At 43.2% G+C, this 55,244-nt stretch overlaps 2 protein-coding genes across 2 annotated transcripts; both read left to right on the top strand.

Moving 5' to 3' along the window:
* Positions 1-23,269: 23,269 nt before the first annotated feature.
* Positions 23,270-47,023, top strand: LOC115400934 (uncharacterized). The gene is made up of 19 exons (XM_030109014.1): positions 23,270-23,403; positions 23,487-23,507; positions 26,028-26,073; positions 26,887-26,993; positions 27,567-27,635; positions 28,131-28,310; positions 28,952-28,999; positions 29,161-29,352; positions 30,802-30,849; positions 31,011-31,181; positions 34,093-34,106; positions 34,377-34,393; positions 36,800-36,909; positions 40,393-40,484; positions 41,101-41,171; positions 42,802-42,961; positions 43,385-43,544; positions 43,617-43,670; positions 44,486-47,023. The coding sequence occupies exons 1-19, from the start codon at positions 23,376-23,378 to the stop codon at positions 44,740-44,742; spliced, it is 1,845 nt and encodes a 614-aa protein (XP_029964874.1). The 5' UTR covers positions 23,270-23,375; the 3' UTR covers positions 44,743-47,023.
* A 568-nt stretch (positions 47,024-47,591) lies between these two features.
* Positions 47,592-54,808, top strand: LOC115400729 (potassium channel subfamily K member 13-like). The gene is made up of 3 exons (XM_030108747.1): positions 47,592-47,928; positions 54,178-54,712; positions 54,805-54,808. Exons 1-3 carry the CDS (start codon positions 47,592-47,594, stop codon positions 54,806-54,808), a joined length of 876 nt encoding a protein of 291 aa, XP_029964607.1.
* The last annotated feature ends 436 nt before the right edge of the window (positions 54,809-55,244 follow it).

The following is a 55,244-nucleotide window of genomic DNA, read 5'->3' as shown; positions in this document are numbered from 1 at the left end:
CGCGCACACAAAAACGGACGTGAACGCGCAGCGTCGCACCGCAGGTAGACGCGTGCTGTGGGATCAAGGGGTTACGTTCTCCGCAGGATTTGAAACCAATTGCAAACAGCTGTGCGGCAGACTTTTTTTTGGCTCCTGAATTTTATTTGCAGACAGAAGTTTGCGTTGCGTTCCCACGCACAATTATTGTCAGATTTTCCCACAGAGTTTCGTAGGTGAGGCCCCTGATGCTAACAGGTCCGTGATCCAGAGCAATATTCTGCCAGACAACCTCAACAGCTTCTACGCAAGATTCGACCAGCAGAACACCGACATCCCCTTAAAGGCGCCCTGCAACCCAGATGAGACTGCACTGCAGGTAACACACACAGGTCCTCAGAGCTCCGAGGCAGGTGAACCCACACAAGGCAGCCAGACCTGGCCGTGTGGCACCAAGAGTGCTGAAGGCCCGTGCAGAGCAGCTGGCGGAGGTGTATACAGACATCTTCAACACCTCACGATGTTACACCGCGAGAGTTGGAAAGTCGTGCCGGTACCTGCTGCTCCGAGGTTCTCGTCATTCGAGTACTCTGCCTCACTGCTCCCTGGACCCTCTCCTGTAATTGTGGCTACCATTTACCGACCACCAAAATATAATAAGGACTTTTTGAATGACTTTTCTCACCTACTTACTCACTTCTCATCTCTGTCTCAAAATACAATTATCCTTGGTGATTTCAATATTCATATGGACAATACCACAAATCCTCTTTCTAAAGATTTTTCATCCTGTTTAGAAAGTTTTGGTTTGCAGCAATACATTAACTTCCCAACCCACTGTAAAGGTCATACTCTGGATTTAGTCTGCTGCTCTGGTATCACTCCTTCTGACTTTACGCCTCACACGCTGCCATATGGGAATGGCTAGTGTGACGTCACAAGTCACTTCCGGGTCCAAGGCTTCCAGCGCGCAATGTAAACACAATGGCTGTTGCCAAAGACCCGGTCACTTTTTTCATGGTAACAGTGAATTTTGCTGACTTTCCAAAGTTAGTGAAGAGAGGATTAAACCCTTACAACTCAAACCGAGTTGTAATTGTTTCTGTGGTGACAGGTGGAAGTCTGAAATGGAAAGTACAGGCTTCAATGAAAAACAACATTTACGAGGTTGAGGTGAGTGAGTAAGGGGCTAGCTAGCATTAACACGAGGGTGTCAGTCGTCGCATCATGCTGTGTAACTTAAATATTAATTAATTAGCTATGTTAGAATCGGGTTCTGTCTGTCTGCGGTTTGTGGACAACTTACAGTTTATTCTAGAAGTGTCATCCAGGGAAATAATTTTAAACCAAACCTCAAACACGCCATAAAGCAGAAGCAGCACACATTCAGTACAGGTTAAAAAGTAAAATAATAACAATAATAATAATAATAAAAAAGCCCTTACAGAATATCTAATAATATCCCCCCTTGTGGGATTAATAAAGGATTGTTAACTTTGGATAACTCCGCTGGTCCATCCTGCTGGAGAGGAGCGCAGTTTTAACAGTGAGAGAAGACACACAGCTGCTGCAGAGCAGCTTCAGATCCAGCGGGGGAAACGCTGCTGTTCAGCCCTGAAAAGATGTGGGACTTTATTTTGTCCTGTGCTGTTTTACACCATATTGTCCTGGCCGATAGAGTTACTTTTGATGCGCCGGCGCCACGAGAGGAGCTGATGTGGGAACCAGCAGGACCTGAAAAACCGCGACTGACACGTAAATAAACTCTGAAGTTTAGCAAATGATTTATTTAATCAGTGATGTGATGCCAGCAGCCTAGAAAATAATATTAGCTAAAGGGAGATTAAATACAGACAGAGGACGTTTAGCCAAATATTTTATTTAGACTTCTATAAATTGTCTTTAATTAATTTAAGCAGCACCGGGAACGGGGGGCACGCGCCGCCCTTGTGGACTGAGTCCCGGTCCGCTCCATCCTGTGTCCTGCTTGGTCCGGGGTCCTGCTCAGGACCGGGTCAAGTGCTGGGTGTGTGTGTCTCGGTGGGACCGTCCCCGCTGTGGGGAGGAGACCTGGCGGCGGTGCCGCTGCTATCTGGCTCTGTGACATAATTAAATGAAACAATAAAAATCTGATCTATATAACGTGAGTCCGCCTCATTATTTGTAATATCAGTAAAAATAATATAATGATGTAATATCGGAGGAAAGCAGTAGTAGGAAATGGTTTTGTTGACATCGTTCCTGTTGTTACAACACGGGACACAGCACTGCACCATCGCGCCTTTGGACACGGAAGTGACGTATTCAGCTTCGATGACGTAGCTACTAGCCATCCCCATTATGATCACATGTTAATTACTTTCAATACTAGCCTCTCTTTATCCAAAGTTATCCTCCCCCGTACCATATCATTCCGCAATATCAAAAACATAAATGTTGACACCTTCACTTCAGACATTAATAAGTTCCCAAGCACACTTGTCAGTAGCTCACCTGACGATCTGGTCTCCCACTACAACAATAGCCTCCATACACTCCTGAACAGTCATGCTCCACTAAAAACCAGATCCGTCTCTTTCTCCCACTCTTCACCCTGGTTCACCCCTGCCCTCCGTCAGCTCAAATTCCGAGGTCGGCAGCTAGAACGACTGTACAACAAAATTGGACTCACCATACACAAAGAAATGTACAATAATCATGTCATGCTTTATAAGGACCATATTTCCTCAGCTAAATCTGCTTACTACTCCGGTCTAATTCACTCCAATCAACACAACTCAAAAAACCTGTTTTCTCTTCTCAACAACATCACAAAACCCCCTGACTCTCTCCCCCAGCACATGCAATCTACTGATTTCTGTAACTCCCTCATGTCCTTTTTTGTTTCCAAAATCTCTGATATCCACCAGCAATTGTCTACATGTGGTACTGCAGTCTCTGGAGTCTCTACGATCCCCATCTTGCCCATCGTAACCCCATTTTCTAGCTTTGTCCTCCCCTCAGTCCAAGTCATTTCTGAATTCATTCTTAAAGCCAAACCCTCCACCTGCCAGCTTGACCCCTCCCTACAGTTCTTGTAAAAACCTGCTTATCTTCACTTGCTCCCCTCATCACCAACATCATTCATTCCTCTCTTATTTCTGGCACTGTCCGTCACTCATTCAAAACCGCTACTGTGACCCCTATTCTGAAAAAACCCGGCTTGGACCCATCGAATTTCAATAACTTTCGTCCTATTTCCAACTTACCCTTCCTCTCCAAAATCCTTCAAAAATCTGTAGCCTCTCAACTCCACAATCATCTCATCACCAATGACATCTACGAGCAGTTTCAATCCGGTTTCCGTCCCCTACACAGTACTGAAACAGCACTCCTCAAAATCACCAACGACCTCCTTTTAGCCTCAGACTCTGGTTTACTTTCCATTCTCATCCTGCTTGATCTTTCAGCAGCATTCGATACCATTTCTCATAGCACTCTGCTTCTCAGACTTTCATCCATTGGCATCTCCCAAATACCCCTTGCTTGGTTCACCTCCTATCTTTCTGACCGCACACAATTCATCCAACACAAATCTCATAAGTCCAACACCTTCTCTGTCTCTGCCGGCGTGCCCCAGGGTTCTGTCCTGGGTCCCCTTCTCTTCATCATTTACATTCTCCTGCTTGGTCACATCTTCCGTAGACACAATATAAATTTCCACTGCTACGCGGATGACACCCAGCTCTACCTCTCTACCAAGCCATCTTCATCACTTCCTCCAGCCTCCCTCTCCCTCTGCCTATAAGAAATTCACTCCTGGTTCACTCTCAATTTCCTGAAACTAAATAGTTCTAAAACCAAAGTCCTCCTTGTAGGCACCCCCTCCACTCTCTCCAAATTCAACAGTTTTTCCATTTCCATCCACAACTCGACTGTCCCTCCCTCCCCCCAGGTCAAGAGCTTGGGTGTCATCCTTGATAGTACACTCTCTTACCACTCCCACATCAATAATATTACTCGGTCTGCATACTTTCACCTGAGCAACATCTCTCGTCTCCGACCCTTCCTCACTTCTCAAACCACTGCCATCCTCGTCCACAGCCTTGTCACCTCCCGGATTGATTACTGCAATGCACTTCTCCTTGGTCTCCCCAACAAATCCCTCCAGAAACTGCAGCTCCTCCAAAACTCTGCAGCTCGCCTCATTACCTGGACTCCCGTCATTCACCACATCACCCCCATCTTACAACAACTCCACTGGCTTCCAATAAAACAGAGAATTAACTATAAGACACTTCTCATTACATTCAAAGCACTCCATAACCTGGCCCCACCTTACATATCTGACCTCCTCCACATGGCCACTCCTGTCCGTTCACTCCGCCATTCCTCCAGCCTACAGCTTTATGTTCCCCCTGCCCGCCTCGTCTCCATGGGGCACAGAGCATTCAGTCGCTCTGCTCCCCAGCTCTGGAACGCTCTCCCTCCCGACCTCCGCACCATTGACTTCCTGCCATTGTTTAAAGCCCGACTCAAAACTCACCTCTTCAGACAGTCCTACTTCAACAATGGCTCATAGTCGCACTCACCATTCAATGTTGTTGCCTTTTGTTTATGTTGTTTAAACTGCTTTTAATTTTTCTCGGTGTTTTAACCTGTAAAAATGGCAATTAACTCTAATCTAATCTAATCTAATCTAATCCAAATATTTAGGTGTATGGTTGGAAAAAGGCCTCTCCTTTGAAACACATATACATACAACTACTAATAAACTCAACTATAGTCTAAGAGCATTGTATCAATCTGTGAGCTGTTTTAGTTATCAGGTAGGGACAAGATTAGCCAATCAGTTACTGCTACCTATTCTTGACTATGCAGATGTTGTCTGTTTCAAAGCTACCTCCACCTGTTTACATTCTCTATATGTGGCTTATAACAGAGTCTGTAGATTCATCCTCCGCTGCAACTACAGGACACACCACTGCGTTTTATATGAGAAGTTGTCTTGGGTCTCATCTTCTGCTAGAAGAAACTATCACTGGCTGCTGCTTATCTTTAAATGCATCTACTTTGACTATCCAGAATACTTGAAGCAATATCTCGTGCCCTATCATACTCTGTATAGCCTGTGACACATGGATCAGGTTTATTTTACAGTTCCTAGAACCAACACTGTTTATGGAAGATCTGGCTTTAGTGTGAAAGCTCCTCAAGACTGGAACAACCTTCCTACTCATATCAGATCAATAACTTCTCTATCAAGGTTTCGACATGCAATTTACAGTCATCTTCGAAGCATCTGTTACTGCTATTAGTTTTTTCATGGATGGGTATTTACTGGAGCAATGTCATACAAGTGCAGTATGGGATGATGTACAAACACTGACTTGAAGGCTGGTTGAACATTGAGAGCAGGGGGGTATTGCACAAAACCAGGATAAGGGATTAAGCCGGCAAACTGTGGTTATCCTGGATGAAGTAAGCCTCAAGTCGGTTGCACAAAAGCTGGCCAAGTTTATCCCGAACAAGTCACCACGGTGATTTATTCTCTGCAGCTGGCCTGCTCGTCTATTTCACCAAGTAGGTCTTAAGAAAACTCTGTGTTCAATGACCCGGAAATGAGGGAAACTCTGAGATTTCCATTACACAAAGGCAGAGAACTCAAACCAGAGACAGAGGAGTAACTCCAGCCTGTTCCACTAGGAGAGGTAACTTACGCTGAATCCCATTTCACCCCTTAGCCCAGGGGTCTCCAAACTGGTCCAGAAAGGGCCGGTGTGGCTGCTGGTTTTTGTTCCAACCAAACAGGAGCACATCAGACTCCACCCAATTCCTCAAGTGAATCCACCTGTAGATTTGGTGAAATAGGTGGAGTCTAGTGGAGAATCCACCTATTTCACCAAGTCCACAGGTGTTCAGTCCAGTTTGGAGACCCCTGCCTTAGCCCTTCCCCTTGGCCCTTCCCCTCGTTTTGCGTGTTCACGCAGAGGGGTAGGAGTGCCCCAATTGTCATTATGACATAGGGGGAGGGCCAAGAAGGAGGGCCAGTCACCCCTCCAAAAGGAGATTCTCGAGAGGCACACTCCAAACAGAGGGGTATGGTCCAGTGGCGGCCGATGGCGAGGGGCGCTTGTTCTTTCAGCCCAGACCATGACTGGCGGGCGGGGTTAGTTCACTTCCGCATTGGCGGGAACGATCGTTTCCACACCCGCGCATTCCAGGCGCATTCCAAACACAACAGATGGACGATTATTTTCAATAAACTGGTTTCTTCAACACGGCCCGCCTGGAATGCGCTGGTGGGAAACGAGCGCCCCTGCCAATGCGGAAGTGAACTAACCCCGCCCGCAACTGATGGTCCAGAAGAACAAAACAAGCGCCCCTCGCCACCGGCCGCCACTGGATGACAGATTTCTCAGAAAGCCTTCCAAGATCGGTAAGATCGCGGCGTCCGCAACGAAAGAAGTTCATAAATGTCAGTATTTTGTCAATTAATAAAGTTTTAAAATGTAAGAACAAAATTCTTCTTCGGCAAATAATTGTCGCATCTGCCTACATCATCGGCAACTACTGATGACGTACGCGATTGTCGGAGGGGTGTCCCAATTCGGAAGGGTTTACTTTCTCCCCTACCCCTTAGCACTCCGTTTCATAGGGGTAGGGCTAAGGGGGAGGGCTAGAAAGAGAAATGGGATTGGGCTTTAAACTGTTAATCAGTTACCGCAGTTACACACTCTATGACTCCAACCTGGTCGGAAGCAGGTTTTTCTGAGTCAACCCTGAAGTTTCTCTCTGGCTCCGCCCCCTTTCAGCCAAACACGCTGTTCCATTTTCTCATTCTTTCAGTCAGCTGGTGAGTTTTTGTGTAGCTGTGAAAATGCCATGTCCTTTTATCAGCGATCCTGCAGATGAAGGAGCGGCATTACTGCAGCGTGATTTGAATATTCGTCGGGAGATTATTCACAGACTGTACATAGATTTTTTGGCGTTTCCGGACAGTTATCTTTTAGAACGGTACCGCTTCACGTTTCAATCCATACGCTACATTTCACAATCTTTTCCGTCCATATTTTGCAACATAACCAAACGTAGTCGTGCACTCACATCCCAGCAGATATTGTGTGCTGCGCTGCGGTTCTTCGCAAATGGGAGTTTTTTTATGTAACACTGGAGATGCAGAGCACTTTGGAGTTTCAATCACCACCATCATTACCACCACAGCAAATAAAAGACATGACGCACATTTCATTTTGTCTTCTTTATTTTCTACAAAAAAATAAAGGGTTTAGTTCATGTTCCAATAGTGAACATAACTCACCTGTGACCATGAACCTACCTGCAACTTTTGCTCCAGTATCTCCATTTCCAATTTCATCTTCTTCATCTGGAGGTCCAGATACTGCTGTTCTTCAAGGGATTTCTCTATCTTGTTAAGTAAGTGGATTTTGTAAATTTCTTTGACTGGTAACTGGGAATACATTGAGAACATTAAATTATACAGCTGCACATGAATTGAATGAAATGAGCCTCTGGTGTTTACTGAACATCCATCTCACAGTGTTGATCTGTGATGTGGAAGTTGAGGGACCATCCTGCTGCTGACCAGCCATGATCTGTTAAAAAGGATGACAATTTGAATATTTCAGTGTCGGTTAAATGTCAAGCTCTATGTTCCACAGGAGTATTCAGAATTTTAATGGGAAGAGAACAATCAGTAACATATCTCCATATGACTTTCTGGATCCTCTGTGAAGGCAGCAGACACGGTTTCATCCTCCTCATCCTCGATAAATGACATCTTTCAGTATATTTGCGTATATTTTTTCAAACTAACATTTGGCAAAAATATTTTGTGTATTTCCTACTGACAGTTTCAAGGTTGGTTGTAGCATGAAGGGGCTCCAGCAGGCACAGAAAACCTTCACAATCTGGGCCAAAAGAAGAAAAGGACATGAAAGACAAAATAAATGTTTATCAATAACATTTTTTAAATATTATACTCAAATAATAAATAAACTACACAGTCCATCAGCCACTTAGTATTTATGCTACCTTACAAAGTTAAACATGCTTAAAATGATGCACCTCAATGAGATTATGCCGAGGTCTTTTGAACAATGTTTTTATATTTCATCTTGAGCTGCTGCCATGTGCGCCTCTTCCCCGCGGGATTACAACTGAGTGACCATTCAAACAGTTTCACTGTAATAATATTTAATATTTCATAATATTCTGATATAAAGGACTACATTTAAACTTACGCATTGACATGGGCAGCAATTTTCTGCCACGACATCTCCCTCTCTTTCGCTGTTGTGTAACCAAAAACCCAGCGTTTTCCCTTTCAGAGTAGATCAACACAAAGTTCAGGATTTCACTCAGATTTTTTTTCAACCTGCTTGGTGAAATAGACCCCAGGCTAACTGCCCAGGATAAGATTAAACTGGAAACAAACCGCTCCTCTGAAATTGCAAGCGCTGTTTTCAGGACACAGACCCAGGAGGGAGTGGAGGGACCGGTGAATCACCGAGCCAAGTCTTTGTTTACCCCCACAGGGATTCTGAAAAACATTTATTGAGGTAAAAAAGTTGCATAGTACTGCTTTAAGAAAATTTCAACTCTGTGTCCGTGTTCTCTATTGATTCAGTTGTTCTCATGCTGTGTTCTGTCATCCCTCATCTGTCATAAAGAACAAACCTGTCCGGCCAGAAAAGAACCTGCAGCAGGTGAAAACCAAACATAGAAAATATTCTGCAGTCTGGTAAGCTACTTAAGCGTATCCCAAAGAGCAATTATCAAAAGAAGTGATAAATTTGTTGTCTTCTGAGAATGAATTTCTGTATGATTTTGGCCGTAAAAAAAGTGGAGTCAGAATGATGTGGGACTCGTTCACTCCTAAAGGTGGAGTCCTGAAATAGGACGATTTTCCCATTTTCAGGAGACAGTTAAGACAAAATGATATGCTGTTTGTTATATTGTAGTCCATTTCAGTGGTGTGAGACATTTATTTTTCCTTTGTTTCTCATTTTACTCATTGTGTAGCTTCAGGGTTGTTGTATTTTATTTCTTCTTTATTTTTTACATCAGTGTGATTTACGACCAATTTCATTAAGGTTTTTTTCCACTGTCTTTACAACTAGAAATTGGCACTCAGAGAGCGCAGACCTCCGCCACAGCTCAAATCAGTCACCAACAACAATAAGAACACCATATATAATCAAACATTGTGATCGGGGGTGTGATCGGAGCGGAGCGCTGCAGCATGCGGTGCCTCTGTCTGTCGCCCTCTCTCTCCCTGTGTGTGTGTGTGTGTGTGTGTGTGTGTGTGTGTGTGTGTGTTTATCTGAAAAGGCAAACCGAAAAGCAACATAATTTATGTTATTTTACTTCATTTTAATTTGAAAATTGACCGGATTCTCTTGTATTTTCTGTTCCCGACTTCCTGTGTGGTGCGATCTGCTCTGTCCAGCTTTACAACTGGCGGTGCACAGCGCGGCGGCTCGCGGAGAAAATGGAGAGGAGCGGAGCGGCCGCAGTCCACGGCGCGCGCTGCTACGCATGCGGCGCTGTCCCGCACCTCTTGTATGAACCGTCAGATACGTTAACAGACGCGCTGATCTGACAGTCGTGCATGGGGCTTCCCACTTCCACATCGGAAGCGGCGCGTCCTGTGTGAACCAGGCGTTTGTCGCCCCCTGTCGGCGGGCCTGCCAAACTATGTGAAAGACTCCCAATCTCTCAATGATAAAGAATCCTTTAAAAAATTCCTGGATCCAGACAGTGATCCAGATCTTCACCAAAATTTAATCAATTCTAAGTTAGCCCAAGACGCACCTTTCCACAAAGTTTCATTGCAATCCATCCATTACTTTTTCCAGGATCTTGCTGACAATCCAACCAACCAACCAACAAACCTCCTGGCAGAGGTAATAATTGTGAACCTTTTATTGTAGGACTTGTATCAATAAAGAAAGGATTCTGAAATGTCTGTGTTGAAAGTTATTTTGGTCTTCATATAATCTGTGCAACAAAATAATACTGAAATCAACCAGACCCTGGATGTATTTATCCAACTTCTGTGCAATACCCTCCAGGTCTGTGTGTGTGTGTGTGTGTGTGTGTGTGTGTGTGTGTGTGTGTGTGTGTGTGTGTGTGTGTGTGTGTGTGTGTGTGTGTGTGTGTGTGTTCTTGTATTTCTATCCTTGTCGGGGCCAAATGTCCCCACAAGGATGGCAAAACGTGGAACGACGTGCCTTGTGGGGACCTTTTTCCGGTACTAAGTAGGAGAAACAGTGTTTTCTTGACCATGTTGTTGTTACTGAAAAAAGTAAAAGTGCAAAAACATTTCTTTAGGGTTAGGCTTTGTTGTGGTGTGGGTTAGGGTTAGGGTAAGGGTCAGGGTTAGGGGCTCGACATGAATGGGAGTCAATGGACGGTCCCCACAAGGATAGAAATACAAACCGTGCGTGTGTGTGTGCGTGTGTGTGTGTGTGTGTGTCTGTGGGGTGGTGGTGGGGGTGGGGGGGGGGGGGGGGTTGTTTATTCCGTTGCTTTTTGTTGTTTTTTAATTTTGATGTTCTTGTTTTGTTATTACGATAGATTTGTTGTTCTGACTTTGCACCTGTACTATTCATTTTCAGTTAATTGTGAGGTCCCCGTCGAAAACGAGATGGCTCATCTCAAGGAGAAATGCCTCTGTTTAAAATGTAAATAAATAAATAAATAAAAATATACATATCCATAATATCATCATGTTCCTTTAGACTATTTTCTTTTGAACGCAACTTTATGATTAAAAAATATCTTTCAATCTATTTTAATTCTTTTAAGAATGCCATTCAATCCTTTTTTTATCTTCTATTTACTTGTACTTTAAATAAAAAAATCTGTTCATACATGTGTATTTTGCATTTTTACACGTCTGTGTTTGATAATTTCAATTATGTATGCATCATTTTTTCCTGGAACAATACAGAAGTGAAAAGCATAACAACTGAAGAGGTGAATATAATATAATTTCCACAAAGCTATTGATCAAGTTCAGCATTCAGTTAAATTCAGCATTCATTCAAGTTCAACAGGTTCAGCATTAACCAGCTGCCTGAGTTAGATGTACAAGTCAATTGTTTAAAATACAGCATCAGTTAATGTCAGATTGTACTCTGACATTAGGTCCACACAGACACAGAACACATCTTCATCACATGGAAAGTCCTTAAAGACACACTCTTCTAGGCAGACTTGAACTTTCTCCAGATCCACGCGGTGCACAGTTGAGGGACTGTATGCAGTATGGAGGGACGACCATAAGGCGATTGTGAGTTGTGGACTTGACAAACTCTGTGGTTGTTTCATGTCAGCACAACGGCATTGACTTCTTCCTATAAGAAAACGTTTTATGTGAAGGACTTGCTCAGGAATGCATTTGCTCAACTTTAAATACATACTCCTCACAAATCATAAATCTTTTTTTTTTTTTGCATTACCTTTAATTGCTCATTACTGAGACTAAAGGGCAGCTGTGGTTCAGTGGGGAGAGCAGTCGTCTTGAAGTCGGGAGATTGAACCCCAAATTGCCCCCAATTTGGACTGAGTGCCTTGCATGGCAGCTGCCTCCACTGGTGTGTGAATGGATGAATGTGTTAATACAGTGTAAAGCGCTTTGGGGTCTGCTAATGCAGAGGAAAAGCGCTATGTAAGTGTAGACCATTTAAAGAAATGATATGTTCTGTCTCTTATTTACGGAAGGAGTTACAATGAAAATAAATTGTGTTTTTGCTTGAGACCCCTGAAATCCTATTAAGAACACCTGAGGGTGTTCCTGGGTGAACCCTGCTTTGAAAAGAGTGTTTAACACTATTGAGGATCAATTGCTGATTAATTCTTCACTAAAGTAGTCCTTACCCAAGGTTTGTTTAATGATAGGTTGGCATAAGTGACTAGATTTGTAAAGATATTCACTGATTTAAAACTTTTGGCACTAGTATGCCTTGAATGAAATGTGAAAACACAAACCTCATTGTAATTACAGTAGTAAGACAGATAACAAGCTATGTCATTTTCACCTGTAACAGTCATTGTATTAACAGCTTTCTGCACTCTTTTTTTTACTTCTGTATTTCTGTAAAGCACTTTGACCAACTGAAGTTGTTTTTTAAATGTGCTATACAAATAAAATTAAATTGAATTGAACTGAGCTTTCTTTGCAGCTGGCTGTGACTGCAACACTATATTTTCATGATTTTGCTGCATATTTGCATCAATCTCTCTTCACATATGGTGCACAAGGGATTGTACAGGGGACTGTGTTCAGAATAGGCCTTTGAATAATTTTACAATTTTTTTATCAATAGTGAGTGAATTTCGTGACATCACATTCAAATACAGGCAAGATATGAAATTATTATTGCAAATAAATATTGTGCATAATTGTGCATCATGTATCATTTTCTGCAAATAATTCATTCAATATTTGTTTAGCCCATGTTCTATTTCAGAGTTCGACAATTTCTGTATCACAATGTGTCAATTCTCTTACCTGTATTGTGTGAAGAAAGCAAAACTGGATCAAGGACTTGTCCAGGAAGTTGTCTGAGAAGTATCCATCTGCTTTCAGTTTATCAAATAGGTTGATCCAGAACTTGACACACTCACTGCGCAGTACAAGCAACCATTGCTCAATCCGCTGATTTCCTGTGCTTGGACCAAAGGTTATACAGTCTCTTTCCGCTTGGTTCTCAGAAAAATGTAAAAACCGCTGCACTTCAGCCATGTGACCATTTTCTGTCCCTAAATCAAGTCTGAGTCTGGTTGGGTATCCACCCACGTTGAGTACAGCCTCCAAGAAGTAGCCAGCGATGACGTTTGGGTGATTGTTTTTTTAGGAGGCTTCAAGCCAGATCATCTTTCGAGAAAACCCATCAGTGCATCCACTGATTGCGATTCCAAATGGCTCAATCTTGTCATAGCCATCAGTGTGGCAAACATAGTTTGCAACACGGCTGTAGTACACCCGCCTTCGTAGTCTGTTTCTTGACTGAGGATCGACACCTTCACCATCCAGTGACCGTAGCAATATCCTCACTGTTTCTCTGTCAGTTCTGTTAATTTCGACTTACTATCTCATAATTATGACGTACCATGCGTGTGTGGTTTTTTTCAAGTGGCGGAAATGGGCTTCCATAGAATTGAGTAGCATTCTGTTGATGATGATTAGTATTTTTTGTGATTGCTGTTTTGCTGTGTGTTGATGCTGGCTGATCACTGTTGCACGCAGGGTTGGGAGGGTTACTTTAAAACTGTGATCTGGTACAATTACAAGTTACTTGTCAAAAAGTGTAATCAGTAACTTACTCTAATTACTTCAATTAAAAAGTAACATACCAGATTACTTTTAGTTACTTTTTGATTACTTCACCAGCAAACATAAAAATAAAGACATAGAAAAACATTTCTGCAGTCTACGAAATGCTTCCTGAAAGGATAACAAATCACGTATCAGCACAGACGGAGGATGACAAGATATCACTGCATTCTGCCTTCAACTCACTAAAAATACCCTTCAAATGGAATTTCTGTACTGACGGTGCGCTCGTATTTTCAGAATCACAATCAGAAACGGGTTTATTGCCCGGTCCAGATGGCTATACGAGGAATTTGTTTTGGTGGAGGTGCAAACAGACAAAAGAAGGGTCAGATTTAAAAAGGGCACAAGAAGGGAAAGTTAAAAAGGCACACATACAAAATATAAATAGGAGGAATTAAGACACAAAACAAGTAACACAAGAGCAATAACAACAATAATGAATACGGTGACGATTTACAGAGTTAACAATTCACAAAAATTACAAAATGACAAAGGCCAGAGGTTTTTACAGTGATGTTTATGGGGGCTTAAGATCGTCCGAAGTGCGTCGTTAGTTACTGTGCGTGTGTGTGTGTGTGATGGTGGTGGTGGTGGTGGTGGTGGTGGTAGTGGTGGTGGGGGGGGGGGGTCATCATTTTATGCTTCGTGTCACTGAAGAAGCTGTTAAATTCACTTTCCAGGGTCCGTTTCTCAGAGGAGGTTCAGCCTGGACTCCTGCAGCCTCTGCTCTCTCTGCCCGGAGCGGCTCCATACCCCCCAGCCTCCCGTCCAGCCTCGGTGTCTGTGGCGGGACTGACTGGATCAAGTCGGCCAGGCTGTCCCAGATGAGTGTCCAGGCTCAGTAGGAGAGGAAGTGGCTGTGGTTCGTGTTATTTACTTAAGTTACAGAGCAGCTCAGAAGACAAACCGCTGAGTAACGAACTACCGGAGAGTTCACTCAGCAGTGACTGCACATGTGAGTTTTCTTCTGAAACAGAGACTGTTTGGGGATAGGTACATTTGATTTATTGCACTGGAATGTTTTCTAAAAATTGGTCCACAGACGTTAAGACACGCTGCCTGCACCGGGACAGGAGGAACAGTAAATTAAAGCACCAATTGAACCATTGATCAGATGATCTGTTGTGACTTTAATTCTGAATTTTAAATTTTTTTTGTTTCACTTAAAAGAAGTACAAGTATTTACAAAAATGGTTCTTTGTCTCTCTATGATTTCACAGATATCTCCCTTCACACAGACCTTCCAAAAAACCTTTGTTCAGGGCAGAATGAATCAATACATTAAATAGACTGAATATATGAATGAAATCATGAGAGAAAGAATGAGTAAATGAATGAGAAATATTGGAACTAACTCCAGAAGGGACAGAAGTGGAGATCACCACAGTCTGAAATTCTCAGACCATTCCTCCAGGAGAACTGGCTCATTTTCCCAAATTTTCCCAGCAGCCAGCTGATCACCCACTCTGCTCCTTGACATGAAAGAGCGGTTGTGACTGGAAATGCAATAAATCGAAAAGAGCTTGGTCAAATAAACACTGCTTTCACACATCTTGATGAAAGCAGTCAAACTGTAAACACAGGTCAAAGGTCACACACAGATGCTTCTGTCTCATACTGTGATGAAATTGTCTCTTCCTCTATATATGTGTAACAAAGTGGTGCGTGCGAGGTCAATTTGGAAGATTGTATGTTCCTCCCAGCTTTCCCAGTGACACAGAAGGACACACAGGTTCACCGGTTGACAAAAGGAGTACAAAGGTTCCAAGTTGACAATAATTTATTTTCTTAGAGTTAGGTTCGGTTAAATTATCTTTACAAAAAAAAACCTTAATTTACAGACGAGTGCTTCATTTCAGTCAAGAGTCCGGTGCGCGGTTGGGCTGTCCCACACCGACACGCCACCGTACCGAGGACACGACACAAGATAACATTTAACATGACAGCAGCTCCAGGACGAAACAAAGACAAAGACAAAGACAGCCGTGGTGTGCCTGCGCTGGAAACGGGGCTCGAACAGGGCAGGACCTAATAAATGAAAAGGGTTTGTTACAGCCTGCACACCTGTTGATTGACGTAAAGTTACCACAACAACATCCCACTTCCTACTTCCGTTAGCGGGGCAAATGCTCAGACCAGCACCAGACCATCGGGACCCACGGACCTGATCTACAGCTGCTGCGGCATGCGCTTGACGCGCTCCCCCCGGAGCCATCGCGATACCGCAAGTCATAACTTCCCATCAGGACCAATACGAAGTATATCATAGAAGGGGGGGGATTAGCCTTTACCTGCTCTCATGGAACACCGCCACCAGCCAGCACCAACCCGGAAGTGCAAGAACCAGAGGACGACACAGACATACGAGGGGTTTTTATAGCGCCCCCAGCCAATAGGCTGAGAACAACAATAAACACACCCATCCTGCCACATTCACCCCCCAAATTCTGTCGGCGTCCCGACGACACAACACTGATACACCAAAGTCAAAACAAATATGCTTAGTTTTCCACAGAAATGTTTGTTTTTGTTTGCATACATGCTTTTAAAACAGTTTCACGGTGTCGTTAGGAGCACATCTCGATGGAAATAAAGAAAGACCTTACGCATCAGTATGATCTCATGCCTCGTCGATCCAAGGCAACCATGTATCTTTATTCATGTGTCCATTTTACATTCTGCTCCATACTATGCGCAGCGGGACAGGACACCCTGAAACAATCACCAGCCAGGCAAACACAAATAGTCATTACATGAGTCATAGTCATGACGAAACGGATCCAAAAGCAGAGATACAAGTGTGGCTCAAAAGAGTGTCGAGCTGAGGTAGCTGAGGAAAATTAAAAGTAAGGAGGGAAGACAAACAGAAATGCATTCCCAGGTCAGGCGAGACATAATCTCTGCAACGTGTCCTCGGTCTTCCCCAGGGCCTCCTCCTGGCGGGACATGCCCGGAACAAAGACATATTTTTGGGTTTTACTAAGAATATCTTAAATTGATTTCTTAAATGGCCACTTCGGTTTTTTGACATCTGGACCTTATTTCTAGGTGTGTGCATGCTCATATACTCACTCAGACAAACATCGTGCAGCTCGGAGTCCTTCAGAAGTTATTTAGATCCAACCGATGTAGCCGCACTTAGCGGGGGCCGCGGCAATGGAGCTTCAGCGCGGGACATAATCTCTGCAAAGTCGCTCATTTGGGCTATATTTTTTCCTCCATCGGCGCTGGGTTGCTTTTCGGTCGGAAGGGGGGCCTCCGGCGATGTCCTGCGGCGTGGTTCGGAGCGCGCATCCAGCGGACATATGGGATTCTCCTGCTGAGGAGAGAGCTCCGGCCGCGGCGCGGCGGGTCTTCGCGCGTCCCGCAGCCGGCGTGGAGCGCGCATCCGCCGGGGAGCGGAGATACGCTTCCTCCCGGCGAGGAGAGACATCCAGCGGCCGCGCGCGAGCCGTGCGTCTTCGCCGTTGTCTGGAGCCTCCGTGGAGCAGCTGAGGGCCATTTTCCAACTCGGCCCCTGGAAGTCAGACGCCGGGGCACCGTGACAGCCGAGGCCGACTCAAAGTGCCTCTCTGCTGGGGAGAGGAGCTCCGCAACGTTCCCATCCGAGCTAATTGTGGCTAAGTTATGGAAAACTGTCAGCTGACTCACCTGAAGACGGTAGACGTGCTGACTTTATGATAACACTGGCGATGGATGAAGAAATATAGCTGAAATGAGCGACTTTGCAGAGATTATGTCCCGTGCTGAAGCTCCCCTGCCGTGGCCCCCGCTAAGTGCGGCTACATCGGTTGGATCTAAGGCTGAATCCCATTTCACCCCTTAGCCCTTCCCCTTGGCCCTACCCCTCGTTTTGCGCGTTCACGTGGAGGGGTAGGAGTGTCCCAATTGTCATTATGACGGAGGGGTAGGGCCAAGAAAGAGGGCCAGTCACCCCTCCAAAAGGAGATTCTCGAGAGGCACACTCCAAACGGAGGGGTATCGGCCGATGGCGAGGGGCGCTTGTTCTTTCAGCCTAGATCATGCCTGGCGGGCGGGGTTAATTCACTTCCGCATTGACTGGAGTGATCGTTTCCACACCCGCGCATTCCAGGCGCATTCCAAACACAACAGATAGACGATTATTTTCAATAAACTGGTTTCTTCAACACGGCCCGCCTGGAATGCGCGGGTGGGAAACGAGCCCCCCGCCAATGCGGAAGTGAACTAACCCCACGGTCCAGGTGAACAATCCAAGCGCCCCTCGCCACCGGCGCCACTGGATGACAGATTTCTCAGAAAGCCTTCCAAGATCGGCAAGATGGCGGCGTCCGCAACGAAAGACGTTCATAAATGTCAGTATTTTGTCAATTAATAAAGTTTTAAAATGTAAGAAAAACATTCTTCTTCGGCAGATAATTGTCGCATCTGCCTACGTCATCGGCAGCGGCGACTACTGATGACGTACGCGATTGTCGGAGGGGTGTCCCAATTCGGAGGGGTTGACTTTCTCCCCTACCCCTTAGCACTCCGTTTCATAGGCGGAGGGCCAAGGGGAAGGGCCAAGGGGAAGGGCTAAGGGGTGAAATGGGATTCGGCCTAAATAACTTCTGAAGGACTCCGAGCTGCACGATGTTTGTCTGAGTGAGTATATGAGCATGCACACACCTAGAAATAAGGTCCAGATGTCAAAAAACCGAAGTTGCCCTTTAAATGTCCCCTCTCTGTTAGATTGACCACAACAAATGAGAGAGCAAAAAGTCATTCAAAATAGAATGAAAATGTTATTCACCCAGATTATATAATACAGAAAGCATTTAGATAAAACCTAATACATTAACTTCAAGAAAACCAAGGCCAGAGGGACCAATACAAGGAACATGATGCCAGGAACAGAGGGAACCCAGGCTGACAGGATGGGGTGAGTTCTAGCGACAGTGTGAAGCCCCTCGCCAAATGCCATCAATTTCATACAATCACCAGGACAACTTGCAACATAGAGACTGGCACGGACCCTGGGGCTGTGTTTCAGCTTGCTAAGAGTTTTCCAGTCAGCAGTCCTCCGCTCAGTCCTCAGAGGCATACGAACTTCCTATTTCTACACACATCTGTGAGCCTCCTGTATACCCAAACTCATTGTGACTTCGTCAGGATCAAATAAAACCTCCTACTTCTCCTAATCTTGGCGTGTTCATGGATTCTGGAGTGATTCTGAACAGCTGTATTCAATCACAAATGACTATTTAATGACAACCTGCTGTAATATGAAGAATAAGGGACTAAATGACTCAGCAGGATGCTGGAGTCTGCTTTCTGTTTCCAGAGTCAGAACTAAACGTGCTGAAGTGTTTCAGAAGGCTCCAGGCTTCAGCGTGTTTTAAAACTGGGCTGAAAATCTTTCCATTTCTGTTGGATTTATAGATCAAACCAACATATCCTTAAGGTCAAAATTTATCAAATTCATGGATGTAATGAATTTCTAAACAGCCAAAGGTTTCAACAATTAACAATAAAAAAAAATTTCAACAAGTGAAATCCTCAAATATGGAGTTTTTTTTTTTTTTTTTATAAAATAATTTTTTTCTGTTTTTGTTTTGCAATTTGGAATGAAACAATATCCTCAATATTTCAGTGTTTGCAGACATTGTGCTATGGATTATTAATTAATATATTTGTATTTCTGCTCTATTTTCTGAACACTAATGTATGACCTTTTTTTGCATAAAGGAAAGATGCCTACCTATATAGAAAGCACATTTATTTCCTTTATGTATAACATTAAAGGGATACTTCAACATTTTGGCAAATTGGCCCATTTAGCGCAATTCCTTAGTCATTTCGAACAGCATTGTTGTAGCCATTTTTCTGCTTTAACATAATTTGTACTTATAATTTGTATCATCAATGGAAGACCCTTAACTGTAAACACAGACCACCCAAGTGACTTGGAGCCACTAACTCCAAACCATCTGCTCTTACTGAAAGCACAGACCAGCATTCCACCTGGTGTGTTTGTCAAAGATGATGTCTACGCCTGCCGTCGCTGGCGACAGATCCAGTATCTGGCAGATCTGTTCTGGTGAAGGTGGACTCAAGAATACCTACCACTCTTACAAGGGCGTCAAAAGTGGCACAGCCTGAAGAGAAGTTTCAGAGTTGGAGATGTTGTTCTCGTCGATGATTCATCCCTGCCAAGAAACAACTGGATGTTGGGCAGGATCATCAACGTTATGCCAGACTCAAAAGGGGTTGTCAGGAGCGCTGAAGTCCAGACGAAGACCAGCATTATTCATAGACCCATAACAAAGCTGTGTTTGCTTTTGGAAGAAGAATGAAGATTGAAGAAGAGACCTGAACTAGGAACTGTTTGTTGAAGAGATTGTTAACTTATCTGTAAATACCTGTAAAGAAAAGGAGAGACTGAGTTTAAAACTGAGACGTTAAGTAGAAATGTTTTGATGTAAATGGCTCCAATTAAAAAGTAAGTTAGTAATTGATATGCTATCGCCTACTCAATTGGGGGCCGCGATATGTTGTAGCCATTTTTCTGCTTTAATATAATTTGTACTGATGGTAGTTTTGTGAAGTGATTAATGTATTTTTTTATATGTTAATATAGTTCTGTGTTGCAGTACAGAGAGTATTTTGACCAGTGACTAATTACGTTTATTGTGCTTGTTTTCTGATTGGCTGTTAAATTGAGATTATTGAAGTACTGTGAAGATTTCAGCAGAAGTCACTGGACCTTTGAGCAACACAGTCTTTTGACCTACACTGCATTTTTTAGTTAGCTGTCAGAAAAGTCTGGAGACAAGTTTCTTTGTTGTATGTTAATTTTTGTTATTAACAGATAAAAAGACAACTTCAGTTTCAATACTTTCGCTTTCTAAGTGCACGTGTGGAGTACAAAGAACTTTGAGGTCCAAAGCTAGTGAGTCAGGCCTGCTGCACTCACAAGCATAATTACTTTTTCCGCACATTCACTACGCTGTGGGACACCAACAAATATCATTGTAGCATTACGACACTGAAGCAAATACTGGGAACTACTTTTTTTTTTTTTAATCACTACCCCCAGACGTCATGTTTAGTAAGTAGTTCCATCTGAGCAATCTTCGCATAAACAACTCAATCTGGTAATTTTGTATTAATATTTCACAGCGTAGTGAATGTGCGGATTATAACGTGTCCACCAAAGTGTTTTGGGTTTGTTGGATTTTGTTTTTGATGAGTTTGACGAGGGGGAACAAAAATACCATTCACTTCCATTGTGTCCGTCCCGAAAACCTTCCCCGACTCACCTCTGAATAAACAATAGCTCGCCCTCACAAAAAAAGTAATTATGCTGTTCGAAATGACGAAGGAATTGCGCTAAATGGGCCAATTTGCCAAAATGTTGAAGTATCCCTTTAAATAACTCATGGAGAATGAGTGAAATTTAAGATGTTCATATTAAGCAAAATTCACTTCATTTTTTAGCAAAAGAAATACGCGTCGCCATATCCTGCATATGTGGCCCCACAGACTATAGAGAATATGGGTGTTTCCATATTTGCATTTCCATAATCTGATTTCGAGAAGTTGCCAGGCCAGTTCTAGTTTACAGGGTGTCTGCTTCTGATTGGATCTCAGCCAATTGTCTACAGGTTATGCAAAAAATATTCAAATATTTTTATTGACTGCTGAAGTCTCTTTCAAACCATGAAAGCTGAGATCATCCTATTACTATTAATCTTAAAGGTAGAAAAAATAGATATGATCCGCTATCATTTGAATCATTCTGTCATTTTAGAAAAGACAAGACACTGAAAACAAAATATACATAACCTCAAGTCACATTTATTGAGAGTGACTAGTTTATATTGTGAGTTGCGAAAACATGAAAATAGATTACTGGGCACATAAGACATCTCTGAGCAAAATTGCATCTCAAAATCTACACAAGTACTACATATCTGAATAAATTTGAAGTGAAAGTCAAGAAAAAGTAGCTATTTGGCAATTCTTTTTTCTTTTTGACTGAAATGGTGACTCATGTTTTGAAGTAGACCACCCCCAGACCCCAGCAGTCTGCTCATGCCCCCAGTCTGCAGCATTGATTCGGCCCTTTTCAGTTGCTGTCAGGTCACTTGAGGCGTTCATAAACCTGACTCACGTTTGGGAATCTCTTAAATTTTTGCAGGGAGGGATGTATGCAGACAGGATATGTATGACTCTGTTCACTTTCTGTCTGTTTCCCCATCAACCCAGTTTGTTTGCAACAGCATTTCTGGTCCGCTCCAATATTTGTTGTGAGTGCTTGACACAGAGCCGGCCCGGGCTTGTTAGGCGCCCGAGACGAGCCCGAGTCGAGCGCCCCGGCTGAGGGGGTGGGGGCAAGTGTTCGGCGCGGTGCTTACATGGAGCGTGGGGGCGGCTGGTGCATGCTAACGTGATACAGGGAGCATCAGGGTGCCCACGTGTACGGTCAGGCCCCCCCACCCACCCAGTACACTGCGCCCCAGGCAGCCGTCTACGTCGCCTCTGTCTACAGCCGGCCCTGGCTTGACAGCTTGTATGGTGGAGTTTGACTCTGATTGGCTACTTTCAAGTCTTTCTATGTGGGGCCATGGTGGTGTCAGAAGCCTGTGTGATCATTGTAAGACTCACCAAATATTTTCTAAGGGTAACTTCACAGAAAGTGAGCTTTCTACCTCTTCTGTCACATGTGAGGGAGGAAGGTGCATGGAGGAGGACCCATGAAGCCAGGCAGAGCCGGAGAATCGGATTAAAATGTCATGTTTTATTGTCCTTAAAGAAAATTAAAAGTCCAAAAAAGTGTAAAAAAAAAAAAAAAAAAAAAAAAAAAAAAAAAAACATCCTTAAAAATTAAAGGTGGAATCCAACATGGACTCAGCAGCAGAGAATTTCCAAAACACAGGGCTGCTGCAGCAAAGGGCAGATTCAGATTCAGAATATTTATTATACCCTTGGGTGAATTCGGTTTGGAGGGAGTGAATTTTTCTCATATTTTAGACATAAACAACAACACAAGACAAGACGAAGTGACAACAATGCTTTGGCTAAAAGAACAGAGAGACCGTCCCCAAGATAAGAAGTAGAATAAGTTTAAAAAATCAGTAGACAAAAAAGGGCCTGAAATTACAGATATGAAAACCAAGCTAATGATAAAAATACTCGATCTGAACAGGATGACAGAGACAGGACACCGGATAAATCAATATGTTGCAGTTTCTCACATTTATTATTGGCAGGAATCGGCTCTGGTGCAAAGCTGTTCTTGTAACGTTTAGTTTTACAAGTAGGTAAAATAATCTTCCGACCAGATGGGAATGGGAACAGCTGAAATTGACATAGCTGATCTGTCACTGTTTGGTGTACAGAGCTTCTGGGTGAAGCTGAGACTCTCTGATCAGCTTGTCAGACCATTTCACAATTTGGTTCAGACATTTTTAGTTTTTTTAAGGACATGTTTCCAAACCATGAAATAAGACAAACAACTTTCTGGAGCAGGAACAGAGATCTTCCAGGCAGCCATGCAGGGGCTCAGCATGTAGCTCTAACCTCATGCAACATGAGGAGGGGGAGCCGCAGAGCCTGGAACAAGAGGAAGTGTTAAACAACTGCAAACAGACTGGACAACACATGAGCCATGACATCATTCACTAATTTCCACAGACACATTCCCAGACTTTAAGGGTGTTTATATTATTGCTTGTCAGTTTTGGACTGAGTATATCCCACATTAAAATGTACAGTACTTTATTAAGCCCACCTTTAGCAGTCACTGAGCTCCATGTCACTATATCAAAAGGACCAATCAAACCCCAGATAGTTCCACTCCTCGGAAACACGCAGTCTGTTGCCTTATAGGGAATTAAAACACCTGGCATGCCGGAGTGTAAATAGGAGGAATAACAGGTTGGTGATCCAAGTCTCACCTGGGACAGACAGACGAGTGAGAGGAGGAGACAGCACGTGCTCTATTAATAGGGGTGGCTCAAGGATCCTCTCACTCATTCCATTTCTCTCCCAGCCTCAGCAGCACTGTGGATGCTCCAGGATCAAGATGCGGACACTTTGGACTCTGGCGTTTGGTGAGACCTTAGTGAAATTGAACTTTGATTCATTTGAGTATCTGTTTAACTCCATTTTAACTTTTCTTGTTGCACTCTTTCAGCGGCGCTGTTCGTTGTTCTTGGTAAGTACCACTGCTTTTCTGTTTGAATGGGCGCGTGATCGTTATCTCATCCTTAATTAAAAAAAAAAAAAAGGGGGGGGGGGGGGGGGCGGGAGGGGCCGCATAACATCAGTTGCGCAAGTAAATATTTGCTGCTGCTAAGATTTTATTCCAGAGTGGAGTGTTACTGAGAAGACTAAACAAGTGAAACTTTTCAAACACGTGCGTGCTTGCGTGGTTTATCGGGTATAAACATGGAGGATGCGTGGTTGATTGAGTGGATAATTTCCACAGATTCTCACTGATGACAGTCAGCCTGCATCGGATTTCACCGGGTTATGTTTGACCACACTTTTCCTTCCTGCTTGAACTGTGTCACCGCTGGCACAGCCTGCAGTTTCCTCTCTTCCCTCTCTCTCTCTCTCTCTCTCCACATCCCACATCCCACATCCCTCACCCCGCACCGCCACATCTCCCACACCGGGCAGATGTTTCATTCGAAAATCCCGAACACAGTCCAGTGTGTATTCTCAAACTGACGTAAAAGAAATCTTATTTGAGTTTTTGCAGTTAGTGGTTTAATAGTTTTTTTTTTTCTTTCTCCACTGTCATTATACACAAAATGCAAATCTTTCTTTTTTCAAGTCATTGTGATCTCCTGCCAACAAAACAAGGAGAAACATGAGAGCTTTCTTTTCGTTCGTTGTGAGTTAAAATGAGTTTTGTATTCAGGTTTTTTTTTTAACAGGCAGCTGTACAGTCATTGCACCAATGCATTCATTGTCAGTAGTTCAAATCCTGATCATGCAGTTATGGAGGGAGTTTACCTGTTAGCTCGCTCTCTCTCTCTCTCTCTCTCTCTCTCTCTCTCTCTCTCTCTCTCTCTCTCTCTCTCTCACTCACACTCACACTCACACACACACACACACACACACACACACACACACACACACAGCTGCCAGACAGTGGGGAAAAAAAAGTAATTCGTGGAAACTGAACGTTGGTTATGGGAAAATATTTCAGACTATGAGCATACAGTAGGAGAACAGCCACAACTACACTATGTTGGAACTCGTCACCCTGGGGGTGTGGTGCAGGTCAGGGGTTTTGATCAGGGACGCAGTTCCTGGGCACAACTCTTGGAAATTGAATATTCATTCACTGCTACAATCGCCAGAGTAGATCAGCTGGATGTGCTTGCTGCTTGACCATCTTGTGGCGATGCAGCATGTCTGCACCAAAGCACATTTGCTTTTTATTACCAGGATAATCAGAGAATTGTATGATGTGGTTGGATCATTGCGACATTGGGTAAAACTCAGAATACGTGTGAGACTTGAGTTCTCCCTGTTAATAATGGAGCCCCCACCACCTGTCTTCATATGCAGAAGAATCTCAGATGTAGGGAAGACAAATTCCTCAAAGTATTAGTCAGTATGTTAATGAAGTAGCTCATTTTCAAGCACAGTTTCTTGCCAAATTGCTTTAATACCATGAAACGATTGGAAAAAAATAAAAGAACAAGAGAGAAGGACAGCATCCACACACACATAACTGCATACCGACATACTGTATGGACAGCAGTAAAACAGTAACTCTCAAGTCGAAAGCGATGCAGAGATGCAGATTATATCAGACCATTGTTCCAAAACAGTCATAACAAATAGGAAATATATTACCTGAAATGCCAGCAACAGAATGCATAAATGTGAATGATAACAGAGGTCATAAATTAATTATTCCTTTGGTTTGACGAAAATGGAAACATCTCTGAAACACGTTTAACTTTGAAGCGAGAGAAAATAGATTTAAAAAACATCTACAATGGTCATCTAGATTGTACGAACTGAAATACATACCTGATCATATACACCCTTTGAGCCCGCAGTGGAAGACAGGTCTCTCAAAAAAGGACAGTGAGCTCCTTGTACTCCACGATCACATCGTCTGGGCAGGGTGAAACAGATGTCTATCATGAAGACGCTGCTAAAAAATCTGCAGCACTGTTGGGACGTTATCATCAACAGTGTCTGAGGAATGCTTCTCGCACGTTGCTGAATTCCAGCAAGTCGAGAGCCTAAAAAATAGTCTTATCTGCAGCTTTGCTCGCTAATTAAGTGGCAGCTGAGTATAGACTGTCATGTGAGGGAATTGTACCACTTACCGCAATACAATATGAATGAACAGGAGAGGAATCCCAATTCAGTGTGACACCCTTTTGTACATCCAAGACAACATTGGTTCAGGGCGCAGTATCTCATGAACATCTGCAGTAACTCTTTAAAACATCTTTTAAAATAAACTGAAGCTCAGATTATTGTCTTCTTATCAGAACAGTTCAAGATATTGACACTATTCTCCGATTACAAGGACCCTAAATTTGTCTTCATAAAATTTAGTTACGGTTCCCGAAGTGGGTTGAAATGTAAACCTGGAACAGACTGTACCCTCTTTCTTTTGTATGATGGATAAAGTGAGTTTCCTTCAAACAAATGTTGGGAGACCAGCCTGAAGTGACTCATACCACTTGTTTGCGCACAGAGACCGCCTGGGGAGCCAGTACAAGCTCCAAGGACTGTTGCAACAGGTGAGCCTGCCACCTCTTCACTTTGTTAGGTTGTGTAGTATGTTTGTCTAACAATAAAACAGTTTGGAAGAAGCTTAGCTTCCCTGTGGCTGGGTGGTAAATTTGACTGGGGCTCACATCTCAAGATCAGTGTTTTGACTTCTGGCTCTTTTTTCTAATGTATATTTCATGGTATCCCATCTGACATGGGTGTGTGTGTGTGTGTGTGTGTGTGTGTGTGTGTGTGTGTGTGTGTGTGTGTGTGTGTGTGTGTGTGTGTGTGAGTGAATGTCCAGTTTGAAATGCATCGAGAGTGTTAAAATTGCACCATCAATTCTGTAAAAACACTAAAGCCTATTTACCAAAGGAAGTTGTGATGGTAATCTTTCTGGCAGCCACATATCCTCTTCAGATTTTGGAACAAGTCAAAGCTTGTGGAGAAACTTTAGAACATTGTGTCAAAAATGTCAAAGTGTTTTATTACAGTGATGCTGAAAACTTGAGGATTTACCAAAACATATTGTAAGTTAGAGAAAGACTATTAAATGTTATTCATCAGGTTGTCTTTACAGCTCTGTGTTATATTCATTAGAAGATTTAAAAAGTTTATTGCACATTGTAGTGAACTCATGTTACAAACACAGAAAGACAGTTTACACTCACATCCATTAGAGGGCGATATTAGGATGGATAATATAAAAAGCTCATTGAAGTAAAAATCCAACATTACTAAAATCAATCAAATTGGCCTTTATGTTCTCTGTTATAGCTTAACACATCATCTAAATGAGTGTCCCTGATAATAGCCAGGGGCGTATTTTCTGTGTTTTGCAGAAAGAATCAATGTCATCCAGGAGCAGGACTGAGCTGTTGTGGAACTCAGACTTACAATCCAGAAAAGGCCACCTGCTGTACAGTAGGACAAGGAAACAAGCGAAAAGGTAATACACTTTTGTCAAGTCAGCAAGGGGGTGGAAGGGGATTGCTTAATAGACACACACACACACACACACACACACACACACACACACACACACACACACACACACACACACACACACACACACACACACAGGGTGCAGGACAGACAGGATCCTGACACTGTCCTCTATTCAGAGATTTAAGTCATGATCATTCTGCTTTTTCAGAGATCCCAGGACTCTGTCCAAAATCTCTGGCTTCGTCACACAAACAACTCAACTTTTCGCCGGGAATCCAGCACATGACTCATCCCTGGGGTCCTCTCTCTGAACTTTTCAGTTTTCCTGCACTAAGCAGAATTGTGCTGCAGTTGTTTATTGCTTCTCGTTCGTATCCCTAATTCACGTTTCAGACATATTTCCAAAATGTTCAGAAAAGTAATTCCCTGTCTGATAAAGAGGAACAAGAATCTCATTTTTACTGACTCTTTACATTTCAGCTCAAACCAGCCTTGATTTAACCCGACTGTACAGTTTCCAACACATCAGACTTGAACTCCTGCAAAGTACCTTTATTTTCCTTTGTCTTTACAGTGAACATCACACAGGGACTAAATGAAGCAGTGTCCTCTTGCTGTGGACTGACAGCCTACCACAAACAAGGTGAGATGTGCTGTCAGTCGAAGGTCGTTGCCATGCCAACAACATCTTTTCTATGTTGTGGTGAAGATGATAAGCAACTGAAAAGAGGGAAAGACCAGGAGAAAACTTCAGACTGGTTACTAAACATATCAGACAGGACGTCTGTCAGGGGACAATCATTAGATTTATCTTTTAAACCTTTCTAACCCTATTTGTCAGTCCATTTGATTTATAGTCTAAGAATGATAACTTGAAAGAAATGCTAGAGTAGTATCTATCAAAACCAATGAGAGAAAATCTGTTCAAACTCTGGACTTATGCTATGACTGTATTTGTCAAATTCATAAGCTATAACTTATAATTTAAAATTTAAAGGACTAAAAGATTTCAATCTTTTAGTCCCAGTAGACATGGTTTGTTTATATTCATACACTCATTTGTTTGGCACACGTAACAGCTGACTGTCGAAGTTCAATCAGTAGAAGTTAAATGATAGAACCTTGATCTTTTTCACAGATGTCAACAAGCTGTGTTGTGGCCCGGGTGACAACAAGACACTCCTCACAAGGACCTCCGAACATCACTTGTGCTGCGGTCAAAATCAGTATAACAGCCAGACTGAGTGTTGCTGTGAGACAAAGAAAGGAGATTTGAAGATAAAGTCTCCTGATTTGAAATGTGACGTCGACAACAAAAGTAGGTGCATTCTTAAGACATCTCTGAGCTCTGCAATTTACTGCTCCATTATATTCAGGGATCAGCAGTGAACCCATGGTAGAGAAATTAAAATTAGCAAAGGTTTTTATCCTAAAATCTTGGTCAGTCCTGCCCATCATGACATCATAAATTGCTGAATAATTATGTGGGAATCTGAAGAGTTTCATTCAGCCATGGCTTTGCTTACAAAGGGTTGCTGCCAGGGCTGGACTGGGAGACTTTTTTATGCCAGGAGTCAGTCATTCAGCAAGTCACCCTACCTCCACCACCACACACACACACACAAACACCCCTTCCCCTACACACACTCTGTGTGTTTAACCATTGCCCTGAGTCGTCTCTGATTGGACTGAAAGAAGAATTTAAAAATAGTCAGAAAGCCGCAGCGTCGGCTGAGTGTCAGCATGTAGAAGGGAAAAAAAAGAACCGACATGCAGGCAGCAGCCAGCATGCCAAGCACAGACCGGCATTTTGGTACTGTAATTCAGTCTTTTAGATGTTTCACTGATTTTTTACCATCAGAAATTTTTGACATGACATTTCTGTCATAGTACAATGAAGAATAAGATTTACGTTGCATACATGACAGCAGGAATTTAACTTAATCCTTGCCTTCACAGACTGTGACTGCCCGTCTAAAGCTTCTGATGCCAAATGCTGTGATCACAGTGAGTCGAGATCATTGTAGGACGAACGTTTAGCATGTGTGACACAACCAGCATTTGTAGTTACATTTATGTGTGTTAACACCTAAATCCACCATCCTGAATAATTCAGCTGTACAAGACTGCTGTTGAAGTTGTGCTAAGAAAATAAATCCTTTCCACAGAATTGTTTTACGAGGACAAGCGGTTGTGTTGTGGCCCGCTTGGTAACAAGAAACTCCTCACGAGGACCTCCGAGCATCACTTGTGCTGCGGTCAAAAGCAGTATAACAGCCAGACTGAGTGTTGCTGTGAGACAAAGAAAGGAGATATGAAGATAAAGTCTCCTGATTTAAAATGTGACGTCGACAACAAAAGTAGGTGCATTCTTAAGACATCTCTGAGCTCTGCATTTTACTGCTCCATTATATTCAGGGATCAGCAGTGAACCCATGGTAGTGAAATTAAAATTAGCAAAGGTTTTTATCCTAAAATCTTGGTCAGTCCTGCCCATCATGACATCATAAATTGCTGAATAATTATGTGGGAATCTGAAGAGTTTCATTCAGCCATGGCTTTGCTTACAAAGGGTTGCTGCCAGGGCCGGACTGGGAGACTTTGGCCCAGTCCCATTTCTCTTTCTAGCCCTCCCCCTTGACCCTCCCCCTTTGAAACGGAGTACTAAGGGGTAGGGCCAAAAGTAAACCCCTCCGAATTGGAACACCCCTTCGACAGTCGCGTACGTCATCAGTAGTCGCCGCTGCCGATGACGTAGGCAGATGCGACAATTGTTTGCCGAAGAAGAATGTTCTTCTTACATTTTAAAACTTTATTAATTGAGAAAATACTTACGTTTTTGAACTTCTTTCGTTGCGGACGCCGCCATCTTGCCGATCTTGCAAGACTTTCTGGGAAATCTGCGGTCGGTGGCGAAGGGCCGCGTCGGGAGCACTTGTTTTGTCCGCCTACACCGCGACTGGCTGGCGGCGTTAGTTCACTTCCGCATTGGCGGGAGCGCTCCTTTCCCACCCGCGCATTCCAGGCGGGCCGTGTTGAAGAAACCAGTTTATTGAAAATAATCGTCTATCTGTTGTGTTTGGAATGTGCCTGGAATGCGGGTGTGTAAACGATCGCTCCCGCCAATGCGGAAGTGAACTAACCCTGCCCGCAAGTCGCAGTGTAGGCGGACAAAACATGCGCCTCTCGCCACCGGCCGCCACTGGATCATACCCCTCCGTTTGGAGTGTGCCTCGGGAGAATCTCCTTTTGGAGGGGTGATTAGCCCTCCCCCTCGGCCCTACCCCTGCGTCAAAATGACAACTGGGACACTCCTACCCCTCCACGTGAACGCGCAAAACGGAGGGGTAGGGCCAAGGCGGAGGGCAAGGGGTGAAATGGGATTCTGCCTTTTTCATGCCAGGAGTCAGTCATTCAGCAAGTCACCCTACCCACACCACACAGACACACACACACACACACACACACAACCGTTGGGGTTATTGTTATTCAAAACAAACCAGTGGTCTTACTGTCCTCCTCACATGCTGCTGTCCTGAGTCGTCTCTGATTGGCCTGAAAGAAGAATTAAAAAGCAGCCAGACAGCATGTAGAAGGTGGAAAAAAAAAAAGAGCTGACATGCAGGCAGCAGGCCAGCATGCCAAGCGCCAGACCGGCGTTTTGGTACTGTGATTCAGTCTTTTAGGTGTTTCACAGATTTTTTACCGTCAGAAATTTTTGAGATGACATTTCTGTCATAGTACAATGAAGAATAAGATTTACGTTGCATACATGAACCAGGAATTTAACTTAATCCTTGCCTTCACAGACTGTGACTGCCCGTCTAATGCTTCTGATGCCAAATGCTGTGATCACGGTGAGTCGAGATGATTGTAGGACGAACATTTAGCATGTGTGACACAACCAGCATTTGTAGTTACATTTATGTGTGTTAACACCTAAATCCACCATCCTGAATAATTCAGCTGTACAAGGCTGCTGTTGAAGTTGTGTTAAGAAAATAAATCCTTTCCACAGAATTGTTTTACGAGGACAAGCGGTTGTGTTGTGGCCCGCTTGGTAACAAGACACTCCTCATGAGGACTTCCGAACATCACTTGTGCTGCGGTCACGAGCAGTTTGACAAAAGGACTCAACACTGTCATGACTACGGCTCAGAACTGGGGCTTAAAGTTGTAAACTGCTCAGGTACAGTCACATTCTTCTTCTTCGCTAAAGCACTCTCCAGGTTCACATCCACTTAAGATTATAATTCATCATAAATCATGTTTTGTTTTTAATGCAAAAGGGATTTTGAATAGAGATATATGAGATGGCATGTCACAGCAGGACTATGGTAAAATGGAAGGCGATACGCAGGACTCAGAAGGCAGAGCCAGCAGTGTAGAATGCAGCGGTGAAGTGGAAGTCAGACACTAAATCCACTGTCAATATCCCACAATATCTCGAAAAGACGAAGCCAAACGTCTGTTACTCACTTTTTGAAAAACACGCATGCGCCAGACCATCCGCCGTGCTCTCCTGCTTCTCCCAGGAAACGCCTATCAAGGGCGGAAGCGTGCGAGCGCGACCTCATCTTCCCCGGGCGTGCACGGCTCTGTTTACAGTTTCTGCGGTCGGCCTCGCTCATAAAGCTTATTTTCCAACACAGTTACAGTTTCATTATGTCAGACTCGCCATCGGTGAGTACTGGCTGAAACCGAAGCTCACCGGCTACATAAACACTCTGAATGCGCAAAAGGGAGAAGCTTATTGGGAGGAAGCGCGTAGAACGGCCTTACGAAAGCAGCTCGTCAGAATGATTGACAAACAGACCCACCAGTTATTTTGATGATCCACCCAGAACTCAAAGCAAATAGAACATCCTTAAACTAACTTAAGCAACACAAGCACTAAGATAGGAAAGAGCATCAAAGAGGCGAGAGAAGGGAAACTAGGAAAAAACAAAAAACAAAAAACTTTATCAAACAGCAGCAGAGTGGCATTATTTAGTTTGCTGTGGAATGTGATCAGCAGCTCTGACAGACTTTCCAACTCCCTTTACAGTTTGTATGCATTTCAGAGGATCTTTTAAATGGGAATTTTCTAAACATATTGCGTTCATTCATCCATCTTCTCCATGGAGCCAGTCTCAGTAATCATGGGTGAGGGCCATTCATTATCAGCCGTCTAATCTTTAACTGAAATGAAGACACAAATAGGCAAACCTGAGATTTTTGTCAACAAATGCGTAACAGAGTAGAAGATTGGAAAAGTACTGTAAAACTTTTGATCCCCTTATTAATAAATAACATAAAAGCACTGAGAGGCGAGATGTTGTTAAAAGTATCGGAGGAGTCCAAAAATCTCGAAAAGTGTTAGGAGATCTGCTTTTGTTGAAGCATGACATTTTGTTGCCAGAACATTGTTAGAATATTGTCATTGTTTTTGTCACTTCGACGACATGTCGACTTCGTCTGTTTTCAGGCAACACTTGTGACAGAAGACTCTGATTAGACAGTGCAATACTTCCCAGTTCTATCAGCCCCCCATCCACCCCCAACAAATCAGTTTTGAATCAATGACCAGGTGAAAAATGTGAACTACTAGTGTCAGAGATTCACAATTTTCCTACTTTAGTGGAAATGATCCAACCCCGATCATAACAACATAACAAGCCTGTTGTTTTGTTATCATCACTCACAGATACTTTCCATTATTTGTGTCCTGAAGATACACTTCGCTGTGGCTTGTTAAGCCTCCCACGTTCACACCTGCTCAGTGTTGCAACACCGGTCGACGACTTTCCCACCAGAGCCTCCAGCAGATTTTAAAGATTGTGCTCACTTTCACACGTCGTTCTTGGGCGGGACTGCGTCCTGTTCCATCACTGCCTCTCTGTCTCCAGCCTGTCATCACTGTCTTAAAGGTGCATTAAGGAGTTTTTCAACTTTAAAAATACTTATTTTCCACCATAAATATGTTACACATTTAATGATGTGTACAATGTGCCCTGACATATTCATTACAAGTACCGCTAACAGCGCTAAATTGTCACTTGAAAGTTGCAGTGCCGGTCCGGCACCAGAATTCTTTGGGGGAAAATTTGAAAGGAATGACGTAATGCACGCTCCGGCTGGCCTGATTTAGTTAAGTTTCGTTTTGTCCGCCAATACGCCACCAGATGCTTAGTGAGCAACAACTGAGCAGGATCTTCCAGAAAGTAAGAAAAGACTGGCTTCTAGCACTGCCACAGCTCCAACACAGACTCCACCAGGTAAAAGAAACTTAAATTTTACTCAAGCGCTACTAAAAGAGCGAGGAAGAAGGTCCTCTCTTCCGTGCACGTGAGCCACAGGCACGAGTTTTTCATGAAGCTGCATTACGCCCAAGGCCTGCAGGGGGCGCTGTTTTGCATAAAACGTGCAAACTCCTTAATGCACCTTTAAGTTGCACTGTCTTTGTTCAGAGATCTGACATGACGTCTGTCTTAAGGAGTTAACAATGTGGTCATTATCTTTTCTTTAACTGTGACAAGACATTCAACAAGTCCTTGCTCAACACTGTAGGAACCAGGAGGAATATGTATATGTGGAGACCTTAATGTGATCCTGTGCTATGACCCAGATGCTTCTCGTGATAGGAGAAACAAAGAAAAACTGTTAAAAAACAGCTGAACGCTACAAATTAATAATTTTTTCTTGACACTCAAACACGCAGTCAGCCTGCTCTTGGATTGATTGATTCGTCATGCAAAATGAAAACAAAGATAATGTAGAGAGTAATGAAGATTCACTTGAATTCCAGGACGAAAAATACAATCTGGAGACTGAAAACGTGAATTCTAAATAAGTCAGTCAATGACTGAATCAAAAAGATAAAAACTGCATGAATGTAATAACAATCATGAGTTCAATCCATCGATCACATGCGAAACATGAAAAACAGTTACAAGAAACCAATCACTGCATGAAGCTCATGTCTGAACCTGCAAGATGAGTCACTGCCGGCCTGGAGCCATCAGAGTAGTCTGGATGGGAAAATGAGCATTTCTGCAAGTTGTTGTTGTTTCAGATGTTTTGCACACTTCTTTTACACATATTAAACTTTTTCCCCACAGGTGAAGAGCAGAAGGTAAGAAATAACTCCTGTGTTCATTTCTCAGATTAATATAGAAACAATGAACTCCGAGATGCTTAATTTCCAAAACCGACATGCATTCAGACTTTCTGATGAAATTTCTTCACACGAGCTCCTGCACTGAACTAGACCTTTGTAATGCATAATTTCTGAGATGATGTACATGTGAGAGACGGAAACTTAACAGTAGTGAAAGGCAGAAATAGGGTGTATTGTGTTTGAGAGTGTGATTTTTTTGTTTTTTTGTTTTGTTTTACTTTGCAGAAACCTGAAGCCAGCTGGTGAGTTAACTAAATCTGTTTATACCAAACTAAAATCTTCCATCTGTCTTTTATATCCATATTGTGCAGACTATAGTCAAAGACAGTGAAACTGAACATGGTTCAATCACTGAGGCGGGCTGCCGCCCACACACATGCACATAATCGTACCGAGGTTCAACTCATACTTACTCATAAACAACATAAGCATATTCGAGATTGTGACAGGGAGCCAGATAAACACAGGGAAAACCTAAGCTGACCACTTTCGATTTTGGCTGCCCTCATGTTTATCAGGGTTTTTTGACATACGTCAGTCTCTGAACTTCTTCAGTTAATAATAAGAATTTTGTGCAATTCAGGAAGCATGAAGCAGTTAAACCAACATGTGGGTGTGGTGTATGTCACAAAAGTTAGCACACCCCTCACATCTCTTCATGTATTTAATTATGTCTGTTTATGATGAAACACTGAAGAAATAAAGGATAAGAAAATATAAACATGCAAATAAAAGGAAAGATAAAAGCAGTCATGAAAGTCCTCAAGAATGCCTGCAAACTGTTTGCCAAAGACAAGCAGACTAAGGGCATGGATTACTGGAACCGCAGTGTGGCCTGATGAGACCAAGATAAACTTGCTTGGTTCAGAGGGTGTGAACTCTGTGTCAGCAACCGGGTGAGGAGTACAAAGACAAGTGTGTCTTTCCTGCAGTCAAGCGTGGTGAAGGGGGTGTCATGGTCTGAGGCTGAGGCCTCAGCACTCGGGAGTGCCAGTTCTTTGAGGGAACCATGAATCCCTTCCTGGAAACTTGGCTGCAGGTTGGACCCAGTTTTCTCCTTGGGGTGTGCTTCAGATATTAATGGTTCTGTGTTGAGTTAGTTTTAATAAAACACAGTAAATTTACACTGTTATGCAAGATGTACACTGACCATATTGTATCAAAATCTAGTTTCTTTGGTGTTGTCCCAAAGAAAGATTTCATTAAATATTTGCAGAACTGTGAGGGGTGTTCTCATTTCTGAGAGATACTGTCTGTGTCGCACTTTGGCACTCTGCTTTTTAACATCTTAGATTCCAGTTGATTTGATATCTTCTCTGATTTGAAATCAGCAAGAATCTTTTTTGCAGCATTTTGTAATTTACATTCCTCCTTCTTCTACTGGCATTGTTGTAGTGTTTTGCCAAGGACATATTTTAGACATAGTTATTGTGTGATCTGTCTTTTGCTGTCTTGAAGTGTGTGATCTCTAAATCTGTGAAGGTTTGAAGAACCCTATAGTGTGTGCCAGCCTTTAGACGTGACTCAGGGAAGGGGACATCCCATAGGTTGCGCCACCGGGGAATTGTAAGGAATGTGCATGGGACTCAAGCTCAGGCTGATCACCCTGCAGTTGAACCTTTTTGATGAAGGGGCTCATGTTGACAGGCTGAAAAAAATTCCCTGACACAAAGTTACATTACTGATGTGTCCCGGCATTCACAACCCTCACATAACTGAGACAAAGCTTCCACGTCACCTTCATCGTCAGCGTAACGCCACATTTTCTTAAGGAATGCAGGTGAACCCAAAAGCAGACTGAAGCCGGTTCAGCGTCGGAGGCAGATTTATTCAGGCAGACAAATCTAAACAGGTGACCCAAGCCAGAATCGAGCTCCAAGCAGAGTCCAACAACCAGATGAGCAGTTGTGACGGGCAGGCACAGAAGGAGGTGGATCTCCAAACGCACAGCCGGCCACATAAGACACACTGAACATATCAGAACACATCAGACACGTCATCATTTCCTCCGACCTCAACCAGACAGACGGGAGAGGCAAGACTTAATTCAGGAGGGAAGAAGCTGAAAAGGAATTGGTGAACAGAGGAGGATTGGCAGGTGAAGCAGTCAGAGACAGCGTTGACGACACACAGACAGGATGCAGGACAGACAGTCGTGACACATGTGAATACTATGTACTGGCACAAAGGACAATTTGTCCATCATGTCCTTATTGATTCTTATCAGAAATATTTACTCTGTGTATGTGAAGTGATATATACTGCCAACTTTATAAATAATTTAACCCGGTGCCGATCAATGGAGTCTTTTGTTGAGGATAAAGCGCACGTTTATGTCTGCAAGCCTCAACTACTTCGAGCAGCTTTTGTTGACATGTTGGTCCTCTTTATGGGTGCACTGATACACTGGGAAGTCAGATGAAGTTGTGAAACTTCACACAATCTCCACTCCTTCAGCAAACACCCAAACAGATAAAACTGACACAAATTTCTTTAAAAAATTCAAACTCATTTGTTTGCAGGGACATTTTATGCCTCATGGTACAAGTGTTTTCACTGTGCTTTCATGTTTTTTGGGTTTTTTTTGGGGGGGGGGTTTGTTTTAAGTTTTATCTGATTTGATTTGTGTCTGTCTTTGCATTCCACAGCAGTGAACCAAACAGAAGTGCCTGTGGAGCAGACTGTTATAACCCAGATACACACGGCTGCTGCCAGAGAGACCCGAGGAGACGAGCTGCCTCCCGATGCTGTGCCTCAGGTGACATTCTGTGTGCTCGGGTGTGGTGGATGTATTAAATGGCTGTTATGAGAAAGCAAGAGGTAGTTTGTTTGGAATGAATGAATAATGTAAGTGTGGCACAATCTCATGAAAACCCACATGCCAATCTTATCAGTTTTAGGATTTGTTTTTTTTACTTCCAAACTTCACTGCAGTGACAAGTTAAAATACCTGAAATGTAAAAGCATAAAATGACATCATGCTGTCCTGAGGGAACGGCAGTGATTGATTTGTTGGCAGACAACGGTGGATGGGTGTGTGTAGCCCACAGAAAAGAAAAAAAAAAAACACCTTCTGAAAGTCCCAAATTCCCCACGTGGAGGAATTTAAGTATTGCGTGTTTTGTTCTCGAGTGGGGGGAAAGATGGAGCGTGACGCCGGGAACCCACTGGACGCGGAAGCGTAGCGGCGGCGCGCGTCTCCGCGCCGCCGCTTGGCTGTTGGCACTGGAGGCGTATCTGCTGCCTGCGCTCTCCGCGCTGGTCACACATCGGCCGTGAGATAGCCAGATCCAATGACGTATAGAATTAATAATTCTATACATCATTGGCCAGATCAGTGACGGCCCGAACGCACTGAACGCGGAAGCGCCGCGCGCGGTAGCGCCGCGCACGGCGCTTCTGACTGCCCGAACGCACTGGACGCGGAAGCGCCGCGCGCGGAAGCGCCGCGCGCGGTAGCACCGCGCACTGCGCTTCTGATCGCCTCCCATGTTAACCTATCTGACCGGCCGCACCGAACGCGCAGTGGAGCGCAGCGCGCGCCGCGGCTCGCGCTCTGCAGCGCGCCCGCTCCGCTTCGTTCTATTTTTCACGCGAGCCGCGAGCGCCGGGAGCGCCATATATCAAGCTGGATCAAGCAGATCGGACCAGACAGGAAGTCGGAAACAGAAAAGGCAAGAGAATCCGGTCAATTTTCAAAATATAACAAATTAAATGACGATTAGTTACGGACGGTGTTGCTCGTCCGTCTATAATATGTCACTTGGGTCTAATCACAAGACAGATGGACACACAAACAGACATACGCATGTACGCACCCACACACACACACACGCACAGTCTTGTATTTCTATCCTCGTGGGGACCGTCCATTGACTCCCATTCATGTCTAGCCCCTAACCCTGACCCTTACCCTAACCCTAACCCACACCACAACAAAGCCTAACCCTAAAGAAATGTTTTTGCACTTTTACTTTTTTCAGTAACAACAACATGGTCAAGAAAACACTGTTTCTCCTACTTAGGACCAGAAAAAGGTCCCCACAAGGCACGTTGTTCCACGTTTTGCTATCCTTGTGGGGACATTTGGCCCCAACAAGGATAGAAATATGAGAACGCACACACACACACACACACACACACACACACACACACACACACACACACACACACACACAGCGACAGACATTCACGTGATGCAGAAAAAAAGAGGACAGGAGGAGAAAAAGTCTCTCCACAGGTCACCAAAACACACACATCCATACTGGCAGAGCGAGACAGAGGGAACAGGGAACAAACGTGAAAACCGAGAGCTGACAGAGCGAGCCGAGTGCAGCCGATGTGTGACCAGCGCGGAGAGCGCAGGCAGCAGATGCGCCTCCAGTGCCAACAGCCAAGCGCCGGCGCGGAGACGCGCGTGGTGCGCGCGGCGCTTCTGCGTCCAGTGCGTTCGGGCCGTAAGACCCCTCCTGGACACTTCCCTGGGCATGTCCCAAAGGGTGGAGGCCCCGGGGAAGACCCAGGACACGCCGCCCCATGTCCACCTGGCATTAGAATGCGTCTTGGGTAATCCAGGCATATGTGATGAGTCCAGACGCAGTAGTGTTTCCACTTGTCCTCGTCATTCGTAGTGGGCGAATTGCTTCAGATCGGAATCCAGTAACCCCTCAACATCACTTGGCTCACCGCTCCAGCGCACATCAGAGAGGAAAATTCTTGGCACCCCCTCAAACTGGTTCCTTATAAGCAGTTAAAGACAAGATGACACAAATCCCAAACTTCTGCCAGCAAGGGAGGAGTAAAGGAAAGATAATTAAGATAGAGTACAGGTGAATGTTACCTGGGCTCCCACAGTGTGAGAGTGAAGCTCACACATTTGACTCCAAACTCTCATCCATTCATGAGTCTCCCATGCTAAACTGCAGTTATTAACAAAGTGCTGAACTTCCTTCTTCGTGTTAAAAGAACATGTGACTGCTATTATCCACTTTAAAGCAACATGATTAATTTTACTATACAAAGTGATTAATCATCATTTTGTCTAAAAAAAAAAATCTATGCTGGGAAATACTACTCATGTGCAACTCAAGGAAAATCGGAGAAGCTGCCGGACACCCGGGAACACAGGGAGGGTGCGCAAGAAGACACGATGAGCCAACATCCACAAAAGAGGAGAGACGGGTATAAATAATTAAGACACAAGTAACGGGGAAAGGTAGAAACATGAGGCGAGGCAGACAGACAACAGGTGGGATAGGTGACACGGGAAAAAACATGGACAGCAAAACAGAATGGGAGGCCCAGCCAGGGGGGCAGCCAGGGGACAATTATCAGTTATTTGATGATGAAAGCAGACGACAGCCAACAACAGCTGACTTTGCTTTTGAACAGACATTAAACAGCATTCTTGACACATGGTTAAGAATCCACAGAGCTGAAGGGAATAAGGATTTAAAAAAAAAAAAAAAAACGCTTTCAATTGTCACTGTTACACTCAGTGAATCCCAGTTTCAAAAACCTGTGCCATTGTGATGAATTTGTGTTGTAGCACATGCCTCAGCAGGTGGTAGGTAGGTTAAATATGAAATCAACCTCCCAAGAAAAACAGTCTCAAATTGACAAATGTAACAAAAGGAAAATCTGTTTGTCATTCACCTGTTTTTTTTTCTGTGAAGAGTGGAAAAATTTCGGTTGATGCTTTGCACGCTATCTGGTGAGAAAGGGTGTCGGTCGGCCTGAAGCCAAGTTGCGTTGCATTTGACTCTGATAAACACTAACGTCAAAGCTGGTTTGATTGTGAGTCGGTGGACAGCTACTTGGTTTTGACTTGTTTTTGCTGATGCCTGGAGAATTTTTTTTCATACTTATATGTGTGTGTGTGTGTGTGTGTGTGTGTGTGTGTGTGTGTGTATGTAGTGTGGGTGTATGTGTGTGTGTGTGTGTGTGTGTGTGTGTGTGTGTGTGTGTGTGTGTGTGTGTGTGTGTGTGTGTGTGTGTGTGCGCGCCCACTATTTCCCATGTCTGTCCCTGCCAAATTCCTCAAATACAGACAGTGTTTCTCAGGATCTCGGTTGGCAGACAGTCTGAGGGAGTGAGCTGATATTTGTCAAGTCCCACACCTTCATCTCAAATGTTTTCCGATTCTTTTGGACACTCTGAGTCATGTTTTCAGTGTCTGCATGCTTTTCATTCTGACGCCCAGTGTCTGACGTGAGTGTTCTCTGCCCACCCTCCATTTTAGACTCAAGACATGTGGAAGCCACCGTGTTTGACCTCCGTACACATGTCTGCTGGGATGGTTGTTTATCTGAGAAGACAAAGAGGACAAACCAAGTAACATACTCTTTTTTTTTTTCTATTCATGTATTTAAATAGGTAAATTTGTTGTAGTAAATTAGTTCACCTAACAAGTAATCCATTTTATTCTGTATAATTCAAACATTAATATGTTTTTTGATAACTGAGTGCAGCACAGCATAGCTCCCAATAAAGCGTCTGTTGCTCCAGTGCAGCTGAGAGGGTTCGGAGCTCCTCCCCAACTCTATTCTTGCAGTCACGGAGGCTGTTTTTTGTCTTATGTACAACTTTTACTTAACGGCAACGATACGTACGAAGACAATGCAAATTGGAATTATAGCTGCTCCCTGGTAAGACTTAACCAACTTTGGCTCAATGTATTTATAGAGTGTGCAGTAGATGAGTGTATTGTGTCTTGCAAGTTACAACCCTTATTTTTCCTCCTCTTCAGAGCAGTCATGCATTTATTTATTAAAATGTGTATTTGAATGTGTGTTTCTGCACAGTTTACTGTTTCTCCTCTGTGTCTTGAAGTGAAACGTGCCGTTCTCTGTCGTAACAATACTTCATATGAAGGCATAAAAGATGAGAACACTGTCCAGAACACACTATCCTTTACAACTCAGCTAATTTTGCTGCATTTTATTCTTAGCTTAATGGCTCTCGAGGATGTCAAGGAACAGGAGTCCGCCACCCTCATGATGCTGAGATCTGCTGTGACGGGTAATTGATTGTGTCTGTGCGTCTCGATTTCTGATGAAATGCAGTGAAATGAGACGGCTGGGTATGTGCTGTATGTGCTTTGTTTCCATCATGTTTTCCACAGAAGTGGAGGCAGGGTTCCCAGAAGGTTAATAGTTTTCGTCTGTCTGAGAATAGAAACATATTCAGACAGGAGTGGTGGGATAAATTCTCTGTAATTGTTTACAACATTCCAGTGGCCGCCCCACCTCTGTCCTTCAGTCTGACTTTCTCAAAATTCCTTCCTCGTGCAACGCTGAGAAATCTGTGCGGTCTGTGGCAGTTTGATCTTTTGAATCTGAGTTCAAAAATCTGCATGTGTCTGTGCCACGCATGTCGGTCGCATGTTGGAGCTCCTCTTGAGTGATCGCCACTGTCTTCTGTGGTTGAGACTTTCATATTTATGGGTTAAAGTCATGAACTGGTTGTTTCATTGTTTTGGTGTTAAAGCTGCATGGTACTTCATAATGTGTCGGTATGTTCTGCAGTGTGAGCACTTCGCCAGCATAAGATGAGAAGGAGCTCAGATGGTTTCTTTCATCCCTTGTGGGCGTGAAGTGGCTTTTTGTTGTGAATATATTACATGACGAAAAGCCTTGAGGGAATGAATTTCTTGTTGCCAGAAAAGAAGGTTTACACCACAGTGATCAAATCAAAATTGCTGGTAAACTGTGAACATCAAAGTCGGCCTGATTTCACTTTTATCAGTTTTTTTGTCAAAGCAATAGTAAGTCAGTAGTGTCAACGATAAAAGAACTTAAAATACCTCTGGACAGTGGAGAGTTTTTCGTTATGGGAGGTCCACAGTCCTAAAGAGACACTTATCACGTATCTCTTTCAGTCATCCATCGTTTGCTTGTTTACACAATGCAGCAAAAATCTGACACGGCATGGTGAAGTGGAATTCATCAACCAAAAAGTATTATCTATAGATACGATCAAAGAAGACAGGAACACAGAAGTACAGGCCTGAACCATGAAAGAGACGCGGGTTTAAAAACAATCTTCAGCTCAACATGGATGAGACACTCACACATCAGCCAAAACAGACAAGTCTATTTCAAGGTTTCTTTCACGCTTCAGGTTCGTGTGTTTTCATGTAAGGCTGTGATGGTTATCACTGTGTGGTGATGGATGACTGAAACTGTTCGGCCTCACTGCAGCCTGTGTAAACAGTCTGAGCTGTTTCATTGCCACACTCCTGCTCGGTGCTTCACGTCAGCTGAGCTGACGTACCTGACGTACCGTCATCTGAACGGAATCTGTGGAAAATGGAAAAAGCTGCCAATGTGCGTCAGACCGACCCCTTCACCGTCGATTATTCTATCTAATCTATTTTACTCCTTGGCTTTTAACCCAGCTTGAGACTCTGCTCCTGCAGCCATTTTAACCTTTTTATCAATTTTTTTTTTGTTTTGTTTTATTGCTCGCAGCTTATGCTTTGATGCTTATTTATTTACGGCACTTTGTTGCAGCGATCATTGTTTTCAAAGAGCTTTATGGATAAAGTTGACTTGAGTATGTGGAGCAAGTTATTGTTGGTTTTTTGAACAAATAAAATACTTCTTCATCACGCCAACCTTGAATTTTACTGCTTTATCTCTCCTTGTAGAGAGATACATCCCAAAGGAACAAGTGCTAGCTGCTGCGGTTATGAAGCCTTCAACATTACAGACCCACTGAAGAAGTGCTGCGGAAAAACCCTTCACAACCTGACAGCAGCAGATGTAGCTCTCGTGCAGTGCTGTGGAGCTTCTCTGCAAAACAAATTGGTACATTATCCTGGAAATATTTATAACTTTCATGTTTAAATTGTCATTAAACTGCAACATAAGGAAACTCTTGTTGATCTGTAGTTCAGTGTATGAATATAAATCCCTTCCATGTTTGGGTCATATTTCCTTGTAAATGGTGCCAGTGATTAATCTTCTTTTTTTTTCTGGTTTCACTGCTCATTTTTTAAAGTATTTACACCTGCAGCAACATATAAAAACAATAGATCCATCCTCACATCTCCTTAACCTCAGTCCATATGGTGTTGTGGGACCACAGGTATTTTTGAAGACCTCATTGCATTGAAGTGCCAGGTTATATATTTTAATTAGAATTGTTGTATTTATGAATGTTATATCAATGAATAATAATAATAATAATAATAATAATAATAATAATAAACATCTGATTGTGTGCTTCAGAATCAAGTCTGTTGCTCCGGTGAGGACCAAGAGAAGGTTTACACTTCCAAGCCAGGATTCAGATGCTGCGGTCACCTCTACTATAACGCCTCTGAGCAGCAGTGCTGCGCAGGGCGTCCAGTGTCCCGGTCAGAGCAGAGTCACAGCGAGGGCAACGAAGGTCTTGTGCATCCTTTGATGAGCTTTGAGCGTTTTCATTCATGTGTGTGACATAAGTGTGTTTCTTTTTCAGATTGGCAGCTTCTGTCTGTTAACAGTCTGACTGAAACACATCTTTGCCACAAAAGTGAGTTTTTATTTTATCAGTTTCTTGAAGAAATCTTGATCCCACACAGTAAATTTTCCAGTGTTGAATTAACTCTGAAAGTGTTAAGGAGTGGACTCAAATAAACACTTTTGTAGTGTTAAATGTAAGTGTTAAAATATACACTTTAAAGTGTTCATTCTCAGAATTAACAATGTATAGAGTTAAATATGAACACTGGTGAACAGAGAGGAGTGTTGATAGAACTCCACAGAGTGTCAGCATTACAAAATTAACACTGGCCAGTGTTGATTTTTAACACCGCAAAAGGGTATATATGGATCCACTCTTTAACACTTTCAGAGTTAATTTAACACTGGAAAATTTACTGTGCATGCTGACAGTGCTTAAAACCTAACAATACTCCACAACACCACCTTGTGGAGGCTTGGAAATTTTTTTCTGCTTAGTCGATCTTACATCACTGCAGCGTTGCTTGAAATGCAGTAAACTGTGTCAGTGAGAGTGCAGTGAAACAGTTTCATCAAGCAATGAGAGATCAGTCATCACAAAGTGGGGACATGAGTCATGCTAGCGTGGAAGTTGTACAAATAGAAACCTCTCTCCCTGATGATTTGCAAGTTTGCTGAATGATGCAACGTCTCCAAAAAAAAAAAAATCACAGCTCTGCAAATTATGAAATATTTTGGACAAACAAGTTCATAAAATCAAGTTTATTTAAGAGGGATATCTTAAATTTTCAGTAGATCCTAAAGACTGATTAAATTGTTTTGTGTGAAATGAAACAGCTTTTAATTAAATTGTGCTGTTTTCATTGTGCTTATGTCAATGTTCAGTGTACACCGGGACCCTGAAAAGTGTGTCTCCATGCGGCATCGTGTTCATTCGCGTGCTGAAGATCCACGGAACAAATGCCTCCGTCACTCCGCTTTCCCACTACGTCCTGGATCCACCTGGTGGCTGCGGTCTCCCTCAGCTGACCCCCGGGAAGCAGTACCTGTTTGATGAACACCACGTCTTTGTTGACTTCAACCATGACGACGTTCACCACTCACTGTTTTCCATTTTTTCAAAATGTTGCGTAAATGCTTGATTTGATTGGGTAAAACTTTACTCATAGTTTGGTTTTATTCCTTCACTGATTTATACACACATATATTTTCAATAAGGCATTTCCTTTTTTTTTAAATCACATGTATTCAAGTTTTATCCAGTCTTTGCTTTGTGAAACTTACAACTAGCAGCTGTGGCTCGGTTTGTAGAGCGAGTCATCTCTCAGTTGGAAGGTTGCAGCTTGGATTCCCGATCCCAATGGCTGGACCGAGCACCCTGCATGGTCGATGCTTCCATTGGTGCACATGAATGGGATCGATAATGTAAAACCTTTTGAGGTTGCTCAAGCAGCTGAAAAGTGCTATATAAATTGAATCTGTTTACCACTCACTAAACATGGGTCTGCACTCAAATCGGCCAGTGTTAATGCTCGTTATCTGCCCTCATTCTTGCCAATTCCTGCCTCTTCTGCTGGGGGAAATATAAAATCGGAATGTGTTTACTACTATGACCTAGTAAGGAAAGTGGGATGTGTAAAGTACTGTAACTTAAGCAATACCACAGTGTTCTTGATATTGAACTGGAGCATTTCTTTAATGAGCTTAAGAGATGTGACTTGAAATCTTGTATGCCCATATTCCTAACATGCCACAAAGCTACTGATGAAAGTGTGTTATTGCTGAAACCTTACTGGAAACACTATTCATTTCTTCAACACTACCCACAGGAGTGGTTGTATATGGCAACATGTTCTCCTGTAGAATACACTACCTGTCAGCATTGATGTCTAAAATCTTTGAAAAAGAGAAAGCTATGAATAATCTGTCCATTCTGCAAGCTAGGGTTTGATCAAAACTTTACTGATTTTAATTCATTGCTAATGTTACTTTAAATAAGCTGCTGCCTGTCACATTCAGGAGCTTTATTATTTAGCTAATGTACGAGTCAAAATCCCGTGAAGTCTACTATTTCTGTTTACAGTAAAACGTAATTTAATTAAATGTAGACTTTTTTTTCATAATATCCCCGTACCTCATTTTTAATTATAAGCCTGTCCATTAATCTGCATTTAAAGTAATATATATTTTATTGACCTGGCTCTCTCAAGATCGACTTGACCTTTATGTGACCCCTGAAGTGAAATGAGTTTGAAACCTCTGCTCCACAGAATCCCACAAAGGTGACACGGGACTGTATCCACAACGTTCATTTGCTTCTGCTCTTTGTTTCTCCTACATGAATTCTGCAATAACAATTGGCATGATGTTCAACATTGTTATTCTTACATCCTAATCTCACTTCCAATTTAGCAGAGGTGCTCATCTGGAAGTAAAACTTGCTAAAGTCTTCAAGACAGACCACACAGGGAGTCTCATGGAATAGACACAGCCATGCTTCAGGAGTGGACTTTAAAAGGGACTTTAAATGTTTGATGGAAGGGGGTACATTCAGCAAATTAACAAAAGAATGCAGTTGCCGCATTTTGCCTTCCTTTAACCAGCATTTATCACTACAATATAATATTCAGTATGATATGTGTGGAATATATATATAGTTGCATGTTACAGTCTGCCTTACGAAGACTTGAAAATGAGCGCGAATTTTCATTATGAGGGAATTTTACCTTTTATACTGAAAGAAGTGCTCAATAAAAAGATTGTACATGGGGAGGAGTTTCTCCTTCATGCTGTCATTGTGCAAACATATACAGTGCCACAAGGACATAGGAATTCAGGACAATATCAGCAGAATGTCATTAAACACACTCACATGTATTTAGTGTTTTCACACTGAAATACATTTACTAACAACAACAAAATAAAGTTTCACCCAGTGTGACAACAGCAAAGATCTAGATCTAGATCCAATAACATGCCAGGATTAAATAGAACATGTCTACAGTTATCATTACCATGAGTATTATTATCATTATCGTTACTACAAGCTGTGAAACTGCCAAAGTAAATAAAGAGGCTTGTAATGGCAATCATGTTCAAAGAGTATTGGATGAGTCAGAAATGGAGGCGTTGGCAGAAATCTGAAATACTTGAAAAGGACTGAAGTTGAAGAATGTCAGCTGTTGTTAACTGATCTGTGATCTGTGTTTGGTATAGTTTTGTCTGTGTCAAACAGCCCTGATGTGAAATATATTTAAAAAATCTGCGATTATAGAAAATTTCCGATCGCAGCGTAAACTATTGAACATACTTGGCAAGATATCGTCGGCTTTCAGGGACGTAAATTGTCGACTGTTAAAGTTCTTTTCAGATCATTTGGCTGTAACACTCACAAGGAGGTGGTGCTAATATTTTGTTTTTGAAGTGTGACATTTTTCAGATATGTGTTTTGAGCTTGCACAATGAAAATAAACATTTATTTCTATTCTATTAATGTCTAACAGTTTGGTTTCTGAACTCACGTGTGTTTTTTTACCTGGATTGGACTGCCCACTGGGTTTTTCACTCAGTAAAAATCGAGGAAAGATTTGAAGAGAGTGAGGTGGGGGTGGAGTACACACGCTTGACTCATAAAAGAAGAGTAAAGGTGGATTATTGAGCTGGTGATGAGCAGTGACTGGACACAGAAATCATAAAGGTTTCCCCTGTACTGTCGAGAAATGAATTAAAGCTATCGACACACCTTAGGGTGAGAACTGTGTTGTTTTGTAGAAAGTGTCTGATTCATACTCAGGATGAGATGAAACCACCTGCCCATCTGAGAAATGGCCGAGAGAAAAATTACCTGGACTAACATTTGTCTCTGCTCTACGAATTGTTTACTGATGGTATCAACAGTGCAAATATTATTTCTCCAGTTGGGTCTATTTAACACACTGAATCACTGCACAGACTACAAAGCAGACAGACAGTCTGCAGCTTTGTTGAGAGAATGGGGAGAAGCCTGCCGTGCTGCTGTCCATCCCTGATCCCCAGCAGGGAGACCGCTCACTTCTACCTGCTCAGCGTCCTCATTGCTCTTTACATGCTGGCTGGTGCGGCCATTTTCTCCTCACTGGAGAGACCGGCAGAGATCCGGGCCCACAGGCTCTGGGAACGCAGGCTGAAGAAGTTCAGCCATGACTATAACGTGAGCTGTGAAGAGTTGAAATCACTGCTGCTCTACTACGAGGAGGCCCGGACCGCAGGTATCCGGACAGACCAAGGCAGAGCCTTGTGGGACGTCCCGGGTGCTTTCTACTTTGTGGGAACTGTCGTCTCTACTATTGGTAAGTCAATGGAGAAAGTCATCTGGTCGGTCCAGGAGCAGTAACTGTAATAGCTGATATTACAAAAAAATCTTGAAAGTGGTTGAAATTTAAACAGAAGCAAACTTTGCATTGTATTTCTGTCATATTTCTATTTAGAAAATAATTTAGCTGAGAATCATGAAAGCATTTGAATATTGTGCCGAATAACTTGGGCCCTTTACAGTTTGCATGTAGATCAGACGGGCGCGTCAGTGCTTTGACTTCCCACGTCTCACTTATAGGGATGTATGATAAGACAAACACCTTTTTCTTTGTTGTCCACAATAAACTGTGCTATGAACCCAGTTCGATGCTGTGTGCTAAAAAAATCAACCACAACATCAGAGAACTTTTTCAGGGAGTTTTACGATGTCGTGTTGACAACTGAGATCATGAATTTGTTTCAGTTTAAACTGTTTTGGCACACACAGGAGATGAGTGGTTTGCACGAAAACATCCAAAAATGCACGTTCGAGTGGAACTGTTTACCCAGAATTACCTGTAGAATGCAATGAGTTTGTCTGGACTGTTGCGTGACCTGCTCAGGGTGGACACTGCACTCACACGTAGTCGGCTGGGATTAGCTCAAACATGTAGAAACCCCAAGTTGACTTAGGAGTTTCTGGAAGATATATGGGAATCTGTTTTTACCTTTATTTGTGCCTGTTGAAACAAGCAAACAGTAACAGAATGAGGCAATGAACTTTACAGACTCAGAAAGAAGGGTCACTCCGTCTGAGCTGATCTGTGTCATCTCTGACCATCAAAGTGAGGATGCTTGAGAGCCAGTGGAGACGGTTTGGATATGTTATAGTAGAGGATATATTGACAATGGAGGTATAGGAGATGGATGATAAGAAAAAGACTGATGGATGTGATGAAGGAGAACATGGAGAGAGCTGGTGGACCAGCAGAGGAGGCCGATGACAGTGAGTGTGGGATGGAGGCAGCTGATGATCTGTGGCCACCCAAGAAGGAAGCAGCTGAAAGATGAAGCTGGTTTATTATTGTGTTTTTTGTTTTACACAGCTGGCTGTGAACTAAACAACCCATTACGGTAAATAAAGTCTCTCAAACCTTGAACTCAACACCCTGACTGAATGAATGTGACTGCTACTGCAGACGTCACATGAAACGGAATGATTTCGAAGAAGTTAAATGAGAGGGCTACTGTTCCACCTTTCCAGTTGAAGAAAGCGTCCGTCACAGCTATTTTTAGCCATGAGACACCATCAAACTCCAACTGACCAAAACAAGACCTGTACCTGTCCAGAAACCAGGAAGCGGACAGGCAACATCCCTGCAGACCCCTCACACCCGTGTATCCAGCAGGCGGTACGGAGTACTGCACGCCAAAACCAGCAGAAACAGAGTTTCCTCCCCCAGGCCGTTGCCCTGATAAACTCTCTCCGTAAACAGTCTCAGGATCCACTGTCAAGAGTAATTGCTTAAAAATACTACACTCCCTCAATAACCCTGCCTGTTGCACATCAATGTAAATTCTGTGCTCAAGATCCTTTCATATATGTATATATATATATATATATATATATATATATATATATATATATATATATATATATATATATATATATATACTTCGTGTCAGTATCTGCTGATTAAAGACTGTTGAATCTGAAGCTTTTATTTCACGTGAAAGAATATATTGTTCGGGAAGGGGGGGGGGGGGGGGGGGGGGGTCAAACAGAACAGAAGCCCCAAGGCTTCTGGTAAGCAAACGCGTCACTTTATGTGAGTAGCACTGCAGTCCTTTCAGTTCGTTTACAAGTCGGCCTCAAATATCTTGAGTTTATATATATATATATATATATATATATATATATATATATATATATATATATATATATATATAAAATTGTGTTCTCACCACCCCGGCGGTATTATGTCTGTCTCCTTCAAGCTCGGGTCCTCTACCAGAGGCCTGGGAGCTTGAGGGTTCTGCGCAGGATCTTAGCTGTTCCTTGGATTGCGCTCTTTTGAACAGAGATTTCAGATGTTGTTCCTGGTGATCCTCCCAGCTTGGGGGTTACTGCTCCCAGTGTCCCGATCACGACTGGTATCACTGTTGCCTTCATGCCCCACACTCTTTCTATCTCTTCCCTCAACCCTTGGTACTTCTCCAGCTTCTCGTGCTCCTTTTTCCTGATGTTGCTATCACTTGGGATTGCTACATCTATCACCACAGCTGTCTTCTGCTGTTTATCCACCACCACTATGTCAAGTTGATTGGCCATCACCTGCTTGTCAGTCTGGATCTGGAAGTCCCACAGGATCTTGGCTCGATTGTTCTCGACCACCTTTGGAGGTGTCTCCCATCTTGACCCTGGGACCTTCAGTCCATACTCGGTACATATGTTCCTGTACACAATGCCCGCTACCTGGTTGTGCCGTTCCATGTATGCCTTGCCTGCCAGCATCTTACACCCTGCTGTGATGTGCTGTACTGTCTCTGGGGCTTCTTTGCACAGTCTGCACCTGGGGTCTTGTGTGGTGTGGTAGATCCCGGCCTCTATTGATCTTGTGTTAAGGGCCTGTTCTTGTGCAGCCATGATTAGGGCCTCTGTGCTGTCCTTCAGTCCGGCCTTTTCCAGCCACTGGTATGTTTTTCCAATGTCAGCCACTTCTTCAATTTGTTGGTGGTACATGCCATGCAGGGCTTTATCTGTCCATGATAGCTCCTCTGGTTCCTCCTTACTGGGCTTTTGATGTCTGAGGCATTCACTTAGCAGATCATCACTGGGAGCCATCTTCTTGGTATACTCATGGAGGCTCTTGGTTTCCTCCTGGATAGTGGCTCTGACACTCACTCGTCCTCGGCCTCCCTCCTTTCTCTTGGTGTATAGCCTCAGTATGCTGGACTTAGGGTGGAACCCTCCGTGCATTGTAAGGAGCTTTCTTGTCTTGATATCAGTGGCTTGCATTTCTTCCAGTGGCCAGGATATTATGCCAGCAGGGTAACTGATTACTGGTAGGGCGTAGGTGTTTATGGCCTGGATCTTATTTTTGCCATTCAGCTGACTCTTCAGGACTTGTCTTACTCTCTGTAGGTATTTGGCTGTGGCTGACTTCCGAGCTGCCTCCTCATGGTTACCATTTACCTGTGGGATCCCCAGGTACTTGTAGCTGTCCTGCACATCTGTTATGTTCCCTTCAGGCAATTCAACTCCTTCAGTTGTGATCACCTTCCCTCTTCTAGATACTATTCGTCCACACTTATCCAGTCTGAATGACATCCCAATGTCATTGCTGTATATCCTGGTGAGGTGAATCAGGGAGTCGATATCACACTCATTCTTGGCATACAGTTTGATGTCATCCATGTAGAGGAGGTGGCTGACAGTCGTCCCACTCTTGAACCGGTATCCAAAGCCACTCTTGTTAATGATCTGGCTGAGGGGGTTCAGGCCTATGCAGAACAGCAGGGGGGGCAGGGCATCGCCTTGGTATATGCCGCATTTGATGCTAACCTGTGCCACTGGCTTTGAGTTGGCCTCTAGATTTGTCTTCCACAGCCCCATTGAGTTCTGAATGAAGCTCCTTAGAGTCTTGTTGATGTTGTACAGTTTCAAGCACTCCAGTATCCACGTGTGTGGCATTGAGTCATAGGCTTTCTTGTAATCAATCCAGGCAGTGCACAGGTTGGTGCTGCGGGCCTTGCAGTTATTGCCAATCCCTTTTTGTGCTCCAGTGCCTCAGTTATTGACAGCTTTCTGTATTTCTTGGGCAGTTCTTTCTTGAGATTCACCCCTCTGCTTAGCTGACTGACTGAGAAGCTGACTTCTCTCCGTGTTGCCATGATTTTTGCCTCTAGCCTTCTTTTCCATGGAGGTTCTTGGTCACTCCGACTACTCATGCTGTTCATCTTGTAGCCAAGCATCTCTAGGATGACTGTCGCTGTTGCATATATCAGCTGATTGGTCTCAGTGATGGTGTTGGTAGGGATTGTTGGTACCCAGTCTCATATGACCTGTTTGTCCTGCCTCCCCCTTGATGCAGCATCTTGTACCGTGGGTGAGGTGCTGGGTCTTGGTACCCATTCCTGTTGCACCTCATCAATCTCCAACTGTGACAGTAAGTTCCTCTTGCGGATATTCGAGCACTAAATTAGTAGCTCTTTCTTAGTCAGCTTGGATGTTGGGTTTCAAAGTAACCATTGTTCCCACATTCTCTGCATGTATCCTCTTTCGTTGGGATTACTGCTGTAGAAGCATTCCATTAACGATCTGTGCGCCGACCTGCTCCACGAGTGTCTTGTTCCAGTAGCCAATTTGTCATCAGTATGCCCTGGTTCCACAACAACTGGCTCATGCTGAGGTGTGGACATGTATGTGGGAAGCACCTTGTCCAAGGGCCCAACTGGATTACCATACGCCCTGGCCGGGATTCGAACCCCCGACCTCCTGATCCAAAGTCTGTGTCCCTAACCACTAGACTATCCAGCCAGTATATGTATATATATATGTATATATATATATGTATATATATATATATGTATATATATATATATATATATATATATGCTCATAGTATTACAAATATTGGGACTTCCTGTTTTTCAGAATGTTTGTAGTTATTTATATATCGCTTCTATTCTGTTGCTGTTGTTTCTATTTTTTTTTCCTTCATGTAGAGAGTGAACAAAAGCCGGAGTCAAATTCCACGAAATTCATGAACAAACCTTGCCATTAAAGCTGATTCTGATTCTGATAATAATTACTGAACGCAGGAGTCTGCATTGGTTTGAGGTTCAGGAGAGCGTCACCACATCGGCTGCACCTATAGAAGACAAACAGAAGAGACCCACCTCATCTCTGCTCGAAATCACTTTACAGCCCTGCTGTTTTCTCCTCTATCTTTGAAGACTCTGTCACTGTGGAAACTACGGGCCAGGCTGCTGACAGTCTGGATCAATTTCCGTTTTACAACAACCTTTGTATCTCCTGACCGCAGTCATTTAGAGATGCAATAACACTTAAGGGATATGCAGAATACAGGAAAATTCTTAGGACTTTGAGTTGTGTTCCTTTGCTAATATGCAGTTTTCCCACCCTGCTTTACAGGATGGCATCCTAAATTAAGAGTTATTTAATTTTTTTCTCAGGCCTATTTGTTGACTGTACTTGGTTAATGATGCGAGTTTTTTTGTTTAAACCAATAAACTCTGGTGTTAGTTTTTCACTTTGTTTTGGAGTGGAAAGAAAGCCTGTGGTGTCGCACATCATAAACATTGCTTTCCCAAATCCAGATACCTTGTGCGACCACACCGCAGCTGACGTCAGTAAGTCCAAAATGTCAAAAGAGAAGACTGTGAACTTTAGCAACAGGAACAGAGAGACCACCAAAAAATGTTTGCTTGTTTTTGTTTTTTTATGGATATATATTTATTTTTATTTAATTGGGAAGCTCACTTAAAGATCATCTGGATGAGGCAGCAGGAGATCAGAGAACATGGGTGCAACACAGGAAAGGAAAGGCTATGCTCAATGAGAGGAGCATTGTCCTGTCATTAAAATGAGATCAGAAATAACAAGAGTGGAGAAAAAAACACTTTATTGCTAAGATTCAAAACACCTTCCATATTTAACTTTTTAAGAGGTTTGATTCGTCACGGCTCAAAGCTTTCAGCAGGAAGGATGGTCATCATGTCATCGACACGAATAGATTCCCTTTCTTCAACCAAGGATGTGTTGACTAATCCTGTCATTATGTTATAAATGAACAAAAGGAGGAACAAACAGAAAATCATCTCTCACAGTTACCTCAAAGATCTGCAAAGGTTAATCATCATGTCAAGAATGGAGGAAGTAGCTGCTTGTTGTTTACTCACAGGGAATTAATGACTGTTTCAACGTTGTACATGTTTCATTAATAAGAAATAGATACAGTTTTCTTTCAGTTGTCTCGAGAAACTGTACCAGATGTCATCCAAAAGCAAAAATATATTTTGCGTGAAGCAAAGCTTAATTAATGAATTGCTTCTGTATCCTAAAGCAGGAGGTGTTAAAGAGTCTGGTGAAGGAGAAAAAAAGCTGTGAAGGACTGAGGATCAGTGTGATGCCTTTTCCCACCGTTATGTCACTCTGATTGATTTTTGTGAGGAACAGTGCTAATTTCAGAACTTGAATGAATAGTTTCCTTTTTGCAGTGATGATATGACATGATATGAGTTTGTACTCACTGACGTCTCTTTCCACATGATCCTCACAGGATTCGGAGTGACGGCGCCGTCCACCATGCCAGGGAAGGTCTTGCTGGTGTTCTACGGATTGCTGGGCTGTTCAGCTACAATGCTCTTTTTCAACCTGTTCCTTGAGAGAGTCATCACGCTACTCAGCCTCCTGATACTCTGGTGCTGCCCAAAAAGAAGAAGACTCTGTCGGCCAAAAGGCAGAAACAGTGAAAGTAACAGAACTGAAGACTGGAAACCGTCAGTCTATCTGATCACGTTGTTACTTTTTCTTGCTGTTATGCTGGTTACATGCAGCGCAGCCTCTCTCTATTCGGTGATGGAAGGGTGGACATACTTGGAGTCACTGTATTTCTGCTTTGTGGCGTTCAGCACTGTGGGCTTTGGGGACTTTGTAAGCAGTCAGAGAAAACATCATGAGAAAACTTGGGCATATCAGGTTGCCAACTGTCTTCTTATGCTTCTGGGAGTGTGCTGCACTTACTCCCTCTTTAATGCCATCTCTGTGATTATGAAACAAGGTCTGAACTGGATCCTGACGACGCTGACTTGGATGTATAACTGTGTGCAACGCCACAGGCTACAATCCAGATCTTTACTCAAACTTTGTTTCTCTGACCGTGAGCCGTCATTTCGTCCTCTTGAAGATAAAACTCTGCACAGACAGCAAGAGCAAGCAGCGCCCTGCTCAGGCCCAAGCATGCTGTGGCGATCATGTGTTCCCAGTGCCCTTGGTAAATGCTTCTGTGATGAAGCTAAAGTCGAAACAGTATGCCACAACAGCAAAGATGAAGGAGATTATGGAATACAAGAACAGAAATGTGATCCATGTGGGGGGAAGTCAGATTATGCTAAACCACTTCCTGGGAGGCTGAGTTAAAGTATCACTTGTTTTTCAGAGTTTTAGCAATCAGCCTGTTGATTTATTGTAGCAAACAATTCTCACTTGTCTCATGAAACTCCTACATGACAGTTGTACAGGAACAGACTGGTCACCAGTATCAACATCACAGTTTTCTCATCTATTATCAGGAAAAGTGTTACAACACAAATCATAACAGCACACCTTGACACCCTGTACGTGAAA

Source organism: Salarias fasciatus, chromosome 14, assembly GCF_902148845.1.
Source record: "Salarias fasciatus chromosome 14, fSalaFa1.1, whole genome shotgun sequence".
Lineage (NCBI taxonomy): Eukaryota > Metazoa > Chordata > Actinopteri > Blenniiformes > Blenniidae > Salarias > Salarias fasciatus.
The sequence above is the reverse complement of the archived record's forward strand: the minus strand, read 5'-3'. Positions and strand labels throughout refer to the sequence as shown.

Bases quoted from the DNA above. Each gene is read 5' to 3' on its own strand.
- LOC115400934 (XM_030109014.1), top strand. From the start codon at position 23,376: ATGCGGACACTTTGGACTCTGGCGTTTG. The intron at 23,404-23,486 runs GTGAGACCTTAG...GCACTCTTTCAG, and splicing joins ACTTTGGACTCTGGCGTTTG to CGGCGCTGTTCGTTGTTCTT. The intron at 29,353-30,801 runs GTAGGTGCATTC...TTGCCTTCACAG, and splicing joins ATGTGACGTCGACAACAAAA to ACTGTGACTGCCCGTCTAAT.
- LOC115400729 (XM_030108747.1), top strand. From the start codon at position 47,592: ATGGGGAGAAGCCTGCCGTGCTGCTGTCCATCCCTGATCCCCAGCAGG. The intron at 47,929-54,177 runs GTAAGTCAATGG...TGATCCTCACAG, and splicing joins AACTGTCGTCTCTACTATTG to GATTCGGAGTGACGGCGCCG.